The sequence below is a fragment of the Glandiceps talaboti genome, chromosome 16 (assembly GCF_964340395.1).
Source record: "Glandiceps talaboti chromosome 16, keGlaTala1.1, whole genome shotgun sequence".
NCBI lineage: Eukaryota > Metazoa > Hemichordata > Enteropneusta > Spengelidae > Glandiceps > Glandiceps talaboti.
In genome coordinates, this window is record NC_135564.1 from 3571935 (window position 1) to 3641237 (window position 69303).

The 69303-nt window shown below is 34.9% G+C and overlaps 3 protein-coding genes across 3 annotated transcripts; 1 reads left to right on the forward strand and 2 right to left on the reverse strand.

Moving 5' to 3' along the window:
• Positions 1–241: 241 nt before the first annotated feature.
• LOC144447673 (ATP-binding cassette sub-family A member 2-like) lies at positions 242–26201 on the forward strand. Its single transcript, XM_078137751.1, has 27 exons — positions 242–331; positions 763–885; positions 1462–1723; positions 2688–2952; positions 8069–8183; positions 8658–8767; positions 9080–9193; positions 10120–10200; positions 10779–10975; positions 11441–11620; positions 12433–12738; positions 13227–13304; positions 14102–14641; positions 15595–15790; positions 16838–16889; positions 17694–17869; positions 18621–18718; positions 21060–21192; positions 21766–21856; positions 22429–22500; positions 22872–22978; positions 23449–23614; positions 23933–24067; positions 24528–24631; positions 24977–25169; positions 25581–25718; positions 26139–26201. The coding sequence occupies exons 1-27, from the start codon at positions 242–244 to the stop codon at positions 26199–26201; spliced, it is 4185 nt and encodes a 1394-aa protein (XP_077993877.1).
• A 1876-nt stretch (positions 26202–28077) lies between these two features.
• Positions 28078–34619, reverse strand: LOC144447599 (uncharacterized). The gene is made up of 6 exons (XM_078137675.1): positions 34403–34619; positions 32598–32688; positions 31878–31963; positions 30704–30811; positions 30125–30190; positions 28078–29296 (listed from the first exon to the last, which is right to left on the reverse strand). Exons 1-6 carry the CDS (start codon positions 34472–34474, stop codon positions 29189–29191), a joined length of 531 nt encoding a protein of 176 aa, XP_077993801.1. The 5' UTR covers positions 34475–34619; the 3' UTR covers positions 28078–29188.
• Positions 34620–54936: 20317 nt separating this feature from the next.
• LOC144447674 (von Willebrand factor A domain-containing protein 7-like) lies at positions 54937–66464 on the reverse strand. Its single transcript, XM_078137752.1, has 16 exons — positions 66326–66464; positions 64779–64904; positions 64210–64386; positions 63521–63587; positions 62953–63047; positions 62191–62355; positions 61532–61750; positions 61109–61238; positions 59194–59381; positions 58600–58893; positions 58255–58473; positions 57576–57736; positions 57284–57398; positions 56567–56777; positions 55918–56089; positions 54937–55143 (listed from the first exon to the last, which is right to left on the reverse strand). The coding sequence occupies exons 1-16, from the start codon at positions 66462–66464 to the stop codon at positions 54937–54939; spliced, it is 2685 nt and encodes an 894-aa protein (XP_077993878.1).
• Positions 66465–69303: the final 2839 nt, after the last annotated feature.

Below are 69303 nucleotides of genomic sequence, written 5' to 3' on the forward strand. Positions count from 1 at the left end.
TAACTTGGATCGAGATTCCAAACAACTCTTTGGAAATGCTTGCAAGAATCGTCAACCAAACAAAGACATTGAAACTGAAACTACAGAAGATGACAAGCTACAGCAACAACAACAACAACAACAACAACAACAACAACAACAACAACAACTACATACATTCATGAGTAGACTTTTTAGTACAACGACAGGAAATCAGTCCATCGGTGCTGATACATCTTACTGTGGTAAGAACAGAACTAACATGGCACATGTCATGAAACGACTTGTTGACGGGGAATTGAAATTTGGTTACGTGCCTAAGACAGAAGCAGTTGAAGAGTTGATAACTAAGGTGTGTCTTTATGATAACGTTTATATGCTGAACTGTACAACGTTGTGGTATATATTGTTATTTGGCGTGTGTTGTGTTGTGTTGTGTTGTGTTGTGTTGTGTTGTGTTGTGTAACGTTAGAAAAGTGTATATCTAAAATGGTTTCATGTTTGGTAAAAAGAAATAAATATCAATAACAAAATATTCACTAGACATGGTAAGTTACATGGTAAGTTAAACTTACCATGTAACTTACCAGGTCTAGAGTATATTTGTTTTCTGAGAATTGATCGACCCTATTTAAATTCCGGTATATTTAAGAATTCATGACATTAGTTATTTATACAAAAACATAGTGTTGCTTTTCCAAACTACCATACATTTCACCATATCTACGTTAGTAAAACAACATAATGATAAACTACAATTTCTTTAACCGTTTTTACTACAAGATTGAAAGTGACGTCGCTGGACAGTTTATTGACTTCTTCGAGAATTGGTTAACAAAGTCAAAAGAGATAAAACATCTACTCAAAAGTGGAAATCTTGAAAAGTCTTATTATTCCATGAAGACTGTAAGTTGTTAATGACGTCATTATTTATATATTCACCATAGATTGTGCTGTGAACAATCAATGTATACGGTTGATAAACATAGTCATGGGGTGGGTGGTGAAGCTGATATGACATACAGAACGTTGTCATAATCCGGTCACATAGAGAGCTATTCCCAATTCTGCCAAGATCAAATGTACGTGAAGGACTTGCAATATATGCTATCTGTGAGTAAATTTTGACCTTTTCAGGTCGAAATACCAAAACAGAGAGTCAAGAGCAACTTCAATACAGCACCGTCCATTGGTATTTTCCAAGCCTGGAAACTAGGATTGACGAAATAAATCTATAAGTAGACAATTATATAAATACTTAGATGTTGGAGAACATACAGGATACTACATCTTACTCCTAGTGTAATAGTCTCCTAGTGTGTTGGGCTTTCATAACTGTAAACCTATAATTGTATGTAATAATATCTTGTTATTGTATGTACAACGTTTTAACAAAGGTGTAACCTTGCACGTAAAAGCTCAAAGACGTGCTATTATAGTATACTAGTTTTAAAGATGAACGTATTTATCTCTTACTGACAGATTCAATCCTCCTACATGGGAAACCCAGAACGTTTCAAGAAGATAATGAAGAACATTGACGTGTCTTTCCTGACGTCCAATCCCACTCCATTGCCGGAATATTGGCAGTTAAAACAAGGCATCGATTACCTAGATGGCATGGCATGTTTGTTTCTGTCACAATTAAAGAGTAAAAACAAGAGACACATTTTCCAAGCATTTTCTGATGAAGCCTCAGCATTTGACTATGTGATGAAGGATGAATCACATCAAATGGTAGCAGGTACCAACAAAATTGAAGTTTATTTTTGTTTCACGTTTGTTTAATTCCGTGTATATATATATATATATATATATATATATATATATATATATATATATATATATATATATATATATATATATATATATATATATATATATATATATATATATATATATAATGAAAGAAGGCGAGTATGATATTACATTATGGATTTACGCTACGGACCGTGGTATTGAATCATTCTGTCACCATGTAGCTTTAGTAACACTTTTCGATCAGGTAACCACAATCTATTTACTTAACAGTGTTAAAATTAAAATAATTAGACATTGTACATGTTAATCAGTGGTCGACCTTATCCAAAAGTATTGCAATAACAGGTTTAAATCGTGATCGCCATTGAGGGCGCTGTGATTTTTGGGTGGGAAACCAAAAATCTATTTGATTTGATTTGAGTTGATATGATATGATATGATTTAACATGTATACAGCTAAAAAGATACGTTCTCTCACAGGTGATTCAATTTTGTTCAGAGTGTAGGATATTACGAATTCAGTTAGTGTATCTATTAAACAAATTGCAATTTTAACAGTGGAAGAAAAGTCAGTTTTATGAGTTATTTGCACACAATGTATTTGTAACCTATAATATTTTACAGACGCTTTCAACTTGTACGAATACAGGCTTAAAGAGGAATGCCACTCCAGGAAATTCATAAATTTTAGATTCTGGAGTCATTCCATGATTTCACATTATATGCAAGACACACCAAATCGATACTCAATTTCAATTTCATTGTTCTCACACTGGTCCGCCATTGCATTATGGGACTTAGCAGACATACATTATTTAGTAGAGACACACTGAATATTCATGAAGCACTTAGGAGTTATGAATTCATCCCAAACCCTAAACTTTATTAAAATATATTTATTTCCTGGAGTAGTGTTCCCCTTTAATTAGATGCCTTGTTTATTGCAGTGCTGGTATTTACTGTTGATAATGAAGGCAGATTACCAAAGCATGCCACTTATAAAATCAGGGATACTTCTGTATTTAATACGAGAGCAATACGATCACGGTTTTGGACGCCACAGCAGAGATGCAATGATTACTACGGTAGTGGGTTCCTATGGTTACAGGATGTTGTGGACAGGGCATTAATGAAGAAAATGACAGGCAAATACATTCAACTTCCCGGAAGTTACGTTAAACGATTTCCTAATCAACAGTATAAAGACGATGTGTAAGTATCTAACACTGTGCATGTTTTCCATTAAAAGAAATAAATTGTGTGTAAATTCATACGATATCAAAATATACAAAATGATTTCACACAGTTATGACAGTAGATCATATAAATTCCTGTTCCTATGCAATAATTTTCGGGTATGCCTGCCCATCCAGAGAAAAGTTTGATAATTTGCTATGATTTACTTTGATCGCCACGGAAGGCTCGATGACACAACAGGGAAAGAAGCATCAAAGGCTTAGCTAATTCCTCTTATTGTTCATATGTTGATCAAGTCTAATTTTAAAGTCACAACAGTCTTGGCTTGAATAACATATTCAGGTAAGTCATTCCAGTGAGATACAGTCCCTTGAGTGAAGAATCTCTGCAGGACATTTATCGAATCCTTTCAAAATTCGAAAAAGTCTCTTTTTTCTCCAAAGACGCCTCGAAGTCTTCTTTCCTCCAGTGTAGTTGATTAGAGTGCCCCCAGTCTCCTTACAAATTCTGTAGCTCTGGTATTAACTTGGTAGCTCTTCTTTGAATCTTCTTCAGTAGATCAATATACTTTCTGTAATATCAAAATTGAAGTGTATGCTGGGCTTTACTGAATTATAGATTAAAACATCCAAATCATTTTCTTCTGGCACAACATTCAACAGATTGTCAATCATTCTAAATTATATGATGGGTTCGTCACACCAATATATACATTACTTTTCATTTGTCTAGATTGAGTGCTATTTGCCAATCCGAAGACACTGTATTAAACTGATCAAGTCATCTTGGAAACTGTCATTATCGTCTGCAGAATTCACTTTTATGATGTAATTGCAATAAACACAATCCTCCCTCATTACATTTATTTTCTTCTCGTTCTATAGATTCATTCATGATATGATGTTGACCTTGTCTTATACGATTTCGACAGTTACAGTGGTACAAGGAATAACTCTATGTAGGAACATCGTAAAAGAAAAACAAGAAGGCTTAAAACAGGTATTTGTATTTCTTTATTGATATGACCAGCTTCTTAATTCTTTGATATAAAGCACACTTACAAAGAAACAAACGAACGAACAAACAAACAAACAAACAAGCATGCGTGCGTACGTTCATAAAGTACATTATGCACACATAAATACATACATACATACATACATACATACATACATACATACATACATACATACATACATACATACATACATACAGACACACACACAGACACACACACACACACACACACACACATCTATTTGTGTGTACATACAGCTTGATAATGATGTATTACCTTCTCACCTTCTCTTTATAGTTAATGAGAACTATGGGTCTTGATATAAGAGCATTCTGGATGTCCTGGTATTTAACAGCCATGATAGAAATACAGACTCAAAACTCTTTGCTGATATTGATTCTTAAATATAGTAATATCTTTGGATTAACCGATTTTTTTACTTTGTGGATTATCCTGGGAATATTTTCCTCATGTTTCTTCACTTACAGGTACGTGTACCATTGAACATAAATGACATATAGTTACGATGCTAACATGAGCTAAAGTTATTTGATAACCACTTGAATTGTTTACAATACAGTTCTTTAATTACAAATAAGGGAATGTGGACTTCGCAAGTAGGAAATATCAAATTGCACCCTGCGGCTAACTAATTGCAAAGGCGATATTACATATAAGCCAGTAGTGCTTCCTCCAACCTTGATTTTCCCCCATCCCCAGCCCATGACGGCTGCTGGAGGTGAGCACTTCGAATTCTTTTGAAAAAACAAAGCCATGTAGGTGAAATATAAAGACATAAAATGTCAAACTATACACATAATCTTATGTCATAGTATACTGCAATTAAATCAAATTTACCACCCCACCTTCGCATTCAAAACTTTTGTGGTGTCCCTCCCCATTTTGTCCTCGAGCGCTCATTCTCTAAGAACGCCTTCACAAGTTTAGAAAATATAACCACAATGGTATGAAACGTGATATCGAGTATTATCTAATACTTTTATCACATATATTTTAATTTATGCATCATTTTATTTGCCTTGCAGTGTATTGTTGAGCAAGTTCTTCAGAAATGCTAATATGGCTGCTGTGGTGTTTGCTGTGATATATATTATAACGTATTCTGTGTACGTAATTATGTGTTCGTTGGAACTATTTGGCTTTGACGTCGTCAGTAAATCCTGGAAACTGCTTTCCGTAAGTATACTTATTAGCCCAGACGGCCGTCACCCAGTGGGAGCTATGCCAATATCCCCATCCATCTAATACCCAATGTCATTTAAACTCTATTCCAGGGAATACACACAAGTCAGTGGATTTTACGAACTTAACTTGTATGGCGAAGCAGCGGCCGTGTTTGTTGTAAATACGAATATTTTCGACCTTAAGTCAAAACTTTTAATACACAAATAATCCGTCATAATGTCTTCGTCAGTGATAAGCTTTCTATTAAGACTTTCACCTCAACATTATGGCCAATATAAGATTGTGCTATTCAATGATTTGTACCAATGTTTATAAAAATAAGCCTTTTAGATCCTAATCTTTGGCGATGACCGTTACCTTCAATATCAAATACGAACTTGTTCATTAACTTTGAACATTTTGTTGTAAATACGAATATTTTCGACCTTAAGTCAAAACTTTTAATACACAAATAATCCGTCATAATGTCTTCGTCAGTGATAAGCTTTCTATTAAGACTTTCACCTCAACATTATGGCCAATATAAGATTGTGCTATTCAATGATTTGTACCAATGTTTATAAAAATAAGCCTTTTAGATCCTAATCTTTGGCGATGACCGTTACCTTCAATATCAAATACGAACTTGTTCATTAACTTTGAACATTTTGTAGAGACATTACGGAAGTGTTTACACCCACAATGTTGGAGGTTAACTTTCTAGTCAGATACTAACCTTTGACCTTCATGTGCAAGTCTTAGATCAAATTGTAATGTTTGAAAGACCTTGAAGTTGTTCGTAGAGAAATAATCCAAGATATAATTGACTTGTATTTTTGTCAATGTAAACAGTGTTTGTTATGTAATCCTATAATTGGCTATATATCAGCTGACCTTGTCGTACTACAAATACAACGTGAGGGCGTACATTGGTCCACTCTTGACCATCCTAAAGAAGAGGATTTTACTGGTTTAAATTTTATTGATATAATCGCAGTTACAGTGATCGATGCTATCCTCTACACCACTCTGATGTGCTGTTACAAACGAATTGTAGCTTGTAAGTGATTCTTGTCGTTTATTATTTGTTATTTCATAAATATAAGATTAAGTGGCTTTCTCTTATCAAAACTGTTATTCATTTATATGACCTGATTTCGTAATGTCTTTTACGTCTTAGTGGTCAGTATGTATGTATGTATGTATGTATGTATGTATGTATGTATGTATGGATGGATGGATGGATGGATGGATGGATGGATGGATGGATGTATGTATGTATGTATGTATGTATGTATGTATGTATGTATGTATGTATGTATGTATGTATGTATGTATGTATGTGTGTATGTATGTGTGTGTATGTATGTATGTATGTATGTATGTATGTATGTATGTATGTATGCATGTATGCATGTATGCATGTATGCATGTATGTATGTATGTATGTATGTATGTATGTATGTACGTACGTACGTACGTATGTAATATGTATATGTGTGTCTGCGTGCGTGCGTAACTTTGTGTGTGCCAACATGATATATATGCGTATACTCTGCTGGTTTATGTAGCGATGTTATCTAAAGAGTTTTATTTGTAACAGGCACGAAATTCGCTATGTGTGTTGCCATTAATGAAATATTGAGATGTTTCAACGGCTTGAGTCTTAAATATATCAAATCGAAATTGGATATGACCGAACGATCTATCATAAATCAAGGTAAATGTTCTAAACACACATTTAACATATTTTTTTTTCATTTTCACAAAATACATCAGTTATATAGTGTGAAGCAAAACTATTGAATTAATGCCGGTACTTTGAATTGAAAGTTTAGCCGTAACAGTTACATTTATAGCATCTTTACATTACACTTTGTGTCATAAATACTTAGTAGTAATTGCAAATTGAATGTTCTAGCAATAACCATTACCTGCCTCCACACCACTAGTCTCGGTTACCCAGACTCCCCCAGCGGCCAAGGTCTGGGTAACCGAGACTACCATACCACAAGACAGTTGACTCTGATAGAGTAAACCAATAACGTGGACAATGTATATACAGTCGTTTTATGTCATCATGTTAGGTAACTACGAAACCCTAGACATTCTAAATGTCTGCGTTTGTATAATACATGTACTCATGTTAGTTCTGTTCACAAGAGGGCAGATAGTCAGCAGAAATGAGAAAAAGCTAGGATAACATCAATCATCATTTATGCCAATCTTAAAGTGGTCATATGGATGAGGATCGGGTATTTATTCTGGTTTTAATTCATATAATAATTTTATCGTGGCTTCGTACTTTAAAAATCAATGTGAAAGTACATTGACCAAGTCTGTGTTGTAACTGAATTGATACAGAGCAAAAAAGCTTAAAAAATATGTAAAAAGTTTGCTATTGTGCGTACAATAAGAAACATTTCACATATTTAGTAATCTTTAGCAATGTATCGAGTTACAAACAATGACTTTGCATGTGTTTCAGATTGATTTTTCAAGTAGGAAGCCATGTTTTATAAATTATAAAGCCCACTACCAAACACTCATCCATATGACCACTTTAAAGATATTAATAGTGATAGACCCCAGGCTTTCCAATCACCTGTCAGGGACTATAAGATGTACTGACGACTACCGATTTGCATACAAGTCGACATCCTGTCAGAAGATGGCACGATTAAAGCACTTCCCAGATATTGCGTTTTATAACCACACATACTTTGTTCTTCAATCTGCAGACATTCGAATAGTTTAGAATGTTATTATAATTATTACATAATTGTTCAGAGCAGATAAAAGAGAATGTGATATGTTTTTGGTAATCAGCAGTATATCAGTTGTTTAAGTATATCATTGTAGCCGAGTAAGGCTAAAGGAGAAGGACCAAAGTTAGATGCATTAATTTTGTATATATGTCCATGCAAGTTATGTCATCAAACTATGGTTTATTTTTTTATCTCAAAATGGTAAAGATGAGTATTTCAATGAAGACGAATTCCGTTTATCAGTTCCTCTTATTCGATGTAAGAATATCACCAAGGTGAGTGTTTCCCCTTTGAAAATGTACAATGATAAGAATGATAACATTTCAGTAGTGAGTGGTTTATGTTGTGTTTTGTGGCTTTTTTATTACATGTTTACTTTTAGGGGAACTGTATACAACATAATGTATACCAAATTGTATTACGTTAAAAACATTAAGCCAGGAGGCTGTCACGAATACCAATATCGCAATTCTAAGGACAGATTTATTATGGGTTTTTTCGTGCTCTCACAGCACCAAACAGGTAACGAAATATGCTTTGTGTGTAAGATGACGAAAACACTGTGACAGTGTTAAGACTTATTCAGAAACATATGGGTTTGTAGCCTATATTCAGAATTGTCTTAATGGTCCGGTACATGTATCCCTCACGTGTGTATATACACTATTGGTGACATAATTCAATAACCCACAATTGGTCTGTAAATAGTGTCGGAATCTTGGTTAGTGGTCTTTTTACATTTTCAACAGGTTTACAATGGGGTTCGTGATTTTGCATTGAAGAACGTAAGCATTGATTTTTATCAAGGGGAAATAACGACCGTTCTTGGATGCAACGGAGCCGGGAAAAGTACTGCTATGTAAGTTGTCTTTGAATGAGTTCAGTAACCTGACATTGTCAGAAACGACCTTTAGACAATATAACATCTGATGAACAAAATTATATTTATTCAGGATGTACATATTTACCGAGTAGTTCACGCAAATAATTGGCACTAGATATCAATAACAGCTATTAAAAATGACTACTTAATTAAAAATGCATTTAGAAAGGACATCCCATGTCTTTTTACAAAATTCTTAATCTTAATGAATGACAGAATGCTGTTTTTATTAAATTCATTTCAGAGATACAAAGATCTTAACTTTTGTGACATGTCATTTTCTTTCAGCTCCATACTTGCTAATATTATAAGTCCTACATCAGGAGAAGTCTTTATTGATGGACGTAACAAAACACGTGGCGTTATTGGATTCTGTCCCCAGCGAAACTCGTTGCACGAAAGGTCAGTGATGCAGATGTAATATAATTAAAAGTTATCTATATCTGTTCCCCTTCGTTGTACTAACCTTATCCGAAAATATAATGCGTACAGTTCAATTTCCATGTGTATTGTGTAAGTGGACGTAGACTCTTCAACAAAATTTTGACACGAAATATTTGTTCGTGTAACAATTAAATTCTTAAATGAAGCTATCTTCGTTGAGAAAACTATTATCAGTCCAAATGTGAGTGCATGACACTTAGTTAAGGAGACAGTCCAAGAGTTACTAAAACAATCAGCATTTAGTTAAGCACCAACGATATACCAACAATTTACAGCAATTAATCGAACAGTTTCTGGTTTCTCTCTAGTTTGTTATAATTTTGCACTTTCTAATCCGCAAATTCGTTTAGTCGCATTTGTAAATAAATACTTAAAACAATGTTTACTAAATTCATCTCTTACGATATGATTATTTTAATAAACGCCCATTGAGCATTTTGCTAACCTTTAGCTAGCTAATGTTTTGATCTTGAATTATTACATATGCATGCATGCTAATGATATGCAAATGAGTACGCGATTGTTCCTTGTATACGAAATCGTGCTTGTGTTATTTTCTGTTGCACTTTCACTTGGTACCATTGTGAAAGTTCTGTCGTAGAGAACACAGCAAGCAATCGTGTAAATACCTGTGAGTACCAAACATGGCACTCACGAGGCATTGGGTTCTGTTAGTATTACATTATGTTTCTCTGAAACAACAAATGTCCAATGACGCTACACTTGCACTTGAGCGTCATTAGTTCTGTTTTATTATATATAGCATATATGATAGCAACACTGTGTAGCCGAATTTACATCATAAGGTAATCTTGATTATTTTCCGGATGGCCGGTTTATCTTAATGCTCTTGAGTAAACCTTTCTTCTTTACCACACATATAGCATGACTGTCGAAGAACACTTATGGTTTTACAGTAGGTTAGGGGGTAGTTCTGCTGAAGAAGCGAAAAGACAAGTACAAGAGTAAGTTGTCTGTGCTAAGTAGTTAATGATGGCTGTACTCAATATATAAGAGTGGTGTTACACATTTAAACATATCATAACATATTAGTCTTATTATCATTGCATTAAAACAGCCTATTAAAAAAGAAAACTATTCATCAATTTCTATTTTCTTGGCATTCATTTCTTAATTGACCTATGTAATTTTACATATATTAGTCCTTTCCCGTGGTGTTCCCTTTAGCGCAATTTCTTAAATGATTTCTGGTGTACCTTTTAAAGCCATGACAAGATATTACATACACATATATTATGAAAAATACACGTTTTTCTTTGATTTAAGAAATACTAGAGCCTGTGGCAAATTGACCAGTCAAATTACAACATGTTACAGGGTGCAAAAACAAAATATTATTAAACGTTGCTTCTTTTCATCGTCGTCTGATGTGACAGAAAATCTTACCAACATTGCTACACTTTTAAGCCGGATACACTACATCTAAGTAGAACATTGCTAAATCACATAAATTGTAACAACGTATATTATTTTCATAAGTATTCATTTGTTTTCTGTCTTCACTTTTTTAATTCCATGAAAGAATCCTACTGAATATGCCACTAGCCAATAAGAGGCAAAGCAGAGTAAGTGAGCTGTCAGGTGGAATGAAACGAATGTTATCAGTTGCGATAGCTTTTATAGGCAAACCTTCCATTGTTATTCTTGATGAACCTACAGCTAGTGTGGATCCATATGCCAAGAGAAAGATATGGGACTTGATAAACAAACATAGGAAAGGTGATTTATAAAGTTGATAATTCTTTCAGTGACTCCTTCTCAGTATTATTCCTAGAGATACGAATTATTGCTGTGACAAATTACGATATACTAATAGCTTTGTCATCGACAACTATAAAATATATCCTCTCCCTCCAAATATTTATGATATCATATCAGCAATGAACAAATGCATTCGTTTCGTTATCGAGATCTTGCAAAACAAGATGTTTTGCTTAATGCAAGATTAAGAATAGTTTGTATATTATGGTATTAAAATACAATGTGATTAGTCTTAAGATATTACATAGGTAAGGCCGATAAGTGTTTGACATACCTTCTATAACACTGAACATGTTCTTGCCAACTATCTGTAATTCTTAGTAAATGTTTGTTCCTTTGTCTTTCTTTTGCTTAGAATACTCTTCTTTAGAATCTTGGTGCGCAATGTTTTTTTTTTAATTTCTTTTTGTCAATATATTGCAGATTGTACAACAATACTTACAACACATTGTATGCAGGAAGCAGAGTTATTGGGAGACAAAATAGCCATTTTGGTTGATGGGACATTGCAGTGTCATGGAAGTATGAACTATTTGTTGAATCAACTGGGTTACGATTACAAATTAACACTATATCCCAAAAACGTTCTAAACACATCAGGAGGTAAGGAGAGCTTAGTTTATAGTTATCTAATGTTTCGTTCAAGAAACGTTAAAAATGGTGCTGTTTGACAAAAACACCACACACTGACCTACCTATCAAACCATTAAATCACTAACATAATTATATGTATGTATGTATGTATGTATGTATGTATGTATGTATGTATGTATGTATGTATGTGTGTATGTGTGTATGTGTGTATGTGTGTATGTATGTATGTATGTATGTATGTATGTATGTATGTATGCATGCATGTGTGTATGTATGTATGTATGTATGTATGTATGTATGTATGTATGTATGTGTGTGTGTGTGTATGTATGTATGTATGTATGTATGTATGTATGTATGTACGTACGTACGTATGTATGTATGTATGTATGTATGTATGTATGTATGTATGCATGTATGTATGTATGTATCACATGCTCATTCCCTCGACATATTTAATCATGCATTTTTGTCTCTGTGAAATTCAATCCAAAAAATGTTTTCACACAAATTTACCTGTTTGTCTTTGTGGTATCCTTCTGTCCTTCTATATATCCATCCATCAATCCAACCAACCAACCATCCATCCATCCAACCAACCATCCATCCATCCATCCATCCATCCAACCAACCAACCATCCATTCGCCTATGCATCCACAAGTCTATCATCTGCTTCCCTTCCAATTAATATAGCCAGGCCATCGATTGTTCAAACGATCCAACACTCCATATACCTCCTGATACCTAGCTGTCTATCTGTCCTTCTTCTCGATTTTGTAAATATAGTATTCATAGCATTTTCCCTCTTTTCCATTTTCAGCACCTACCGATACACAGATTAAAAATGATATTGTCTACTTGGATAGAATGAGTTCTTTTGACACTGTAGTTGATATCATACATCAAGAGTTAAAGGATGCTAAATGTGAACTGAGAACTAAAGAACTGACTGTATTTCGTTTGTCAAATGAGGACGTTACAGATGTAGATTTCCAGTTTGATCGTGTTATGGAGCTCTTACTGGAAATTAAGGATGAATATGGAATAGCTGATTTTAACTTCCATGCAGCATCCCTGGAAGATGTCTTTTTAACTGTCACCAAAGGAAGTTTGGACATATTTAATGGTAAATGATATATTTCACGAATATATATGATACTATGAGGTGCAGTACACGTGAAACCATTCGTATAGATAGTGTATATATACAAAGTTTGATTAGCACTTCAAAGTACAAATTGATGTGTAGTTACACACACATATATATATAAGCTTATATACATATATATGTATGTATATATGTATGTATGTATACACACACGCAGAAATATATATATATATATATATATATATATATATATATATATATATATATATATATATATATATATATATATATATATATAGGTATAGCATATATAAGATATTGCTGTGTGGATACTATAGATGTAGATAAATTAATGTACACATTGTTTCATATTGTGTTGTTTTGCTTAACTATTTGTTCACACAAAATAATGTAAAGTTATACAAAGTAATACAAAATCGATTGCTCAGCAGCACCACTCCTTCTTGTTCAATAATAGATATATAATTCAAAATTGAAAATTTCAGGAAAACAGTATGGTACAGCGAAGAAAATGTTGGTAGAGGTTGACGCGTTGGAATTTGGAGCAATCAGAAAAGGAACAGGTATTAATGCACATGTATGTATGTATGTATGTATGTATGTATGTATGTATGTATGTATGTATGTATGTATGTGTGTGTGTGTGTATGTATGTATGTATGTATGTATGTATGTATGTATGTATGTATGTATGTATGTATGTATGTATGTATGTATGTATGTATGCATGCATGCATGTGCATGGATGTATGTATGTATGTATGTATGTATGTATGTATGTATGTGTGTATGTATGTATGCATGTATGCATGTATGCATGTATGCATGTATGCATGTATGTATGTATGTATGTATGTATGTATGTATGTATGTATGTATGTATGCATGCATGTGCATGTATGTATGTATGCATGTATGTATGTATGTATGTATGTATGTATGTATGTATGTGTGTATGTATGTATGCATGTATGCATGTATGTATGTATGTATGTATGTATGTATGTATGTATGTATGTATGTATGTATGTATGTATGCATGCATGCATGCATGCATGTATGTATGTATGTATGTATGTATGTATGTATGTATGTATGTATGTATGTATGTATGTATGTATGTATGTATGTATGTATGTATGTATGTATGCATGAATGTATGTATGTATGTATGTATGTATGTATGTATGTATGTATGTATGTATGTAAACATTAGAGACACATTTTATTTTATTACAAGCCTTCTATGTGCTCTTTATAGAAACCTTCCATGTGACCTTTATCTTTCGTTGAACTGTTTCTTATCTTTGATACAATGATCTGTAACTTTAACCCAAACCCATTCTGCCTTTATTTTTAGGTTTATATGAAAAAGCTGATGCCATATATGAACGTCAGTGTGACATACTATGCTGTACATCGGTCTTGGAAAAATTGCGTTTCCGATTACGCTGGTGTCGTTTGTTTTATTTTGTATGGAAATTCATTATCACACTGTCATCACCGATTTTGGTAATCATGGCAAAAGTTGTATCTTTCACCGCCTCATCTATGACGGCATTAAAATGTACTTCGCCATCTTGCGGTATCGAACAGTTCACAGGTTTAATTCTTAAAAGATTCATCCATTTCATCAGAAATAAGAAGATGATGTTTGCTCGAATCATTTTATTACCTGCACTTTTAGTTTTAATTCTGACGGACGCAATATATCTTGGTGAATTGGAACCGCTGCCTCCTTTGGTGTTAAGTGCTTCGCGATACCAGAAAGAATATTTATATGTGCCATATGCAAATGAAGTCAGAGGTTCAATGGGTCATGATTCAATACAAAGGATAATTGATACATTTTGGTTGCCTGCTGGTCTAGGAAGCTCACATGTCGGTCCATTAAGAGAAGGTGGGATATATACAATACTATAAATAGCATTGTTTCTGTCACATTTATCACATATAGAAGTTTCACGTGGACTGAGTACAACCAAGCGTGATTAGAAAAATATTTGATAGATATTAGTCATAATTTACAAAAAGGGGGGGGGGGCAGGAATCTGAAGAAACGTTGATAATATACCATAGTAAAGTTCCATAAACTTTCAACCTTTGACTAATTGAATTTATTGTTTAGGGACTTGACACAAATTACAGGTGAGGAGTCGGTGTTTTGGGGTGGATCATCATTTTTCGTGTAGGTGTTGGGGAGGGCCTCTATTTTTTTTATGGACTGACGTTTTTGATCACTGATACATGTATTCCCCCCTGGAGTGTTAGTTGTTTTGATTGTGCAATGTCTTGGAGTTGGTTTATCTTTTTTCAAGCGCTTTCACTTGTGAAAAACATCGGCCCCTGCTGTCACACCACCCCATATAAAACATGAAAAACTAAAACCCACCGTTTATATTGTATGTCTCTGTATACGTACAGTAACAATAATGTGGACTAGAAATAGGTATTTATTTTAGATATTTAATTAATGAAGCATCTGTACTATATTTTTCAGCTTGACACAATTGACGAGTTAAAATTGGGACGATTGATCCGTCATCTATAAATAGTTTGATTACTTGTGTTTACATGTGCTTAAAAGCGATCATCGGTGCTTACCTTGATTATTTAATACAGGATTATTTACAAATCCCCTCATGTACGTACCATAACAAACTTTTCACACAGGTTTAGAGAAGACATGTGCAGTTAAGGGAGTTTCAAAAATGGACTTCGTTTATGTTGAATCACATTGTTGGTGTATGTCATGTTTCATATTGACACTTTATCAAGTACATATAATCGACGTATACATTATATTTGTAACTTTAATGTTGTATATTTCATATTTCATTTTCATACTTTCAGGGAAGATTACATCAGCAACAGATGAAGCGAGACACAAGTACAATACTATTAATACCAACCCAGCTGATCATCAGCGCTCTAATGGAAAATTACTTCCTTCATATCATGTTACATCTGGTGAGCGATTGGAAGATATATCTGGTACAAATATGACAAATTACATCTTATCAACGTATAATGCTTATAAAAATAATAGGTAAGGCCTAACAAATTGTTCGGTTTCGATTACGCACAATTTTAGAATAGGTGGCGTATGTATTTTTTAATATATATATATATATATATATATATATATATATATATATATATATATATATATATATATATATATATATATATATATATATATGAATATACGTGTCTCGCTGGAGAGAACAGTGCTCGATGCAAATATTAGCAGCAGAGCATTATAGACTTAATTCAAAAGAATAAGGTTGTAATAACTCGTTACTCAGAGTTTCACGCTTCGAGGTTGTCGAAGATCACATCAAAACAGTACAGGGTAGCAGTGAAAAAGTAGATAGGGTCGGGTGACCGGAACTAAACAATTTTTTATCGACCTAAACAATATAAACAACTGTTATTCCTTCTAAGTTGTCTTAGTATATTAATGAGATGAAAGACTGATGATCTTTCACTTCGTGCGTGTGTTAATATAAAGGTGTGTTTTCTGTGAGTTCATTGCAATAGGGAACTTGCAATCCAAACTGAGCATACTCAGATGCGAAGGACTATGGGATTATCTGTGGTTATCGTATTACCTAATCTGGAGCTACCGATAAAATAAACCTCCCACAAAGGTCAGGGTGACTATGAATTAATCGTTTGTGGTTACAAACAATGTAAAATTATTGTTTACAATACTATTTGATTAGTATTTATTATAACATTTCCATGATGCAACATTCAACTTGGCGGGTTTGCAAGTTTCCTATTGACAAGAAAAGATAGAACTTTCAAAATTCCTATTTCTTCTTATTCGGACGTAATATCATGAGACAATCTTATAAAAAATACAGAGAAAGAGTTATTGGTTACAATCAATATCCTGTGTGTCTACATTTGCATTAGTCATTAACTCCAAGAGATATTCATTTTTTTTTAAAATAGTTGTAATGTGATGATTTAGCTAAAGTTTTTTTTTTTTTGTTCTGTGTAGATGATGTTGTGATACTGATGTAGTGTCACAACCACTCGTTAAATTGTTGTATTGCTAAATGATTTATTATATCTTTGTTTGTAGATATATGGCATTGACATTCCATGGAGACAGTAGTGACGAGCTTATAGCGCAAGTAAGTATCAATATCAGAAACATAACGAGATGGGTATGTGTGTGTGTATGTATGTATGTACGTATGTACGTAAGTACATTTGTATGTATGTATGTATGTATGTATGTATGTATGTATGTATGTATGTATGTATGTATGTATGTATGCATGTATGTATGTATGCAAGTATGTATGTATGTATGTATGTATGTATGTATGTATGTATGTATGTATGTATGTATGCATGTATGCATGCATGTATGCATGTATGTATGTATGTATGTATGTATGTATGTATGTATGTATGTATGTGTCTGTCTGTCTGTCTGTCTGTCTGTCTGTATGTATGTATGTATGTATGTATGTATGTATGTATGTATGTATGTGTGTGTGTGTGTGAATGTGTGTCTGTATGTATGTATGTATGTATGTATGTATGTATGTATGTATGTATGTATGTATGTATGTATGTATGTATGTATGTATGGCATGGCAAGCGTATTGAGAATTATATGATATTTCAGTTGCAATATTGAAATACAGTCATGTGTAAATGTACTCTGATAACCCTGCCAAAATGAGTATGAGTAAAGACTGAGCAGGGCAGCTTCACAGATCACATATTTGAAGTGATGAAGAATTTCTGCTGAATAAAATAGTGCTGGAAATGTTATTGCTTTGGGAATTTATGACTAGACCATCGGTAAGTCGTTTGTGTGTTAACATTGTTGGAATGACCATTTAATGAATAAGTCGTTAAATAACTGTCTGTCTGATTTAAGTAAACTTTTCATTAATACTTTACTTTTACATTTTCTCTCCTAGACGTGGTATAGTGGTGAAACCTACCATGGAGCTCCCTTTGCGTTGAATGTCTTGAATAATGCCATACTTCGAGCACACATAGATGATAAAATTCATGGTGACCCATCAACTTACGGCATTACAACAATTTCCCATCCGATTGATAAAACTATGATACCTACATTGATAGCATACCGGTAAGTTTGCTAACGGCTGTTTCACAGTCAATGCTTTACTAAAGTTGCACTAGCGATAAAACTATAAAAAGTTCTCGAACAGGTTTAAAGTAAAAGGAAATAAACTTACAAATAAGTTCTGATGTTCAGTATGGAGATATTAATACGCATATATACTTTGCGTTTCTGACACTACGTATACGTTTTACAAACGCTATATGTTACAGGCATTACAAATCGCCACATCCCATCAGAGTCAAGGAAACACATTGTAGTTTATATTAACATAGTACAATGGACACCTCAAATTCTCTTCTCTAGCATACCAAAGCACCCTTACAATAACTGCAATAGTAGTGCGATTACATCAACTTTACGAAATGTTTAGGACCCTCGATGTTCTGTATTGCCAAACATTAGCTGTTATCATATCACCATATTGTAATATACACACAAACCAAAACCGACAGGCCTACCAGCGGTGAACTCTGAAAAGTAAAGAAACAAACTTGTGCTAAAATCCCCTTGGAGATGAGTTGTACAAGCAGACACTCAACAAGATCATTCTGTACCCATTTATTGAGCTATATATTAGAGCTATATATATTACTCTATATCATTAAAACCATACATTTTGAGTGCACTAATATAAAGTTTTAAAAGAGCGTGTTTCCGACACATTTTCGGGCTGAAAAGGTGTTATGGTATATGTATGTATGTATGTATGCATGTCTCATTATTGTTTTTATTTCTATTATTCTTTAAATTATAGACGTACAGGAGATATTATGAACGGTGGAATTGCATTCACTTTCATCATATCTTTGTTAGTGTCGAGTGTAGTTATAAATGTGATATTCGAAAAGACAAGTAAGTCAAAGGACATGCAGCTATTGTACGGTGTTGATGTAAAAATGTATTGGGCTGCTAACTTCATTTGGGATATGGTAAGTGACTTTACATAATAATAAACACATATTCGAAATACTCTATTGATTTACGCATAGCCTTATATTTTATCAAAAGTGTATTTACCAGAAGAGCTAATGATAGTTATATTTAAATAATAATATAGTGTACTAAGTGGTTTGAAGATTTGAGATGAATGACAAGACATTGAATTTTATTTATCTCCCTATTTCGTATGATCTCTCTATACGTACGCAGTTTATATACACACTTTCGATCGCTGGCGTTCTAACCATTGCAGTGTTATTCGAAGACCACCCTTACATAATTTACAATACAATGGAAAAAATGGTTTGGCTCTTTGGTATGTATGGGTAAGTTGAATTATAGTTCTTCTGTTGTGATTGAATTGATTGTCATGAACATACATACATACATACATACATACATACATACATACATACATACATACATACATACATACATACATACATACATACATACATACATACATACATACGAACTTTACACTGACATTTCATGTTAGGTCATGATTCAAATTATCTTACCTCGTGGAGAAATCTTGTATTCTTGTACCAAACTTTTCATTTATTTAGTATAACACGCAGCATAAATGGCGACTATGTCTTACTGTATGCTACAAATTATAAAAATATTTACGTTAATAGTAACATAAATTAAAAAGGATCGGAAAGACTTAGAAGAGAAAGTGAACAGATGTTCAAGTCATCAATTTCCCATTCACTTGACACCTGCAGCAATGTCTTTCGTCCACTTCCACTGAAGAAGTTAATCATTGTCTATCGATGAATGAGGTTTATGTTGATTTATAGTTGTCGTCTATTCATACTTATATGATGACGTCATACTTACGTTCGCATATCGTCAGTTTTTCTTGCAATGAAAGCCTTATATTATGTTTTGGTGAAACTTTTCAAAGATGTTGTGAGCGTTTCAAAGTTTGGGTTGTAAGGTATTTTAGTATGGGCTGTTTGGGTCTCAGTTTAGGACGTGCGGCATCACGTGAGGACCATTACAATACAAAGTGTCTTTAATTTGCACACAGATGGTGTACAGTGCCAAGTTTATATGTGATATCGTTGGCATTCAGTGATTCCAGCCGAGGTTACTTGTCTTTGGCAACTATGAATTTTATAATTACGATAACTGCCATGACATTTCAAACCGGGACAGAACATTTTCCTTATAGTGTGGTAAGGAGACTACTGTATTTCCCTCTGAATAAGTTATGATTCGCACACAGATTTATACAATGAGTTTACGTAAAAACAAAAACTTAAACTGGTTTTTAAGGTAACATGCCATGTAACGCCCTATATATGTCTACGTTATCCAGAAAATATTTTGTTAAATATCGAATTGTCAATTTTGCACACCGAAATGATGACGATGATGATGATGATGATGATGACGATGACGATGACGATGATGATGATGATGACGATGACGATGATGACGATGATGATGATGATGATGATGATGATGATGATGATGATCATGATGATGATCATGATGATGATGATGATGATGATGATGATGATGATGATGATGATCATGATGATGATCATGATGATGATGATGATGATGATGATGATGATGATGATGACAACGATTTTCTTACTTTCAGCCATTTACACCCGCTTCTTTGAATAATTTATTGATGCTTATTCCGACATACTCTCTTCATCGTGGTTTATTCATATCAAAATGCCAGTACAATTTGGAAGTCTTCAATAGCTCAATGGGTAAGATTTCACTCACTTTTGCACTTCACAGAGTATGTTTTTTCCTGCACGCCTTTTGAATCCAAAAATACTAATATCTTACATTGCATGATGTGAACTGCAGATTTTCCCAACCATTTTCACATTATCTTTACAATTTGTTCAATAGTGTATGACCTTTGTGGATTCAACAGTGTCACCATCTTGCTAATAATAATGTTATATATATTTGTGGTTATCGTAATACCCAATCTGGAGCTACTGATAAAATTAACCTTCCACAATGGTCAGGGTAACTATGAATTGATTATTTATGGTTACAAATAATGTATCAACATTGTATACAATACTAATTTATTAGTATTTATAATCGCATTTCCCATGATGCAATATTCAACATGGCGGGTTTGCAAGTTCCCTATTCTCATTTGTGATATCTAATAGGTATTATTAGGGTAATATTCCACAATGATTTGTAATGTTAGGTTGTCTGTACCAATAAAACTGTCATCAATGATTAATTTCTCATTTTATAGATAACATTGATCATACAAGATATCCTAGTAATATTGAATTAATCCCAACCATGTTGAAGGTGATGTTTATAGAAGGGATTATTGCAATAGTTATTCTGATGATATACGAGTACTGGCCTTTGAACTATCGGATGTAAGTAAAGAAGAGGATTTTAAGTCATGTATATCACCATGTGACAATCTTAAAGTAATTGTAACTTGCATGTTTCCTTTCTTATTGAAAATATCAACATTACTGTGAGAAAGGAATGGATCACATTTCCTATCGCACCATTCTTTAAAATAATACATAATTATACTTTATTTTCACTAGATTAAAATTAAACAACTGAAACGATAAATATTTGAGTGAAACAATTTTGTAAATGAGCAGACTTGGAAATGGAGGCAAAAATAGTTGACAAAACAACTAATCGAGTTTGATCTCAATTAATGAAGAAAATTAGATAATATGTACAAATTTACAGCAGGACAAACTTACAAATAATAATGAAACAGACCATGATACAGAAGTTATAATGTGTGATGATAATTTTCAAGCAAACCTTTTACCCATCCTTGTGGGACATATTTTCGAAAATTGATACTTCCAGTCCAATAAATATAATATTAATTTCTATTGAAGCAATTGTAACTGGCATATTTAAGTTTCTTATTTCACGTAAAAAAGGTGGTGTTCCATATTCGTTCTCATTGTTTATTACAGGAAGAAAGATGTTATAGATTCGGATTTCGACGTACGTTTGAAACAATCAAGCGGGGAGAATAAAAGTCTTATAGTTCGGAATATTACCAAGGTAATACTTTTTATAAGTATATATGTCTGTCTGTCTGTCTGTCTGTCTGTCTGTCTGTCTGTCTGTCTGTCTGTCTATATATATATTAAATATATGTTATAGATTTGCTATATATAATACGTATATGTGTCTATATGTAATATTATATATAAAATATTGTACTAATAATAACAATATTACATAATATGTATAATATGCATGTACTCAAATAGAATTCCGCAGAAGAAATAGATTGAGATTTATCAATCAATCAAGCATACCTAGAATATGGTTGAAGATTTCAACATAATGTCATAATTGATTACATTATTCAGCAGACCTATAAGAAATCTTCCCTTGTAAAACTAAGGAATTGCCAACAATTACAATTGTAGAAAGCTGGATAGAGAATCCTCGACGGGTTTTGTGTTTCCTAATTGATTTGAAGTCTTAGTTTTGGGTAAAGAATAATGTGTTATTGGTATTCCTAGTATTGATGTATAGTTAATTTGGTGATATGCGATTTGTGTAATGAGGCAAACTTCCATACCATGACCTTAAGTATGTACCTAGCATGTTTATATTTCTTGCAGATTTATAGACCTAGACGCAATGTTGATTTTGTGGCTGCAAATTGTGTCTCGTTTTATGTTCAACGAGGCGAGGTAAGAGTTCAGGAGTTTCAATATTTACCTCTGTATCACCCAACAATTATTTTTGACATACTTTGTAACGTTTCCTTTTACAAACGCTGTAAACAAAATAAGATTTGTGTTAGACTGTACAGAGAGATTATGTTGTCGATCTAATACTAATTGTTGAGATAGCTGCCCTGTAATTTTACGCGTACGCCTCCACATTAGGTATTACGATAACCACAGATAAACCCATAGTCCTTTGCGTCTGAGCATGCTCAGTCTGGATTGCAAGTTCCCTATTCATAACGATCTTGTTTGTATGCTGCGATGGGAGGAGTGTATTTATATGAAACTTTTGACTAGATATTCACATAGCTCTGTTATATGTTTTATGATAGTGTTTGGGCTTAATTGGACACAATGGTTCAGGGAAGACTACGACTCTAGAGATGGTAACTGGGTTTACAAGTGTAACAAGTGGAGAGATCTACATTAATAGTGATAGGTAAGTCTACGCTAATCAAACCACACTGTTCAATGTTAAGAGTAGAAAGAATTATCATTACATTACATAGTTACATAGTTCCATTCTGACAGTTAGGCCCTCCTAAGTCTCCGACATCAGAATTCAATAGATTCTAGGTTGGTTGCACACACACAATAATCCTAGTATGAAATATCAGCTTCTGGATTCCTTCCCAATGAGTGTCACCTCTTTCAAATGTTTAGAGGGTTCCTATAGTATCAATGCTTGGTGGAAGTTTAGTAATTATTCAAGTTGGTGTTTTTAAGATTCTTGAGAACAAAGTTTGTTAAATTGTTCTTCATTGCGTATCCATTGTGAAGTAAATTAGGAACGACAGAGATTGTAAGTTATTTGATTTCTCTTGGTATAAGTCTCCGTTCGCAAATAACGCCATTGAATTTAAAAGAATGGAATATTTCTCTTATTCTGTGTACAATGATCAATTTCAGAACACGTGATGTTGAAGTATTGTACCGCCTCAATAACCATAGCCATATAAGGCAAAGAATGGGTTATTGTCCACAGTTTGATGCCCTATTTGAAGAGTTAACGCCGAAGGAACATTTCACTTTTTACGGAAAGCTGCAGAATATTCCAAAGAACGCGGTGAAAACGGTAGGTATAAGCTTACTTTTTCCTTGGAGATTATGTTGATAGTAGTCATATTGTTGAACAGTATTTGAAGAATAGAAAACTAAGCATAAAGGGAATATAATTTGAACAGTTAAGATATACTTAAAGCATGCTACCTATCAAATATGTTAATTTTTAAAGACAATCCAGATATCATACTTTTGGGGTCTTGTGTAAGTTGACATAATTAATGAAAACTCAACAGTTTTGACACAGTTTTGTTCTGAACATAGATAATAACTTGAGTTACTGTGGTAAAGTTTAATGCGGTCAGTGACCTTTTTCGTGTTTACCTTCAAGGTCATCAAGTCTACTTTAAATGAATTCTATCTGCAAGATGAAGCTGACAAACCAGTGAAATATCTCAGTGGTGGAAATAGGAGAAAGCTGACCGCTGCATTGGCATTCTACGGAGACAAATCCATCGTGATCCTTGTAAGTCAAATATCTGCTATATCAGACTTCTGCAATGAAGCATTTTGGGAAGTGAAATAAGTCAATGACATAACAAATTGAGTCTTCTGAATCCTACAATGCGATTCAAACATCATTACGTCTTGTGCAAACCCAATTTTTGGTATAAATTTCGAATAATTGAACATTTTCAAGGTAGATTTCCTTAAAATGCAAAGAACATAATATATTTAAATTACTATATTTAGATTAATCTTTTTAGAAAATACTTCTAGTAATACTTGAACGTTTTCAAGATGATCATTGAAATGCAAATAACGAGCTATCTACAAATTGCTGTAATTCAAAGAAAAATGTAAACCAATCTGTTTATAACTTCATCAATAACACCTGAAAAGTGCTTTGGTGATTATTTGATATTATTATCATTATTTAATATGCATTATCACTACTGACAGCTCATATCGTTTTTCATTTCAAGGATGAAGTAACCAATAATATGGATCCATGGAATCAGAGAATGATGTGGAACATTATAAAAAAGAAGAAGGCAGCTGGTGTAAGCATTATTATGACTACACATAGGTAAGTATGTCAGCATCAGTGGATAACAACTTTATGTTTGTATGTATGTATGTATGTATGTATGTATGTATGTATGTATGTATGTATGTATGTATGTATGTATGTATGTATGTATGTATGTATGTATGTATGTATGTATGTGTGTGTGTGTGTGTGTGTGTGTGTGTGTGTATGTATGTATGTATGTATGTATGTATGTATGTATGTATGTATGGTATCTATCTACCTATATATATATATATATATATATATATATATATATATATATATATATATATATATATATATATATATATATATATATATATTATATATACCCTTTTCATGGATCTTCTTCCTCCACAGTCTTGGAGAGTGTGAAAGGTTATGTGATAGGTTGGTAATGCTGAAGAATGGAGTTATAAATCGCCAGGGCAGCTTGCAAGAATTCAAGCATAACTTCAATGGAAAGTTCATCGTCGACATATTTTCATCTGAAGCAAAACTGCCCATGCTATATACCCTACTGAATGAATCGTTCCAACCCAAAGTTTACCAGGTATCTATCATTCAGTACAATTCTACCATACGTTTAGTTATAGACAATACAAGATACAACACTAACTGAAGACTTATCATCCGTTCATCTAGCTATCCATACATACGTACATCCACCGTTCTATTCATACATCCGCATGTATCAAACCGTTCCTCCACACACACACACACACACACACACACACACACACACACACACACACACACCTATGCATGCATGCATACATACATACATACATACATACATACATACATACATACATACATGCATACATACATACACACATACACACATACACACATACATACATACATACATACATACATACATGCATACATACATACACACATACACACATACACACATACATAATACGGAAATGTTTTAAATGTATGGTATGTTTTAATTCAGATAAGACCCACTGATCCAGTCCAGCTTGAGGTAGATTCAAGTGTTGTTAATTTTGAAGAATTGAGGAAGCGCCTGCAAAACATGGCAAGGACTGGTGTTATAGAAGATTTTACATTTCAAGAACATTCTTTGGAAGAGGTAAGTGGACGATCCACTATGAGTTTACGAACTTTTTACAGAGTTTATCATTTTTGAAATTGCTTCATACTTTGATGACGACCGTATTTAAAGACAAAACTATTTCTATTGAAAAAATGGCAACAAACATTTATGTTTCACTGGTGGAAATTTAACTGTTGCGGTGGACTCGTTGGTACTAACTTTTCAACCAATACACACAAGGAAGCTCTCAACTTATAAAATAGTGTTGTGTGTGTGTGTGTGTGTGTGTGTGTGTGTGTGTGTGTGTGTGTGTGTGTGTTCGTTAATTATATTATTACTCAACTTTCAGGTCAATTATCAATCTTTCTAGGTCAATAAATACTTCTAGTCAACTTTAGCTAGGTCAAACTTATTTTGCTGCCAGTAGTTTGTTGAATATTTCCTCCTCTTTTCCAGGCATTCATTCAGTTACAAGAAGATGAATACATAGAAAGTATCAAGAAGTACAAAAAGATTTAAAACAATTGAAAGAATTTCTATGTTTCAACCCTACATACAATGGGATTATTTGGGTGCGTACATGGTGACGTGTGACAGATATGAAGACGAAAATAATACATTGAGGTGACTTTCATTTGATTGCTAGCTAACGGACACATCTCAAAATAAATCTACTCACATTTTCTACCAGTTGTCTGTAATGGGTAGCATTTTGTTTGTTAAAGTGGCCATATGGATGAGAATTTGGTATTTATTTTGGATTTTTATTTGATAAAACAGCTTCACTGTGTTTTTATACTTGAAAAAATAATGCGAAATAGCATATACCAAGTCCATGTTCATAACTCAATACATTGCAAAAAGATGGAAAAAGTGTAAAAAGTTTGTTATTGTATGTACAATAACAAACATTTTACACATTGTTTAATGTTTTGCTGTTTATTGAGTTATGAACATAGACTTAGTATATGTTATTTCACATTATTTTTTCAAGTAGAAAAACATAGGAAAGCTGTTTTATCAAATAAAAATCCAAAATAAATACCAAATTCTCATCCATATGGCCACTTTAATGACTTTCATATTCACTTCTTTTTTTTTAAATCCTGGTAAAGTGTTCCATATTCGAATATATGCATTGTATAATTTGGTATGTAAATTAAGTATAGTATAGCAATTTACATTATGGCAAATTTTAAATGTAACAATTCTTTGAAATACATCGTTATGTTTTCTTATCTAATCTTTCCATGCTAATTTGGGGATAATATAACTTAAAAGTTTTGAATTTTGAAAATTTAGAAAGAATGATTTTATTGGAGGGACTTTCAATTGTCACACGACTTTCGGTCACTGTATTTTAAAGTCTCGTTTATACAGACTCTCGTCGTCTCGGGCTCTCGTTTAATGACTCTGGGGGGGGGGGGCATTAATCGAGAGCCCCTTCTATATTAGTTACTTTTATCAGTTTTGTTCTTGTATCTTGCAAGTTTACGAGATGAACGGTTTTATGTAAATACTTTTACGTTCGTATTTTGCAATTTTATTAAGGGTTAAAGGTTGGAAGGTTGGAACTTTACAACATCTCTTTTATATGCAAAGAGGAACAATAAAATGAAATAAATGATACAAGTATATCTGTTAGTATTACATGTGTAGAATCCAACGGCGAGACCATGTTTTGAATAATTTGTATAAGGACGCCACCACGCGACTGACTCATCAAAATGATTTAACTTTGTTTTCCTTGTGTATGCAAATGAAATCGCTGTGTTTGAATGAATGTTGTAAGTGGTTGATACTCTCTTACGGAATGCCAGCATATATCAGAATACAAGATATCCAAGGTGTTGTTGAAATGACGCCATCTCAAACATTCCAAAGTACCAACGGGTCTTATTTTTTGGTAAAATACAAGTACTAGACAACAGATTCAATAGAAAACGTCATTTATTTGCAGTATAAAATATCACTGTATATATTTAAAACTGGACCCAAGGTATACAATTGTTTGGAGTAAATATAGTTTGTTATTGCAATGATGTATAAAGAGAAGGAAGTCCAAGGAAACACATATAATTAATAACCTAAAGAAAAATAATATCACTGATATGTTATTAAAAGCACAAACAAAAGATAATCTGTTCTAAAATTTCAGGTATTTTTATGTAACAGGACATTGTGTTATAAATGTCCATATTAGGTATGAGAGGTTTGTGTTAAAGAAAAAATATTTCTTCAAGTTATGTACTTGGATTTCATTGAAAATCATTTTTAAAAAAACATTATTTCATCAACATTATTTTTAGTATCTGATTTGATACACTTTGACTAAAACGAGTCTATAATGTACATATTGAGGATTGAATGAAAAATCATCTCAGAAAGAACCCCATATAATGGTTTACATTAAAAAGCAATAAATACAACTACACTTAAACTGGTTCTTGCATGTATATTACATCATTACAGTACATGTTACTTGTTCAGATTGGAGTAACATGATAAACTGAATGTCGGTTTCTGTTGTTATATCCCTAAACATTTACAAGGCAAAAAAATAAGTTAATAAACACACTGATATGTTTCATACTTGATTGTTCAAAAACGTTAAATATTACTTCTAATTAATAGGATAAAAAAGTTGGGATTTTTGTGTTCTTTTCTGTATTTTCCTATAAATTCAACACACTGAATTGTTGGTATCTTGCCCCGTTGCATCATCAGTAAATGTTCCAATGTCTTAACATGCGGCATATTCTGACAAGACACTGTATCTCTGAGGAGGTCAGTGTTTATGCAATCATCATAGGGCAGTTTAGATTAATTTGAATATAACACTTGTGTAAATCTTAAATCTTATTGCCTATGAGGATCTCAATATTTATCCCCTTTTCTTCATATTATAATCATTATTTGGGACGTCACTTCTGCATATATTTTATCACATGCAAGTTTGTCGCATAACCGACATCGTAGAATATGATTATGTGTCTACATACTACTGTTCCCCTTGAAATGTTACAACTTTATGTAAGTTTCTCCACCACATAGGGAGTTGAACAATGCAATTTCTAAAAGATTGTCATTACTTTGTGTCAAATTTATTCATTCAATATACGTCTTCTTGCATAGGCATTGAAACTTGTTATCCATAACTTTTTACTTTCAAATAATGTACCTTTAACTGCAGGGGTTTATTATAATATCAAATTTAACATTATTGAGCTGGCCAAAACCAAATTTCTCATGGCCAAGTTCAAAATGTCCAGGTGGTCTGTATATCGAATAGTGGGAATGTTTACATGTAATGAACTATATTTCAACAAATGGAGTTGTATCAGTTATTTGAGAAATACTTTATGGTTTCATTGTCCAAATCCTGCTATTTAATTTAATGTATCTACTGTTTGCATCACCAATATGGTATTACGTTTGACAAGAGTGATACAACTGTTAAGATAAAATGTCATTTTTGATTGTGATGTCGAGGACTACAAACTCATCTAAAATCTTCTCTCGGCTTCTCTTGGGATGAGTCTGTGACGTCTTATCTTCCTTTCCTTTTCCATGATCTCTTGGTATTGAGATATAGCACACACAAGGAAAAGGATCTGAAAATTAAACCAAGTGATATTGATAATGATTTATACAATAATCAATCGCTCTCTTCAACCTCACGTCCCTCTATTTCTGACTCTCTCCTTTCTCTGTTTACCTTTTTAAATAATCCATTACCCTTCTTTCAGACACACATAAACTCTTGGCATTTGTTCTCTGTCTGTCTGTCTGTCTGTCTGTCTGTCTGTCTGTCTGTCTGTCTGTCTGTCTACATGTCTTCTCTTTCTTTCTGGCTGGCTGGCTGGCTGGCTGACTGTATGTATGTATGTATGTATGTATGTATGTATGTATGTATGTATGTATGTATGCATGCATGCATGTATGCATGCATGCATGTATGTATGTATGTATGTATGTATGTATGTATGTATGTATGTATGTATGTATGTATGTATGTATGGATGGATGGATGGATGTATGTATGTATGTATGTATGTATGTATGTATGTATGGATGGATGGAGTTTTCATATTTAACTAAGAGATAGTAAAATATCACATTTCACTCACATTACCATCAAATAATGACGGAATAGAAGGTATTGTGAATGCAACAGATTTTTGGTAACAGATATTCATACTGGGTACTTTGTAGCAAACAAGTGTTTACATGTTCTCACTGAGTGCAGGGTGAAAATAAGAAATAACCGGTGTTTAGTACCCCTTTGTTGAATCAATATCTAAAATGTCATTATGTGCTTGATTTGTAAAAAGAAACGTTCGCCCAGGCAAACAAGTGTTATATTAGTTCACACAGCTATTTTCTCTAATTGGTTTAAAACCATCAACATATTAAAACCAAAGAAGTTTAGTGGTACGTACATTAAGAACAGTTCTGACTCCATACCAAATCAACAAAGCTAATGGATAAATTTCCTCAGTAAGACCCTGAAAAAGAATCAGTGCATGTTAAGTTCATTGAACGTTATGAATAAACATTGCTTACGAACACCTGAGCGTCAAGTTGATTATTTTGTTGGTGTAAACTATATGCCGATTTGACGACACTGTGATTAATGAAACAAATCTCTTTCAAAATCAAAATAATACAGTTAAGAATATATTGTCCATGGTTCTAAATATCAACAGGACATGAAAATATAGTAGTTACTTTGCAACGGAAATTAGAAACAAATGCGACATCCATTTAATTACTTGATCACACAAGATGAGCCAAGGCAACGAAAGTACCAATAAGAATAGTATACCTTCATAGTATACTCATTAACAATACATGCAACAACTGTCATTTTTTCCATCGTTTTCTACACACTCAAAATGAACCTTGCAAAAAGCTTCACGTTACATCCCAATATAATATTTTTTTTAAATACCACCACAGTTTCCACATAGGTTCAGTCTTAGCTCTCTACTACTAGAATATCTTAAAATAAAACTTACTCCGAGATGAACGTGGTAGACATAGGTTATGTACACTGTTCCACCCAACTCTAGTATCATGTAAATTACTGCTCCGACAACCCAGGCGATAAGCAATCCAGCATCATTCTGAAAGAAAAACCAGGAATAATACGTATATAGTTTAATTTTGATATTGCTCAATTTTGTATGCTTCAATTTTAATTGTGTGTGTTTGAATGGTGACTTTACATTCTGAGAATTTGAGACTAGAAATTCTGATGCTGAAACACAATTATAAAGTGTTACTGTATTTGTCTGCTAGAGGGATACTACTAAATATCATAGTTTACCTTCAATTGTGATAATTGAACTGTAAGCACGTACCTGCGATAATACTTACAATTTGTGAATATTATCGCCAGTCACATGTGCATTGTTAATTGTGTTAAAAATTTCAGGTATTGACTAGAAACTAATTTAAAGGCCCAGTTCGGATTAGGATTACTAATATGTGAGTGTAGCAGAACTGAAATGAAAGGGTGTTCAACAATGGAATAATCCTATCCAATCTTTTATGGCTTCACCGATGACATATTACAAATGCAAGAACCTGAGGTTGAATCATGGGCCCTTAACAACAGACACTAGTGATTTTATTATATTAAAGAGTTTGTTTGTTTGTTTGTTTGTTTGTTTAATGTCTGCAACAGAACTGTATCAGTTGCTGATGAAATCCGATTTTACAAAGACCCACGAGAAGATAGAGAACATTATTTTGTGGATTAGAAGTACCAAAAGTAATCAAAAAACGACAGCTACTGTTATGTAATTAGCATATGCATATAATGGCAAATTACTTTATTTAGTTTGAGATGCATTAATACTTTTGAGATGCATTAATACTTTGATCAATACAAAGTCTTTGAATGGGCTTTTGAAAATTTCAAATCCACCTAATTTTCTAGTACATTTATCAACCCTGTGAAGGCTACCGCATTATACCTCTTTTAAATCCTATTTCTCTCAACTAGTAGTTGCTTGTGTACACATAAATACCCCCTGGGAGATAGAGGGTTGATCATGTAGCTATTCACACGTTTGGGAGCCTGGTTATGAAAGCCAGTCAAAAGATGTGTTTGGCGTATAAATATGTGGACATTTTTTTTACTACAAATTCAAAAATCAAAAACGACGTCAAAATATTTTACAATACCTTAATGGCTCCACAGAAGTAGACACTGGCGAGGACCATAACAATAACAAATAGACCAATCATAACATAGAATGCTACCTCCATACCTGTAAACATGAAAGGGATGATGTCATTGGGTGAACAAACTAATGTACACACTCTGTACAAATATTGTATTACATTCAAATACTTTCCCGTTTTGTTAGTGCAAGGTCAGTGAATGCACTATCTAAGATGACTCAAACAAACAGCCAATATATCAATCAATAAATCAAACAAATATTTATCAATCGATATTCCAATGCTTTGACCATATAAGGTTGGTATACTAGTACTTACTATAGCTAAAACTTGTGTGGTTGTTGTTGTTTTTGTTGTTGTTGTTGTTGCTGTTGTTGGTGGTGGTGGTGGTGGTGGTGGTGATGGTGGTTGTGTTATTGTTATTGGTGGTGGTGATAGTGATTTCTGTGGTGGTGTGATGGGGTGGTGGTGGTGATTGCTGTGGTGGTGATGTGATGGGGTGGTGGTTACTGTGATGGTGGGGTGGTGGTGGTGATTGTTGTGATGGTTGTGGTGATGGTGGTAGGGGTGGTGATTATTGCGGTGGTGGTGGTGGTAGTGGTGGTGATTGTTGTGATGGTGGTGGTGGTGGTGGTGGTGGTTTTATTATAATCAGATATATCTACATATAATGACATGATTTTCTTAGCATTTTCAAATACATGTTATATTAAATCTTACCCAAGTAAATTTCCTCATCAAGGTCTGGTTTGTCAAGGAGCAACTCTAGAACACCATATACATACACCACAAGATTAACCACCATTTCGATCTAAATTACAAAATACCAAATGCAATGTTAATTATGAAACTGGTACTTCTCTTCTCAAGTCGTGATATCGCCTCGGGGCGTTGTTACAAAAATACCTAGAGTGTTGTATGTCACGGTATAAGCAGTGGTAGATTTTATAGTCAAGAGGCGATTCTGTCGTCCATGGTAAACAAGAAACATTTACAAAGCGAAGCAAAAGAGTTTTCTGACCTTTGAACTTTCTATCAGATATGACATCACTTTCTGATAATTTTAGTCATTTTAATTTTGGTGCGAAACAAGAAATGCAATTGAGTTCGTCGACGACTTCTTATGAATAAAATATATATAAAAATTATGCTTTGAAGTCAATTTTTACACGGAGCTTTGATGGCATTCTTGGACACAGTGACAATACCAGTACATAATAGTATTCAACTGTGTACTAGCACTAGTCTGACCTACATGCATAACACACCATACGTAAGTGACAACACAAATTGTAATGTCCATGACACCAACACTACTGCCAGCCCTGGCTTCCATCTCGGTAACATCAATAGTACCTTATCCCAGTACTGTCACCTTTCAAATCACAGACCAAATGAGTATTGGAATGAAATAAATCATGGAAGAACTATGAACTTTTATGGCAAGGGTTAGAAATAGGCTGTGTTATTTCATCTGTAACTACATAGACATATCTACATGTATATAGATAGTGGTAAATATATGACATTTTGGAATATGAGGAGCAACAGGTGACTGGACCCAAAAGCAGTCCTTCCGCAATTTCATGAGAAGACTGTGGAATACGGTCAAACTTGAATTTCTGCTAGCCCTTTGGCCTCTATAATATACTTTCCATTCCACGTACAGTTTACACGTAACAGTTGACTTTCGTGATCAACCGTTTTTATGGGTATCGCGTTGAATAGTGAAGCGGGTTTAGCGATTTTACAACGTTTCTCTTGTAGAGTAAAGCCATACAGGTGAAAAGCGTTGAACAGTTACGACCAGTGAAAGTAACCTGTCTTATGAGCTATGACCTTCAAAATAGACGATAAATCCTTTTGTCAACAGGTTGTCGAGTCAAAATGGCGGACATTAATACACCGGGTTTAATGTGAGGGAGTGTCATACTACGCGATCCGATGGCTTCTGTTTACATCAAGAACCAAAAAACAGCTCGACAGCTCCTGTACCTCTATCAAGAGCATAAGCGCATTAAGTTGGCAAGTAACGTCAAATAATGTCTAATTTACCGAAGGGAAAAGCTCAAAACAGCGCATTAAATGTGCATTCTTTGACCAGACGACCCCACCCAAACACTGAACTTCTGCGTAATACCAGTAGCCATGTTAATCATTGTTACGCTAAAAGTGAAATTAAAAAGGGTAAAATTGTTCAATGTTAGATAGTTCGTCATGAAATTCGCAACGAATGTTGATTCCTGTCGACGTTGCTGCCATTGGATCTACGCCAATGATGTCGGTACTGGTACTACTAGTAATAATGGAACGTAATTGCTGTCACGACTGATTGAAATTGATTGCACTAGTGTAGTAGAAGCACTACCATAAAGAAGAGTTCGTTAGATCGCCAATTTACTAATTTCTCTGTTTACAGAGGACATAAAATCCTTCCATAAACAGAATCGAATACACGACATTACTACAGGAGGTGACAGTTTCCTGATACCTTGCAGTAGTCGGAACATAAACAGTACACTTACCAATATGAGAATACTGCATGTTTGGTTGCCTGCTTTGAGGCTGCAGCAACCACAACTGTACATAATCGGCATCTTGGAGGAGTTTTTTTGGTTATCTGTGCTGTGGTGGTCAGAGCATCAGTTAAATACTGTAAGATATGTGCAACAGGTTGCTACTAAAACAAAAAGGGTCACTGCGAGCCTCGCCCAAGCTTTCAGTCACTGTGTCAAACAAGGGAGAGCATTCCTTGCATAGTCTACGCATGTCAGAGCGCCAGTCATTGTAAAAGGACAATAGAAGAGTGCTATGAATAGACGTAGGCTACTAATGAATATGTAACACACGTGACCCTCTATATTGGTACTTTAATTTCGACTCAAAACTGTTAGATATCAATATTTGGCCATTGTCTATATTCTGTACGGTACCTTTTAAAAAATCTAGGACAGATCATTGCCTTTAATATCCTATACTCAATATTACATGTGTGATTTTGTAAAGAAGGCGAGTTCAAATGTCATAGCGATACACTTTGACAAGGAAATGACATTCTACAATACATCTCCATGTCACCCTAATAATGTATTAATTTGGTATGATCACACGCACATTTTGTTTCGTCATATCGCATCATATCATATCACATGACATTATACCACCTGACAAATCATCATATGACGTCATCATAATTCACTACATAGCATCACATGGATCACACTACCAGTGCATGTACATGTATATGATAATGTTAAGCTGTTGATTGTGCCGTGGCCAGCATATACCAGTATTCAACTCATGTCCGAGATCCTGAGTATCACAACGAACCTCTACTCACCCAGGTAGTAACATTCGTATCGTCATTTCAACTAGGGCCTAAACAACGTTTGGTTCCGGTTACCCGATCCCACCTACTTTCACTGCCGATCCTAAACATTTTTTACGTATTTGAAAAAAAAAATCTAGAAAATTATGAAGTCTCGCGAGAAATAGCGGATGTGGAAACTAATCTCAACTGAAAAGACAATATAAAAGTGTTCAACCAATCTGTAATGGCTGTACATCTAGATCTGATGGGAGCAAATCAATAACACATAGACCATATGGAAAACAATGGAAGCCATAACTACCTGAACTATAGACACTCACATATGAAAAAAATGTAAAAAAAATAAAATAAAATAAAAATCTACTGACTCTACCTATTCTAAAATTTAGCGTAATCGGAACCACACCTTTTCAGACCAAATGGAATATGAATGTCATTTGCTTCTGTATAACACCGGTCCCCTCCATTGCCTTGATTTGAACGAAGAAGATAAACTGCATCCCAAGGCCATGTACTTTTTGAATTTCAGTGACGTCATCTGGAATGCGAATACCATAAAGTCTACAAACCCTTCTTTCATGATGACTGACTTTTCTTTGTCAATGAAAAGATAACGACAGTAGAAACCGAAATGAACGTAAATATGTTTTATTTTGACTGTTATTTTAGACGAATGAGAATTACAAATAACGATGACATTAAGTTCATGATTGAATCGACTTAATGTACATTAAATGTGAGAATACATTTCTATTACGCGTTGTTTACTCGCTAGCATTAAGCCGACATGAAAACGTACTTTAGTAAATATAACGGTACAACTATTAGTAATACACAGGCAGTGAAAGTAATGATAAAATAAATACTTTGCAGTGGTCACCATGACGACATTATGTTTGCCCTGACATGAATTTCTTTGACATGAGTCACGTGATTATCTTTTGACGTTAATAGTACTAAAATTATTGAGTCGATGATTACACAATATTGGGTCATTTCACTGTTTTATATATAAATTTACGTTTTCCCAACATTTCATTGAGTTTGCGTCTTTGGATTTTGAAAGAATCCCGCTTTTCAAGAACTATATTTTCCCCTCTCTCCCCAAAAAAGGTAACCCGAAAATATGCGTATATATGCCGCTGAATAAATACTGACATTTGATAAGATGATTCAAGTTGTGTAGCCATGATAGTAAATAAAATGATTATAAGTAGGAAATAATTCTAAATATGTCCCAATTCATTTTGTTGACATTCTATACACGTATGTATGTACACCTGTCATTAATTGGTTGACGAAGTCTAAATTTCTGTCGTCAAAAGTGTCTGATCTACTACACGAAGAGCGTAATGACCAACAACATGGATTATACTTGATAGCGGGCGCTGTTTGAATTAAGTGACTTAATTAACTATAGATAGAGTATAAATTGAATGTCTGAATGTAAATATTTTATGGCATAGTTAATAATATTCAATACTTCATTAAAGTAGCCATATACATGTAGATGAGGATTCCGTATTTATTTCGGAGTCTTAATTTATAAAACAATTTTATCATGGCTTCCTACTTGAAAAAAATCAATGTGAAACATTAACAATACATATATGTCAAGTACTTTTACACATGTTTAGCTTTTTGCAATGTATTGATTTACAATTACGCATACACTTACCCAATGCTGTTGCAAATTGAATCTCTCAAGTATTAAGCCATGATAAAACAGTTTTATAAAATTGATAAAACATCCAAAATAAATACCGAATCCTCTTCCATATGGTCACTATAAGCAATCATTTTATCAGATGAATTCATTATCTTGTCAAGACATCTTTCGTTTAATGATTGTCTATTTGGATTGTCAATAAGCCTTCTTTAAACCACACTTTCTTCGCTTTTGCTGGTTTTTTTGTTCCATTGGCTTGTCTGTGCTCACGCCCATTGGTCCCCAGTATGATGGGACGGTACGCATGGGGTATTGTCTGCAAAGAGCTGAGTGTTGGTACGTGTTGATTTGATACCCCAGGAATGCTTCCATTTTGTGTAATTTTAACTGTGGGTTTTTCCAAATCAGAGTTTCGTTGTATGGATTCGCCGCCTCGGGGGACAGGTCGATGTTTCGTTATATCCGTGTGGTAAAAGTTCTATTGATTAATGAAACAGGAAGTGACTATTAGTGGTATGAATATAGGACTGTGGGTTATGGTCCAGAATGATGATACTATTGTACTATACTTGACTATAGCGACTTATTAGTCACTTCAGTTTCATTCTATCTTGCCGTATAACAGAATATAAGAGAGAGAGAGAGAGAGAGAGAGAGAGAGAGAGAGAGAGAGAGAGAGAGAGAGAGAGAGAGAGAGAGAGAGTGAGAGAGAGACAGACAGACAGACAGACAGACAGACAGACAGACAGACAGACAGACAGACAGACAGACAGAGCCCTCGAGAGATGGACAGATAGAAAGAAGAGAGGGAGAGACAGAGATTCTGGCTGTGTGCATGTGTCCATTCAACTTCAGATCTGCTAATTGCAAGTCAAGAATGTCTTGTGAAGAAAATAAAGAATAAAATGTTGAAATACTAAATGCTCTGAATGAATCGCGTCATACTGACGAATAGATTAATTCGGTGCCTAAACATGGACTCGACTCGGGATTTATTGCATGCAGTTGTTCTACATTTCTTATCATCACAATACCTTTTTCATCTGGGTTCGATATATCTTCTCTCGTTCTTTAGTCTCTTTCATTGTTACATACGTTGAACGTACAACAATAAATATAGCAATCTGAAAGATTAGAAAAGGTTAATTGTTGAGACTTTGAGTTCTGACATTTTTGCACCGTACCGCGTGAGGGCGCTCTTTAAAGTTGGCTGTCGACAACAAATCGTTTACTATTGCACGGTAGCTTTACAGATAATTCTTCCGAGTCTCAAAGAAAATGTCTGTCTAATTAACAACATTTAAATACACGTAAAAACATACGAAATAATAGTAATGACATAACAGTAAAGAATCGTATCTTCCAATGCAATGAAACAGAAAACGTACACGTGTTCTGCTAACTTAATTTACAGAAGTATTTTAAATACTTACATTTATGATAAGTTTGATTACGAACATAACTATTTCAAAGAGAACGTCAGACCATTTTTCCTGCATACAATAAACAAAAGAGAAAGATATAAAGATTAAGATTGTTTTAAAAGGTTGGAAAACAGCACACAAATGTATCTAGCTATGTTAAACAGATATAAATAATAAATTATAGATAAACTTACATACTTCTGTTAATATTCTACTAGTCTACCAATCATATTCATTGTATAGTTACCAGATTGTAAAACAGTCAACTATGTTCGAAAAAGTGAAATCTAAAGTTTGTGGAAATATGTCAATCCCAGTACAGTAAATATATGAAAATTTCTGCCCTTTTCATGTTACCGTTCAATGGTTCTGTCTGGTACAACAATGCAGAAACTACATTTTGTCTAAATGAAATAAACCATTTCAATATATTGCAAGTAATCGCACCATTATTTTGATGTCTGTATTTGATGTCTGAATGATGGCACGTTATTAGTTCATTTCATGTTACAAGAATGTTAAATGTTACAAGAAACTGTATTCCCAGAATCTTGCTATCTTAAATCTTAGCATAATATGTATTTTTTTGCTGGTTTCTACGTGGACGTATCAAATAGACTCGGTGAACGGTAGTATGAAAGGGACAGTACATGACTTGTGATAGATTATAACGTCGTAGGTATCTATGCAGAACGTTTCGTTAAGTTACAGTGTAGTGTCATGTACTCACGGTTGATAACAGTATATACGCAATGATTGCGCTGTCTCCAATGGTGAAAACAATTATGAAGACCAAGAAATATAGCACAAGACCAGGAATCCCCTGTACAAGAAACAAAACCAGAGCAATGACGTGTTTGTATGTGTATGTGTATGTGTATGTGTATGTGTATGTGTGTGTGTATGTGTATGTGTATGTGTATGTGTATGTGTATGTGTATGTGTATGTGTATGTGTATGTGTATGAGCATGCGTGTGTGTATGTGTATGTGTATGAGCATGTATGTGTGTGTGCGTGTGCGTGTGTGTGTCTGTGTGTCTGTGTCTGTGTCTGTGTGTGTGTCTGTGTGTGTGCATTAATACATCATGGAGTAATGAGTAAGTATCAATTTTCTTTGATTCTTGTAGGATTTTTCATTTCATTTCAATTTTTCTTGAGCGATTTGTTTTTTAAAAAGTTGGATTCAGAGCAGTTCTAAACCACTCACCTTGTCGATACCATTAATCAGCATAAAGGATGTAATAAAGTAGATGGAATAAACCGCAAGCAAACCAAAGAATATTTTTTCAAGAAAATCCAGGTGTTTAATTTCTGTCGGAAAATAGACGAACGAAGGCATGGTTATAAGGCGTAAAAAATTGTGTGGTTTCGATTACATTCAATTTTAAAATAGGTGGGATAGGTCGATTTGTGAGCGTCTTGTTCAGGTTTTCCATTGTTTTCTAAATGGTCTCTGTGTCGTTTATTCCTTCCTATCAGATGTACAGCCAATACAAATCGGAAGAATAAGTTTTATATTGTCTTTTTAAGTTGACGTCAGTTTCCGCACCCACTTTTTCTTGTAAGTTTAGGATCGGCGTGAAAAACTAGGTGGGGTAGGGTAACTGGAACAAACAACTTTTTTATTTGGCCTAAGAGCACCACACTCGTAAAAGGACAAAACACTCAAATAGTAGTACACGATTTAGATGCTTCTTTGCATTCATATTATAGCCATTTTCAATGAATTATTACCATTCCTATGTACTAGTATTCTTCTAGCGCAATTCACTACAATGCAAATTACTAGAATGTCGTGACGTCAACACAATGGTGAAAAATCTGGTGACCTCAACTTAATTATAACATAAATCATGCGTTACATTGAACTCCAACACACATACTCTGTTGCATTGTTTGATAGTAAAGAGTCAGTGTCCAGAGTCAGTGTCCAGAGTCAGTGTCTAGAGTCAGAACCCAGAGAATTTTTCATTCACCAGAACTATCATCATGTTGAACTTGAAGGAATTTGTTTATTCATTCAACACATTTTGAACGTTGAAAAAAGTTCTGATAGGATGGTGCGATCGACAGTAAATAGTTATCCAAAATAAGTGTAATTATCATATATGTTGGTCTATCGCCCATTTATTCAAAATTCATCTTGATTTCATCCATATCCGAATAAACAGCATAAGAAACATTTTTGTCAGATCATGGGTTCTTGTCACAAATGAGATAATTGCCGACAATGATTACTATAATTGTCTAGCAGTATATAACATACCTTGTTCATCTTCAGGCTCTGTGTGTTGAGTGCCGACATTTGTCATTTTAAACAAGTATATAAATATACAAGCTATTGACAATATCTGTGATAAAGAAAATATCAATTAATTATAGAGAAGAGAAAGTGATCTTGTTACTGTCGTATGATAACAGCTCGAACTTCAAAATGACAAAATTTTGACTTTCAACGCTTATACCTCAAGATGTATTTATGTATGTGTATGTATGTATGTATGTATGTATGGATGGATGGATGGATGGATGGATGGATGTATGTATGTATGTATGTATGTATGTATGTATGTATGTATGGATGGATGGATGGATGGATGGATGGATGGATGTATGTATGTATGTATGTATGTATGTATGTATGTATGTATGTATGTATGTATGTATGTCAACTTATTTCCTTTTTTGATATGAAAGCCCATTGACACTACATGCAATGCCATGTTCGTACTGTGCATGTCTGTTTTGTAAAAGTCAGTATATGGCACTATTGTGCAATGTGTGTGTTTGATCACTATGTTCTAACATAGACCCTCCACCCACGTTGTCAAGATACTATTAATTGGTGCCTTGAAAATACAATGTCATGGTTAATAACGCACAAATTGTGTTTTGTTAATGACCACCTCAACTACACTATAGCTAGTAGCCTGAAGGTATCCCAAACTATACATAGTGGCTGCACAATTATGAACATTTCATTGACGATATACATGTTACTATACAATCACATATACTCAGCAATCTGAGTACCTTAAGACAGACTGAGTACCTTAAGACGGTGCCCTTAATGATTTGACTCTGAGCTTGATGGGATGATACTAGTAATGCAAAGTTATGATGCTACATTTTAATACCATTTGGTTATTTGCAACAGGTGGTTCCATCCACTTAATCTTATGAATTAAAATAGTATAAATCAAATTAAAAATGCAATTTAGTAAAGTACATACTGACTAATACACTGTGAGTTTACATGCAGTATTTAGACTTTATATTTTATCATTGCTTCATTTAAATCATTACCAAAATTGTATATTCGTATTTCCACTAAGCTCTATTTTTGAACCATGTGGTTCTGGCCTCTTAGTTAATCGTCCCACTATTTAAATTCATTTAAATCCAGCCACATTTTGTTAGATATCTTGCTAACAAGGGAATAAACAAATAGATAAACTGGCAATAAATTTAACAAACAGTCGAACAAACAGGAGTGAAAACATAACCACCATCAAACTTCTACTGCAGAGGTAAAAACACGGCAAAATATGCCACATATAACAAATTCAGAGTTATGGGTATGACAAGTGAAATACCGCTATACAGCTCTGTCATCATTTTAGTGTGTGTGTGTGTGTTGTTGAGGAAGAAGTGGCTATCAGTGTGTTGACATATATAAAGTCAAATTATTACATCAAACCCGTTAGCAAATCGACTTATTGCATACTTCTTGTCCCGTTATGGCACTAATCAGTACCATCAGAAGGAGGAGTTTTACTGGTTTGAAATATCGTTTTATAAAGCTGGTTTAGTGGAAATCATACTTCTTTTAGACGACCACGGTGAACTGTGTGTCTACTTGAATAAAAGCCTGTGATTTATTGGTCTCCTATGAACGTTTGCCTCTCTTTGTTGATATGTAGGCCTGAGTGGAAAGATGGTATGCCATTAAAGTCCGTCCATAAAGCGTATTGTTGGGACAGAGATCGCCTCGTTGACAGACGACGCGGTGTTCAAAATAGAAATGACCACACAGATGTATGGATATGTGTGTACGTCATAGTCCCGTGTGAACTTCTTATTGTAGATTGTTTGGTAGACTCGATGTTTAAGATAATCTATGTCTTAAGTTGGATCACACAAATCTAGAAGTTGAGACACTGATCGCAATACAGACGTGACCTAGTGAAAAGGAAAGTAACAATCACACTCGCTGACTGGACATGAATTCAGCATGACACCGAGGTCAAGCTAAGGACATTACCAAAACTCACCTATTTTAATATGCTATGAAATGATAGTCTCTGTTGAAAAAAAACGAGTTAAACTTCTAGAAGAGACAGTTGACATACTTACCGCACTGTAAATTGCACCAATACGGGACGCAAATTTTATGTCATGTTGACTGATGTCTAGTGCTGGTAGTGGCATGGTAGGCTATATGAAGAAGGCAGTGAGACTTCAGTTAGTGGTCTGATTTCAGTGCTACCTGAATATTTTGTTCCGTCTCCAAGAATGTTAAAGAGGTGAATGGAACATCTACGACCCACTTCTTTCGTTCCCTTTCTGCTGACTAGATCATATGAGGGGAATTAAGTACTTCTTTCGCTCCTTTATACGAACAATAGCGGTCCATGTGAAGACTTTCGTACAATGGTCTTTGCGTCACAAAATGTCCGACTCTGTATTGATATAAAGTACTGTCCCAGTACAGCCAGTAACAATGATACACATAGCGAGCACATACCACTTGTGCACTGGTGTGTCTACAAACGCGGCACTATGAAAAACTTACTCGAACTAAGTGTCTTCTTTCCAGTCACACAACATCGAATTATAATTTACTCCTTATATATATATTAATTATCATATCATGGCCATGACCGCTTCCAACCTATCAAATATTAAATATGAACAATTGATCTTCATACTAATAATTACTAAAGATAAACAAATTGGCAATTTCGAACCTTTTGGTAGTTAGACAAAGTGATTAAGTACCACGTTTACAAATGATATACATGTTGTAAGAGTAAAATGAAGGGCTATGCTGTATGTGATACTGTCTTTCAACTGAACAGTACATGTACCTCAAGTTATCATACAAATGACTTGTTAGTCTATCAATCGAAGGGTCAGAGTGCAAGGCCAGTCAATATAAACAGAAGAAGTAATGCTCATAAAAGAAAGAGTGGACTTGCGAACGAACATATATAAAGTTGGTGTGACACTTCTTGCTGGAGTGTGTTCTATCAAATGGCCAAGGTCAAGCAAGACGAATAACTCCCATGTAGTATAAAATAAATAAATAGAATAAACAAATATTAAGTAAATAAAAAAAAACATGTTCATGAGCCCTCAATAATTACAGGTGTTGGATGGTCGAGTGGGGGAGAGTTAGACTTTCCAATCGGGCGGAGAAGGCCACATTTTAGAATACGACATTTGGGGAGGATCACATTTAACTTTGACTCATATTATAAATAAAACTTTGCATTGTTTTATGATTTGGCATCAATACCACCATTGCCACATCCCATCAATGCCGCCGCCATACCTTAATATCAGAACAAACCAGGCCATGACAACCATACAGTGAATCAATTATTAGTTGTGTGAAGAAGAAAAAAGACCATGAGTTAATTGAGTTTAAACGGAGAAACTGGGGAACGGTGTGCTAAGCCATATATTTGGGATAATGTCCTGGAGCGGGACGGATATTAAACTTAGTCTTTGCAGTGTCAGTAGTGCACCCGTCTTACTCTTTGGATGGTATGGTCCTCTTCTCTGCCAAAGAGATCCAAACACATGAGTTAATTAATAATGGCGTGCCTTGACACAGATTATATGTGGTGGTGGTGGTGGTAGTAGTAGTAGTAGTAGTAGTAGTAGTAGTAGTAGTAGTAGTAGTAGTAGTAGTAGTAGTAGTAGTAGTAGTGGTAGTGGTAGTGGTAGTGGTAGTGATAGTGGTAGTGGTAGTGGTGGTGGTGTTGTTGTTGTTGTTGTTGTTGTTGTTGTTGTTGGTGGTGGTGGTGGTGGTGGTGGTGGTGGTAAACAACTAATGCCGTTACAATGTGTTCAACGCAGCGGTGGGATGGTGTTCTAACCAGTGAGCCTTAGGGTTTGGTCCCTATGACGTTTCCGACAGCATTTCAACCCATATATTTTAAAACAGTTGAACATAGGCGATGGTCATGTTTTGGTAAAAGGAAATAGAGGGAGGGCCAATTTTTATAAAATAATATTGGGGAGCTCGAGGGGGGGGGTACATTTTATAGGACAGGTCGTGCTTGATTTGTTACTGTCCCTGTAATTACTGAAGGCTCCCTTAAAGAACTGCAGGGTCGAGTTATGTCATTCTTGTGATCTGAGTTGTGATCAAAGTTGGCATATTGGCGGCGAGAAATTGACAAGTCTTACTTTTCTTGACCATTGAGGTTCAAAGTTATCAAACATAAACTGATAAGCTGGCTTTGCGAGGAAATGCCATGACAACGAGGATTTCTCAAATTAGACTAATTTATGTATTAATGATGGATGATCGCCATGACTATCTTTAAAGAAAAAGTGGTTCAAGGTCGTCGATGTATATTTCATTTACCTGAATATGTGTCTACTTTATCATGTTATCGTCAAGTAAATTATTTAATTGGACCTCAAGTGGAGATTGTGTTTGTATACATTTTGTCACGTGATCTCACTACCTGCACATTTACATGTATACGACAAACACCTTCTTTCAAGGTTACAGCTCCTGGAATGTAGGTCAATGGAAATAGTGCATAGTAGAACCCGAACTGGACTCATTGAATGATTTGGTTCAAAAGAAGTCATTCTGTAAGTAAATAGGTGTAGCGCCATGGCAACGAAGCACTTCCCATGATAATTGCATAGCAGTAAAGATAGCAGTATTTTTTTTTCTTTATTTACAAAAAAAATAAAAAAAAATAAGATAGCAGTATTACAAAAAGGACTGGAAAGACTACTGACGCGTTAACATTTAATTTTATTGATAATTAACCTCCCTTAATGAATTTTACCCTTCTCTTTAGATTTGTACTTTTTTAAATTTACTTTGTACCAATGTTTTGACTAACAACTTCTACGCTACGCCTTATGCATCCAGAGTCCTTACTTTCACTTCTGTACAATAATAAGGATCAGCTTAATTAATCATAACGATAGTAATAACGATGACGATAATGGTGATTATTAAAATGATGCTAATGCTAATGATAATGATAATGGTTATGTAAGTTGTGAATGTATTTTATATTGTAATCACCTTATGTACAAAACTTGTTATCATGATCTCCCAGCCAGTTCCTGTGAAAATATAACCTTTAGTGCTATCATAAATTTAAAGGAGAAGTTTCCTCTAATATTTGAAGATGTTATTTACCGCATTCAAAATGCATATCTATTCTCTAATACAATCAAACGTAACAGTTTGCTATTATTTCATTTCAAACGACTTGTATAGCTATATTATATTATAGTATATGGCTGTATTTGATACATTTGTCTAAACGTACAACAGCTTACACTTGTATTTATATGATGAGATGGGATTCTGCTTCTCTTCCTTTGTAAATGCCGCCATCAATACCGTAAGGGGTGGCATCATGTCCCTTACGTGGATTATAACACAAACTTCTGGAAGTATATTCATATGTCCGGTCAAGATGTGTCAAACATGATTTCATCTTCATTGATGAGCTTAGCTTCAAATTTATTTTGGATGGTGTGCGTTGAAGAATTTCAAGAAGGTTCCTAGGATATCGACTGAATTGGTGAATTGCTAGGATATGGCTCGGTAGAATCAGAGAACGTGAATTGTGTATTATTGGCCTTTGATCTCTGTGAAGAATAAAAAGAGAAGACGGCATTTGAGGTATATATTTAAGTTACAACGTGTCATGCTGTTCTAGCAACTAGTACCCAGAGAAGACTGATTAACTTAGTAGGCACGTACCTATGGTAACACAACTAATTTATACTATAACACATCGTTCTCATACAGCCTCCAATGACTAGTGACCCATAGTGAGATCAATTTGCATATCGTGGGATCTATTTTCCTTAGGGAACTGTTACACTAGCACGAGGGTCCTACCAGTTGAATCTGGAATTAATATGTGTCTGGGAATGTGATGTGTAAAACACTTATTGCCTGGCCTTAATTGAACACGTGTAGGTATGATGTTACTCCTTGTCTTGTTCTACAGCAACTATTTCCCTCGACTCTCAGCCTCGGGAAATAGTTTATGCATAACATCCCTCAGAAAAAGAGAGGTTGGATAGTATCCCATACAAGAACAATAATAATACTTCATTGTCATACGTAGTTGTACAATGAAATTTGTAGTGGTTCTGCGAGAAAAAAAACCTCGAGTTAAATAACATTTCAAACAACAATATTTACAGATTACTAAAACAAAGAATACAAAAACAGGACAGTACAACAACATTATGAATCATTTACAATACGAACAACAGCTGTTGGATAAAAACTATTTTTGAAACGATTGATTTAAAAGATCTATAAGTTAACGTGTACCGGACGGTAACATATCAAGCAATGGGTGAGCCGGGTGATAAATGTCACCAATGATAGAATTTGACTTCCTGGTAGTGTGGGTTGTAAAACGAAACTCTAAGGATGTGAGTTCTTCTCCAATGATCTTAGCTGCTGTCCTAACTATTCCATTAAGTTTAAAACGATCCCTTTGGTCAATAAGTAAGTATGTAATAATAAGTCACGTGTGTATAAGCTTACTTGCTATCTCACTTTTTAGATTAGATTTCTTCTAAATAACACAGTCATTAACAATTTGATCACTTCAGGCAGGTTTAATGTATAGCCATGTAAAATGTACGTTTTTTAAAAATCAATTTTTTTACCTACAATGAAAAAAACCATGTTCGGGTTTTTGCAATTATTCAATTTCAAACACAGACTTGTTAAGAAATGTGTAAGTATACATATCACTGTTATGTGTGACGAACGCCTTGCGCTAACCCAAGTATATATTGCGCATGTCTTGGAAACTGCAGCTGATCATATCACAATGACAACTTTGACACTATCGTACTTTCGGTTACCCAGACTCTAGTTGTTGGGCGGTGGTTGTAAGCGAGAGCCCCCAACGACGAGAGTCTGTGTAACCGAAACTAGACTTATCGTTCATGATATTTACCGTGTTTGAAGACACATTTCGAGTTCCTGACTCGGGTTTGAAACCATCGTTGTCGATTCCTGTGGGCTCTTCCTCAACTGTATCTCCCATATCCATGTCTACTGTGAAATCGTCGGTTCCTGCTTGAATACCTGTATCGCTGAATGTCTTTGGCTTTTTCCCAAGACCGAAAAAAGACGCTTTCGGATTCAGTCGCAGATGTTCTTCTTTTTCTTCTTTTTCTCTTCTCTTTCTTTCTTCTTCCGCCATCTTTTTCGCCATCTTTTTCGCCATCTTTTCCGCCTTCTTTCGCCTCTTTATCTCCTCTTTCCTCGCCTTTATTCCCTGTTTATTATATATGGCAAATAAGCAATGGTGGTATGATGTGAGGATTCAAAAATTTCAAATAACTGATATCATGTAGATATCATTTAATTCATAAATTACTAACTATTTTACTACAGGGCTGCATCAACTAGGATTACTAAGATGATGTATACCAGACAGCAACAGAAAATCGGCGGCAGATCCACAACAAATTATTAGCCCGTTTCAAAACAAATTGCGTTTATTTGCTGGGAATTTTTTCTATTGACGACACATACAAATCTGAAGACAAACACGCATTGTAAGTTTGGTACCACGTAACATGGCTATGTTGCTTGTACGCTCATATCAGGAACTGTCAAGGCTTTCTCAGTCAGTCCAAGGACTATCCTGGAGTCACTCGGCCACTGAAGCCCAGCAAACATAGCACCTGCGCACACCCGTACGTGTGTGAGTAATCTTCCCCGACTGTTCGAGGAGTCTAACAAAATCGCGCTCGTCTTATTAGCCCTAACGATTACTATGTTACATACTTTCATAATCTTGACTTACCATGTTTCGTTTTAGTCCAGCAATCCTCTGACACTCAGAAAAGACAATTATGAATATGAAGATCTGCCACAAGAAATATGAATATTAGAGTTAATGTAATATTCAGGTCTCGATGAGGAAACAGATTCAGAGTCTACTTATCTGAATCAGTGTAATAGTTTCAATATCTAGAAGAACATACAGTGGTTGTATTTACATTATTAAACACTCCCTAAAGTTTTCATGTGTGAGTGTACGTAGTTGTGATCAATAAATCCATATCTTTAATCAGAGGGAACTCGATCGAGCACTTATCTCTGTAAACGCTAAACAGCTCTACTAATACATAAGACTGTTATGTCCGCAGAAAGCTCCTCGGGGACATATTTCACTGAAAATCAAACTTCTTCAATTGTCTCCAAACTTTGCCATATGAAAACTTGTTCCCGATCCTTTCAAAACATAAAAAGGAATTTAGATGTTCACTGTCTTGTTTTCAAGGAAATTGGCAAACTTTCACTTACCCATAGAGTTAACACAGTATTCGGCGACCATAAATACTAAATTTTCATATCAAATTTATTTAGACTTCGATTTCAAAATTAGTACATTGGTTATTGATTTTTAAAGAGAATAGGTTGGAGTTATCCCAAACGAATAAATGGCTTTCAATTTCGGGGTGTATTCTTAGACTACCGTACGATAACAAACCAGAGTTTTAACGCAAGGTAGTACAATGTACTAATATATGTAAGGATACTTAGTCTTAGCTACTTGCCACGGGTGTCTCCATCCAAGATAGCATCGGTTTCATTAGTACACAACTTGTTTAAGAACTGGGCGTTCCATCAGCATTTTTCTAGTGAATGGAGAGAGAGAGAGAGAGAGAGAGAGAGAGAGAGAGAGAGAGAGAGAGAGAGAGAGAGAGAGACAGACAGACAGACAGACAGACAGACAGACAGACAGACAGACAGACAGACAGACAGACAGACAGACAGACAGACAGACAGACAGACAGACAGACAGACAGACAGACAGACAGACAGACAGACAGACAGACAGACAGACAGACAGACAGACAGACAGACAGACAGACAGACAGACAGACAGACAGACAGACAGACAGAGTAGTGAAAAATATAACCTCTGTGCATCTTTGGCAGAGATATATGACATTTAAGAAGATATGAGAGTCCTCCTTGCATACTACTTACATTCACAATCAGTCTAATAAGGGTCAGAATGAGCTCTTGTATCATAAAACCACTCACAGAGCCCTGAAAAAGACAAAAGATAGAGTAAATATAATATAAAGAAAGCACATAATTATCATGTATCATGTATGGTGCACACGAATCTACGATATTCATGATGAAGCGCTGTAGTATACCATGTTTAGCTTTCAATTTAATTATTAAAAATAACAAATACTGATTTCCAAATATTGTCAGTAAATTGAAATATTTCATCTTTTGGATTTGGCTTCAAATATCTCAGTTTATAGACAGTTTGTAGAAACTGTTGCGAGAAGCCTCTTGCTCCTCTCTTTACTTACGTGCAGAGGATTCGAACACTTTGGAGCACGGCGCCCTGTATAATAACGTTTATGGAATTCAGACGACTTTTAATAGCTGACTATAGATAGAGCTACAGTTCGACTTGATGTGTACATCGATTATAACTGTTACAGATCAAGTAGGTTATATGCTTCAAAGTCCTCCCATTCTGCCAATACTGTTGTACACTCGTAAGCGTATACTATCTTCACACATGTAATTTATTTTGCTAACGCTAATTGAATATTTGGTACAGTCATTATTTTTTTTTAAATACTATATACTACACCCCTGTAATTTACATTAAATGTATAACAAGTAGTTAATCACTGGTCACGTGATGACTTACCCAGAAGTATATTATAATCCCCAGACTAGTAATGTCGGCCACTTCAAAAACCCCAATGAAAACAAGGTAAACTTTCAGGATGAAGGGTTCGCCCTGCAAATTAAAGTTAAGATTCAATACAACAACAAAAATATGTTATCGTTAAAGGGTAATTGCTTGTTCGACGAGGAGTGCCTCTACAACAACATTGATCTCACAGGTGAGTAAGGATGGAAGGGGGCAAGGGGGAGGGGGAGGGGGAGGGGGAGGGGGAGATAGACCTCACAAAACTAGAGGGGGAGGGGGAGATAGTCCTCACAAAACTATACTATACTATAATACTATAATTTATATGCATCTATATGTGTATGCGTATCTGTGTGTATCTTTGAAATGTTCGAGATGAGTTTCAATTCAAGCTAATAGTCAACACACGGAATTTTATTTATAGATGAGAAATAAATCAACAACACTGACGTCTCACCTTGGTCGATGCTATGATTATCAGGATTGATAAGATAAAATAAATTGAATAGACGAACAGCATAATGAAGCATGTAATGTAGTAGATCGACTCTTCCGCTGAAAATTAATATTTATAACAAAAATTAGTATGTAAGTAAATATGATGTTTCTAAATTTCAATCTCGAATTTAGGACAGACAGACAGACAGACAGACAGACAGACAGACAGACAGACAGACAGACAGACAGACAGACAGGCAGGCAGGCAGGCAGGCAGGCAGGCAGGCAGGCAGGCAGACAGACAGACAGACAGACAGACAGACAGACAGACAGACAGACAGACGTCAGAGAACATGACTTTTTATCTGACGGACAGTTTGTTGAATTTTGATGCTTTCATCAGGGCTTTCATATTAAACACCCAACTATAGCGTTGTCTCTACTTGCCATAATCATCTATAGGAACCATGTCAAGCGTGAAACATCATTTGTTGTGTTATAAGACTAGTATGTGGTCTTTCCAACTGTAGTTAATTTGTAAATAATTGTCAGCTAACAAACAACAAACTCATTCCAGTGTAATGAAGAGCCACAACTGTGATTATCTATAGTTCTAAGATCTGTAAAAGGTTACTTGATGACAGCCATGATGAACCTGTTCAGAATTCTGTGGTGTACAAAGATAAAGTTATTAAGATGGCGGATAAAATAATGAAAGATCCTAATCATCCACTTCATACAGAGTATGAATATCTTCCAAGTGGTCGTCGCCTTAGGGTTCCACGTTCTCGCACAAATAGATTTAAGCACAGTTTTGTACCAAGGTCAATCCATCTATTGAATCAGTAGCAGCCTGACGTGTGTTTATGTATATGTATGTAGGTAAAGTAAGTTGAAATAGTCTCTGTGTGTTCTTCCCTTTTCCCCTGCCAATGTACATCGAATTTCATGTAAATTTAGCATGACAATAAAGTATATATAAGACATCTTTAATGTGATGTTTACGTTTTCTCTCTTGGTCTATATACAATTTACACGTCTATCAGTCTTTTGAGTTACAAACAAGGACTCAGCATATGTTGTTTGGCATTAATTGTTCAAGCAGAAAATCGTGATAAAATAGTTTATAAATTCAAAATTCAAAATAAATACCCAATCCTCATCCATATGATCACTTTCAAATTTTTAATCATAATTTAAAATCCGAAATAAGTACCCGTTTTGTCCATATAGCCTTAAATCAAGAATTATAGTGTAAGGACATGTGACAACAAAACAAAACATGCTATCAAAACCCCCAAAAAGTTACAGATTAAGAACCTTTAATCATTACACAGTTTCACCACATACAGCGCAAACAACTAAACTAGAACTTAACTCTAATCTAGAATAGTTTAATACATTTATGATTTTCTAAGTTATGTAAGTATTTTCACCTGAGAAAAAAGGCGTATATACCTGGCTTGTGCTATTTTGAACATTTAGTATTCTTACCATTATGATGGCTTCCTTTCATTGTGACTGTCAGAGTAAACAAATATATGAATAGAAAGATGATGGACATAGCCTGTATAAAATAAAAAGTGGAGATTGTATATATAAACATTATTTGAAATTTGCATTCAACAAGAACAGTTTGGTTGTCTATTAAAATTGTTCATAGAAATGTACAATATACAGATGTAACTCCTGCATAAATCTAACATAATTACATGTACAGCCACGCAATTTCATCACAAGTCGCTGATACTGTGTACCACACGTATTTTTATCTTTGACAGTACATTGTGGTTGAGATAAGAACGACACTTCAGATATGCTAACACAAACACAAATGCAAATAAAACAAAACCACGAGTAAGCTTAATTATAACACATGTTTACCACTGTCGGCGTCACGGAAGTCTTCGAAACCAAACATGATGATGATGATGTTGATGGTGGTGGTGGTGATGTTGTTGTTGTTGTTGTTGTTGTTGTTGTTGTTGTTGTTGTTGTTGTTGTTGTTGTTGTTGTTGTCGTCGCCGTCGTCGTCGTCGTCGACGTGAACGTCTAAATCGTTACTGATTTTTCAAGGTTTTGGGTACTTTTTATTGCGTAATGAACTGTATAGTTTAAAGTTCAGCCACATAATTTACGTTCCATAAATCTAAATAAAAGGTTATGACGATTCAAAATAAATGTGAAATAAAACATGATTGATAAATATTAAAACTTACCGTACTGAATTTAGAGGCTCCTATGGACGCCTCTTTAGTGTTTTTGTAGCAAATAAATGAATTTATAATCGGCATCTTTCTCTTCTCTGATATGAATGTGTGATTTTGTCTTCTTGAAATGTTTTCTATTTTCTTCGGCTCTTTAGAATGAATTGGAATTTCTGTGCTAAATTATGGCAGACGACAAAAGGAAACTATTTAGATATGTTAAATATATAAGTTTACACTGAAAAACCCAGGGAATTTTAACTACAGTAAGAATTATTGTTATATATTTGAACAAAACATATTTACAACGTCCACATTTGTCAAAATATATAGAATATATGCAGTACCTGCATATTCTCAGCAATGAAAATAACATTGACATGACGATTATGAATACACAAAGGCGACAAAAATGGCAGCCATTGTATTTAATAACTATTGTGTCGAGAAATGTAATTTACCTCAAATAACTAATACTTCAATAATAAGTGGAGGAAATAAACGTTGTCACCAAACCCCACGTTGTAACAAATATATAAACATTCAAATTATTTGCTTGTTCTATCAACTTACTTTACTTTCCAGCGCCAGATAGAGAATCTTCCGAGCAAGAGTTAGTTGACGATAACAGCGACGATGACACTTTTGTATTTTACATTATTACACTCAGATAACAATGAATAACAATATATGATTGTAATGCATAGAATAATGACAATACCAGTGCCTTCATCTTATATAACATTCGTACATCGAATGTCTCATTTCAATAGTTTCATTATCCAAAGGAATTTGAAGGTCTATGTAAATGTGAACACTGGTTTACCCATACAGAATAATTATTACAAACATTTTTAAGCAAACTATACATGAATTAATAAATCGCTGAAAATAGCACAGACCAAATCTGGTACCAATTCGTGCACTCTAAAGTAATATGTTCAGTTCCTGAACATATGTTAGAACACTTAATTGTAACAGATTTTGAACGTCGTATATGTGTTCAATATAACTAGTAGAACGCATGTGTTCAGATTTAGAAGTGTTTTTATTTTTGAACGCATAAAATATGTTCAAAATCTTATAAACTAGAACACTGTTGACGCATCAGAACACTGTAATAGTTTTTGAAATTCTGTTGTTAAACTAAAACAATCTTTTTTTATTGGTTGCCTAAATTATATTAACTTTCTTCGTCACTGAGTCGTTGTAAAATTGTCATATCATCGAGTTTGCCTTGCCTACCTTCCTATGAAAATTACAGGGTGAATACACAGACCAACATTGTATGTAAATGTTGGCCTCATACTAAACATTCATTCAAATTAAAAGATTAAAAGAAATAAAGGTACACAGTTGCCACGTGCTTGCGTTCCTTTTAAAAAGATACATGAAAGATATGAGGTGGGTCTGCAAACTTTAAAAAAATACAAATTTCACATGTTTGAGTACTGAAATTATTCTTTTTATTTGTATAAACATAATTTTAATGTACATATAATACATAATTATAATACAACGATATATACATCCAATTCTGACCGTTTATAGCAGCGTTTAAATATATTTTTGTATATATATACATACATACACACATTCATTCATACATACATACATACATACATACATACATACATACATACATGCATGCATGCATGCATGCATGCATGCATACATGCATACATACATACATACATACATACATACATACATACATACATACATGCATACGTACATGCATACGTACATGCATGCATGCATGCATGCAGGCAGGCAGGCAGGCAGGCAGGCAGACAGACAGACAGACAGACAGACAGACAGACAGACAGACAGACAGACACACTGACACACTGACAGACACGTTCACGTTGATATATCCTGCACATTATAAATATGCGACATAAAAAATGTTAAATATACAATATCATGTTGTTTGATTTTGTGACATACATTATTTGGATTAATTTATTCGATTGTGAACTCAGAGTATCTTTAAGATGTCCATAATGCACAGTTCTTGTTATATTAATGTTTAGTTGCACTAAGCCTTAGATTCATCAAAATCCTCCAGAGTCCATGTTTGTTGACTCTTGTCTGTCGTCCGTGGATGGACTGCGTTCTTCTTTCCTTTGTAAAACTTGGAAACAAGGAAGGCTGTCAACACAATACAGACAGCAATCACCAATGCAACGATAAGTCCAATCAAAACAGGTTGGTACCAGTTGGTAGGAGGGTCGTAGGCCGACATCTGAAATATACCACAAGTCGAACCGTGTGTGAGTAATATGATGAATTGTAACTATGGAAACTAAAACTCAATAAACCTTATTCATCTTTTAGCATATTATTTCAGCGATTTTGTTTATTGTGTGTGTGTGTGTGTGTGTTTGTTTGTTTGTTTGTTTGTTTGTTTGTTTGTTTGTGTTTCATTTCAGAACCATCAAAGTAATTCTTACATGTGAATTCATAGTATGTTAGCTGTTCTCAGTTTTAAAAACATGTTAACAACCAGCAGTGTTCTTCCTAAATGTATTTCAATTTGGCTTCTTTTATCGACATTTTCCACCACGGAACATTCTATCGAAGTCGACTGAGAAACAAATCTTGTCTTGCTCGATACAAATCATACTAATATTGGTATTGATGTTGGTGGTGGGGGTAGTGGTGGTGGTGCTAATGGTGGTGGTGGTGGTGGTGGTGGTGGTGGTGGTAATATTTGTTGTTGTAGTAGTAGTAGTGGTGGTGGTGGTGCTGCTGCTGCTGCTGGTGGTGGTGCTGGTGTTGGTGGTGCTGCTGGTGCTGCTGGTGGTGGTGCTGGTAGCGCTGCTGGTGGTGCTGGTGGTGCTGGTAGTGCTGGTGGTGGTAGTAGTAGTAGTAGTAAAAAGAAGTATTAGTAAGATTTTTGTTGGACCAGATGACAGTGTAGCAAAGATAGTGAATTCTTGTCTAGCAGACGACAAATTCTCTCTACTCAACTGGCTTCCATTGTATATACACCTTATAATAACAAAACCCGAATTACCGTAGTAACGGCCATGGTTGGTGTTGTACTGTCTGTAGCAAACGTTGGTGACGTCATCGATTCTCTCAACTCGTCAAATTCCCTCTGCTCTGCTATATAGTCCATCACAGTCAGTTTATATTCAATGTAGTTGGTGGCGCCAGTCATCCCATAAACCAATAGTGTACCAACACTAGATACAAGGATATCGAATATTTACTCAAAGTCATATTACCGAAACAATTTAATTTGAGTGGGCGGACCATAAAGTTTGCTTCTGAAACATCACAAATTCTGACAATTTCTAGCACAACTAATAGGGAATAGTGTATAGTTGATTATTAAGTTCAAGATCCAATGCATGACATAAATTTGATTTTTTTTCCGGGCGACCATGAGTTGTTTTTTCGCTGATATTAACTTTTGACATGTACAAAAATGGAAACGATGTCAACCTGAGAAAAACAAATGTTTGGTCAATACATTGTATGGTATTATATAACAATTAATTGAATAATTCTATTTTTCCTGTTAATTAAATTCCTCTTAAATTATTCGAATATTATCCATCGTTCATGTGTTTGTATCGTTCGTTTTAGTGTAGTGACCATTAGAAAGAAAAAGATCAAGTCGAAATTGATATTTTGTTCCAAAATATTTTGTTGCGCACCTGACTGTCCCACTCTCTGTTCCGTTTTCGGCGGCTACGATCATAAAGCCGTCAACAGACTCTTTGGCGGGAACAGTTACATCTGAAGGTTCGTACTCCATCAAAAACCCAAGTGTATCGTCGACAGAAACTGTGTATGTATCTGTTGTATCTCCGTAATTATGAATAGAAAAGTTGATAGTGAAAGGAATTCCAGTAGGGTCCAAGGCATCTATAAGAAAATTACCGAAATTTTAATATTTGAGTAAACCGAGGTTTCTACAGTTTGCTTTAAGACCGTCTTTGGTAAAGATAGAAGGAAATATTTTTCCGCATTCAATTACATCATTCCCGCCATATTACATAATGAAGTAGTATACACACTCATTTGCAAGTTCAGAAAGCCCCCCCCCCCCCATGGGTATGATTTATTGGAAAGCAATGTTAAAAAAACAACACTTATTCTGTGAATTGAGAAGGTTTAGTATTAAACTGACTGCCCCTGCAAGGTAATACGAATACATACTGCACTCGAAGGAAAACTGATCAGAAGTCGTGAGATGAAATCTATTTTAATGCAACGTGGAGATTATATGGAGTTATTCTACATTTTAAATCTTGTTAATTGACCAGACAAGAATTTATCACGCTTCAAAATAACGCCCTGTCTGACTTGTCCATTGTGTATCCTGTTTCCAGCTTTCCAAGTTTACAGTCAATTACATGTTATTCACTTACGGTTTGCTCCTCCATCCATGGACAGACTAACGGACTGAACTATGACGTCACTAGAATACACCCTTTGAAATATGTTGGAATCTCCATCCATGCCTTCTAGTTTCAATGTAAAATCCTAGAACACAAGTGAAAAGATACCGTTGGTAAAAAAAAATAGTTGTTTAATTTTTATAATACGATCAATGTTTCGTAGCGTGGGACCCCTAGACGCGCGCGTGTGAAACAGATGGCGGACGACTGTATGTTCTGTTTCATGATGACTTTGTAGAAAGTTGCTCGGAGTCATAATTACCTCACTCGGGACGACTGTGTCAGCTGTGTAGGAAACTGAATCAAGGGTAGATAATGTCAGAGTGTCTAATTCTACACCATAGTTATCTTCAATTACCAGACCAGTAAGTGTAGAAACCTTCTCCAGTCCCGTCACAGTCACAAGTATCGTCACTTCCTGGCCTGAAATTGTGAGTTGAAAGAAAATTAAATCCAATAACATCCAAGCTTTCAGTCATTTTATTTAGCTCTTGTTAACCGTAAGGACAATAAGATAGTTTAACAATACCACTCATAACACGTTATCCTATTAAACCAAAGAATTATATCAACTTTAAAATACTAAATTAGGTTTACAAAACGACTTTTCTTCTCTCTTTTTGTACATCGGGTTTGCTCTTTAGAATACGTTTTTAGAGTGACGAAATATTTTGATATAATTTTACGTTTCAGGATTAGTATGTCTAGATAACGTACATAACTTCTCCAAGAATGTTATGATGGTCAACGCCGGCTAACTGATTTACCTAAACACATACACGTAGTCCTCTCAATGGCAAAAGAAGAACATTTATTTTAGACAATTGCTGATGAGAGAAAAGTTATCGATTTCCGTTTGAATGGTTTATAATACGAATTAATATGGTAGACAGTAGTTCATTATGGAAATGTTGCAGGTGAATGCAAATACTCTGTCATACCTGTTGCCGGCGAACAGTGAAGAGGTAAAATTCGTCCAAAATCGTCCTTGGTATAAAAACTATATAAGAAATCTACAGTAGTGGTAGCGTTGACTGTGATGTGCCAGTCACGGCTATCGTGCAAGGTTAAAGTCCACTCTCCAGGCATTGGTGTTTCCACAACTAAGATGAGTTCGGTAGCCGTATTTAGTACTGTACGATAGTCTGACGGAGTACTCCCTGGAAAGCAAAGTTGTTGACATAAAGAAATATATGTACATGAATTTGACAAATTTCATTCAGAGTAAAAAAAAAGTTATGTATGAAAATTGCAAATTTTTTTTAGAAACTTCTATGCGAACTTACCTGTAGGATCTGCCAATGTGAAAGGTATATTTGAAACGCCTGATGTAAGAACAGTAATTTCAATCTGTGACATGGTGGCATCAGATGAGAAGACCACATTTCCACTTCCGGTTTTGTCGAGAATCATTACACTGGCTTGTCCGCCTTGGAAACTGAGGTTGATAATTTCAGTAGCTTCACTTAATTGAGACTTGGTTGTTTGTACTACCCATCCACCACTTACTTCAGCGAGGTACTCATAGGATCCCAAAGTACGCTTTCTTCTGAAATAACTTTCTTCGACCTCGGATGATTCTGAAGAAAAGTAAGGAAAAAACAAAGAGTACAGTTCACTGTCTATCAAGAGATGGCGCTGTCTGCTTTCCTTCACACTTCAATACACTTGCAGTTTCATGTACCGGTAATTCATGAAGCCACACCAATCACTTGAAAAGTCGTGTCATTATACAGGAAGTATTCGGTTTACATCTTGTGTAAAAAGTCATCAGTTGTTATATTTTTGCCAATCGTAAAAGTAGTCAAAACCATATCTTACCATGATCGCACTCTGTCCCTGTGATGCCAATCGTAAAAGTAGTCAAAGCCATATCTTACCATCGCTACTCTGTATCTTAACATCGCTACTCTGTCCCTGTGATGCTGCTCTGTAACCTCCACAGTTACCAGTAAGTAAATAATCCAAAGCAATGTTCTTTTTCAAAGCAAGATCAGCAACGTCGTCTCGTTTATATTCATCCTTAGCATCCGCATCGGTGAATACATAAACATCTGAACCCGGTATACTATAACATACAGAGACACAATTCGAATTAGGATTAACATTTAGATGTAATCAAATATTACCATGGTAGCTGACCATTCAGTATTCTAAGATAGGCATCAGACCAATAGAAGAATTCTTCTAGTGGTCTGAGGTTCTTCTAGTTGTCTGAGGTTCTTCTAGTGGTCTGAGGTTCTTCTAGTGGTCTGGGGATAGACACACGTATAAAACTATTGTCACAACATGTTGATACAACAGTGATAAGCAATTGAGTGGACGTTCGTTTAATTATAGTCTCAGTAGGGACGCGTCTCTGAAAACTCAGATCACTAGAAGAATTCTTCTAGTGGTCTGAGCTGAAAACTAATTGTGTTCCCGATACCATAGCCTCAAAAATAGGGTAGGTAGATAGTCGGGATTTTGTTATTTTTTTATCTTTATCTTTTTTTGTAATTGTTTTTATTTTTGAAAAATATTGCTTCGATCGACCCAAAAATAAATGAACTGTCGGTCAGCATACCCGTTCTGTGATACATGTAGTTTGATGAAATGTGTACAAACATCACTGGGGAAAGAAAGAAGATCTGGAAGACAAAAGAGTGTCTTAAATCTTTGTTGTAATTTCTTTTTAAATGTTTAGGGTCGGTGGCTTAAACTAGGGTCGGTCAGGTTATCTGAAACACATTTTATTATTTTATTTGCTTTATTGGTAAGTTTGTAAAATAATATGAAATCGTTCGTGATTTGATTCACAGTTAACTTTTATCCCATGTTTACCTGGTTCAGTGTCAACTGCTTCAACCGAGAAATGTCGGCATTATTTTATTTACGACCAGCTTTATTGATTTCATACTTTGGTTGTGTTGTTTGTGTATGACCTTCTTTGTGAACTTACACATCACTTATCAGCACATCGGGACCATGTAAACGGCATATTTAGTATACAACCGGCTTGACAATGTGTGCAAATTTCGTTACCCTTTGAATCGATTCGAACAAAGGTTAATATGAACTTGTCAGGTAACTTCTGATAATATTTGATTGATGTGACATTGTTCGATATGTTTATCACACACATATATAAATATATTTACCTAATACGTATACATGTTGTATATGACAGGCCATATATGTAGCAATAATCAATAGAGCACATTCCATGTATTAAATCACATTTCTATGAGATGTTTTCATTGGTTAATTTACGCATTTGAGTCCATTAAAATCGTCATTTGCATGCCAAAAAAAAAACAATGTTTGTATTCATAAAACTAACGAGTTGCTATTAGTTAACTACTATTCATGTGCTTACGTGTATTTTTATGTACGCCAAGTTCATGATGATTGCCGGTACCCACAGAGTCTGCTGAAATAGAAGTTTTGCTTAATGAAATACTGACTGCCTTTTGCCCACAACTAACCAAAAACAATAAAAAAATTCCCTCCCACCGAAAACTCGTGTATGAACAGCTTTTTGATTGAACAGCTTCGTTGGCTACACCTGTACTTTGCCATTGTGAATTGGACCAAGTTACGTGTAATGTGGCTCCGCGCAGAGATACATTGTCAAGTGTACGTAACCCAATGATGAAACATATTTTAAAGAAAGATAAGTATAAGCATAGAGTTCCGATTGTAAATGATGCCATCAACTGATTGTGTTGTCGTCATGATTTGTCGACTAGTCGATCATTTATTGTCGTCAAAGACAGCATCCATTACACACGTCAATAAAACTATAATGCCTACCTATGGTTAACTGCTAATTCAGTTCCACTCATGGACATTTCAGGACAGTCACCCCCACCAGTAGCTGTCAAACTATCTATCCATTCACGGTACAGTGTGCTGTTTGTAGTGATGTATACAGGACCATAGTCTGAGAGGGAGAGAGAGGAGGAGGGAGAGACAAAGACAGCAATTAGGAGGACAGACAGACAGACAGACAGACAGACAGACAGACAGACAGACACATACATACATACATACATACATACATACATACATACATACATACAGACAGACAGACAGTCAGACGATGGTTCGTACAAGTATTTCTTCCTTCTTTGTCTGTCTGTCTGTCTGTCTGTCTGTCTGTTTTATTGTTGTGTTTGTTTGTTTGTTTGTTTGTTTGTTTGTTTGTTAGTTTGTTTGTTTACCAATGATGCTTACCAGGATCATTGAATGGGACAAGTACATAGTTAGCTGGCTCGTTAACTGTTCCAACCCTTTCGTCGATAATTCGATTCACTTCTTCTTTGACTGCATCGATGTCATCTCTCATACTACCAGTCGTATCAATTGCAAAGGTCAATGACTTAGAACTGTTCAACTGTAAATTGAAGAATTGCATAAACACTTCATCCCCTACGTTTTCACGAAGTCCATAATCTGAATGAAAAGACAGAATAATGGTTATGTTATGTTAATGGTTATATCTATCCATCTATCTATCTATCTATCTATCTATCTATCTATCTATCTATCTATCTATCTATCCATCCATCCATCCATCCATCCATCCATCCATCCATCCATCCATCCATCCATCCATCCATCCATCCATCTATCTATCTATCTATATGTCTATCTATCTATCTATCTATCTATCTATCTATCTATCTATCTATCCATCTATCCATCTATCTATCTATCTATCTATATGTCTATCTATCCATCTATCCATCCATCCACCCATCCATTCATCCATCCATCCATCCATCCATCCATCCACCCAACCACCCACCCATCCATCCATCTATCTATTTATATTGCCCTCCGACTGTAAATTCGTTACGTTTACTTATATTTTACAAAGTTGCACTTAATACCTGGAGCTAGGAAAAAGTTGTCGGTTGCCATCATGGCCGCCACAGTTGCATTGAGATGAAGTATATTATGTGGAGAGTATAACAGTTCACGTGATTCTTTGTTTATACCACCAATGGCTGAGTCATCCTTAGTACTGTCATCGGGACCACCATGAGAACATTTGTCTGAAAGATAGAAATAAAACTGATTGTTCTAATAAAACTATAGCTAGCCAATGACAAATGTTTGCAAGTAAACGAAATCACAGTCTAAGGACTTGTGGATACACATGTAGTCAATACCAAGATTTAGATGTGAGTTTAATAGACAGAAAGGTGAGTGATAACATGACTTAAAATAACGTTACATTACACTGCATTACCCTACATTAGAACACAACACAACACAACACAACACAACACAACACAACACAACACAACACAACACAACACAACACACGAAACGACGCGACACCACACCACACCATACCACACCATACCACGCCACGCCACACGACGCGACGCGACACGACACACTACATCACATCACACCACACCACACCACACCACATCACATCACATCACATCGCATCACAACACAACACGACACCACACGACGCGTCGCGACGCGACACACTACATCACATCACACCACATCACATCACATCACATCACATCACATCACACTACAACACAACACAACACAACACAACACAACACAACACAACACAACATCACATCACATCACATCACATCACATCACATCACATCACACCCCGTTACCTTTGTTTTTGTTGCTGCCTTTCTGTCCTGATCGGTATCCACTCGTCAACTCTTCACCGTCAACTATAATATTATTATAGCAATCACCATCAACACTAAATAGAGGAAAGTATGCACAAAAGCAACGAAGTCTTTATCAATGTACTAATTACGATAAATCTTACAATAACGAGGGCAATTAACAACCAAGCAGCAAACTAGTCAAGCCAAAATGTACTTATGAACAGAAGGGGTGTGTAGAATTTTCTCGTATAAACATTGTTCAGTTGTAGCACGTTTCAAAACGTTAAGATAAATTACAATTTTAATACCGTGGTGCGATTAATGTAACCGGATTTGAATGAGAATATGGGTGCATATGTCTTTAACTGTACATGTATTTCATTTTATTTCATTTCCCAATGCTTTTAATTTGTAATTGTTATTGTTCATCGCTTTTGAATATTCTTAAAATAGAAAGGGCGCTATATAGAAAATAAATCAATGCTAAATGAATGTTAAAATATGTGAAAATATGTGAAAATATGAGATGGGGAAGCAATTACGCTAGATTCTAAGAAATGCTTACCCAGTATAGTCACAGTCACTACATGCTGCTTTCTTCACCGTTGGAAGAATATCGACACCATCCCTTCCTGAAATGTTAAAATAAACATCATGTAATGAATAATGTGGAGATACTAGTAATACTGTATAGTTTGATCGTCTGTGACTGACTGGAATCGAACCGGGGGAGGAGGTTACTCCCCAATTTTCAAACGACGGTGCTGCTGCGCTCAACTTCTAAACAATATGCATGTTGAACATCTTCAAAGAATATACATGTACAATTAAAAGCAGACCCATTGTTAGTGACTTCTAGTCATCATCATCCAGTCAATTACCTTTATTGTAATGCTGTGAATGTATTTTAAAGCATCAAGACGTTTCCAATGTTATCAACCCCACATGGTTAAGAAATGTTCAGATAGCGAGGCCATCCATGTTTAGGGATATTTTCGTGAACAAGTAACCCATGAGTTACACAAATCTTCACATATACCTTTTCATTGAATTGGAGTATACATCCCACTCCTACCCTGAATTGGACCCGGGTATCGAACACTGTTTTGAGTATCATATCATTCGTGACTCACTGTAAATGCCGTTGTATATATTCAACAACAAGTCAGGGGTTGGTTTTGTAATATATTTTTGGTGACAGCAAACCATAACCTCTCTTTCTATTATCGCAATTAAAAATAGAAAATAACTTACCAAGATCTTCATAAGGAACCGTTCCTTTCATTTCTATCCAATTTGTGTTACTATAGAAATCCTGTAGTGTGTGTAAATATTGACCAGTCCAAACCCTAGCGTCAGAATAGTTCGGGTGTTCTTTTCGTAATTCCTTTAATATGTCTTCGCGAATTCGGACCAACAAATGGTCATTTCCTGTGATGTTCGTTAGAAAGCAAATAAGGGGAAAATTATCAAACAACAAGATTATTTGTTAGATACCCACCACGTATTTACTGATTCAGAAACGAAATGTACACTACATACTGAAAATGTGTCTTCGCCATTTTTAGATATTGCATGGTTAGAGCACAAACAGTTAAGAAATTCTTCCTTAACTGTGGTTAGAGCATTTAATACATAACCTGGGATATTCCTCTACCCTATACCAAGCATAATTTGAGTATGTAAGTAAATTTTGTTAGTAAACGTTCTCAAAATTTATTTCTAGACGGATATAGATGCATTTAAATTCAAGATTGTTGTTTCAGTTGTAGTTGTTGTTGTTGTTGTTGTTGTTGTTGTTGTTGTTGTTTATCTGAACTTACCCTTTTTAAATTCCTCTCCATTGAAATGGGATGGTGCATCCGCAAAGTCATTTACATCTACATCTGTATTGGCCTTTACTATTTCATCTATGGCCTCTTCGAGTGGTTTGGGGGATATTTCCCCGACTGTAAAAAGAAAAGAAAGAATGGTTGTCATTTTGTGAATACAAATGTCTCAAATTACTTAATAATATGTTTGTAGACCTAACTGGCCCTATACTTTTTCATTCTGGAGCAATCAAAAAAATACATATACCCTCTACGGCAGAATTAGAAAAAATCAGATGGCAACCCCACGTACGATCTATGAGTGTGCGCGTGTATCTGAGCGTTTATTACTGGGCTGAAATTCTGGAAATTTAATGAAACACATGGTACAAAGTCTAGCATGCTACTTGGAATGTCCATGGAATACTAACTTGGAATGTCCATGGAATACTACTTGGAATGTCCATGGAATACTACTTGCCAATATCAAAAAGCATTACATTGTTTTCTTTCTGTACACTGAGTTGGGCTTATGTATGAATGATGACGTCATGATTCACGGTAAGCCCATAGATCCATTATATGAAAAAGCAGTAGCAACAACAGTCTGTTTGAACTCGCGATAAGCCTTATGTCACGATTAAAAAATAAATCACAGACCATTATATTCCGTAGTGGTCTAAGGTGACCGATTGAGTTCTCCAGTTGCTATAACTGAGCCTTAGGATTTCTCTATAGCTATGGTAGAATGAAATTACACCAGCCAGTGAGAATGTCAGTTATGAACATGGTTTATGATTTATTTGTTGAACATGCTTTTTTCACGTATCTCAAGTAAATTGTATTACAGACAAAATGACTATTACAGTAGGTTGATGTCGTCATTAAACTACATTTGTAACACATCAAATTACTATCAACACTATGTTAACAAAGATTTGCTGGACGACTAGTTCAATTTTGTTCGAATGGCAAGGGCAAAGATGATAAGAAAATTATAGCAATGCATTGTCATTGGACACCAGCAGTATATAACAAATATGTATAAGGTACGACCAAAGGCCAAGTTAAATTGTTTCCCATATATCTCGTCTTCGCCGCTGTACCAGCTTGGTGAAAACTCAACGAACGAAAAGTTAACAAGTCTGGCCCTGACTGCAAGAGGTGAAACATTGCTACTCGCGACTAAGTTAAAGTAACAGTCGTGTCATTCGAGTTTCACTGTATTCAAAACTTCACCTGTAAGCATTTTCAAGGAAACAATCACGCAGTTGGCCGGGTGGAGGAATCACAGCGCCGTAGACACACCGTGAAAGAGATTACGTACATCCATGTATGACGACATTTAATCTGACATTAACTTTACAGTACATGCAGTAAGTTATACATTCGCACCCGGATGGATCAAGGATCCGAATGTTTTCTATCAGAAATGGAATACTAGCTGTCAGGATTTGTTACTGGTATTTAATTTCTTCCGATTAAGAAAAGTCCCTAGACACCAGTTAACCTCCTTCGAGGAAAACCCTGAGTTGAAGTGAGTTTGTGTTATTACTTACCCCCGTAGTAGGCTTCAAGTAAACTGGACGAGGTAAGTGGGTCCAGATTTTGTAGATCGCCTGGTTTTAAGGAACTTCCTGACCGTGGACGGTCTTCTAGAAATTTGGCAACAACATTTAGAGTGGCATCGTACGTCATAATTTTATGCGTGGAATCTAAATGTGGCTGGGACGACGGACTGGAAATGGCATGGAACGCTTTAGAACTCGGGATGGGGAGAATAAACCATTGTGATACTAGGAGGAAGGCTACGAGATAGTATAGCTCCATCTTGGATGGTAGGAATCTTAGTTTGAAATGGTGCGATCGTAAATGTACTCAAGTATTTATAGGAACGTGTCTCTGTTGCTATGGCAACGTTGATAAGGCTATCTATGAGTGGTGTAGTTCGGGATTTTCCCCAGTTTGTTTCCGGGTATTAAGGGCAACAGAATGTACATTACGTAGAAATGCAGTCCACACAATTTCGAAATATTGTGATATTAATAGTTATGATGATCTATATACACGAAGAGAAAACAATCAAATAAGACAGAAGGACAATGCAGAATTTGGATTTAATCCCGAGATCTGTTTCTGATTCTTTGTCCATGGCTGCATGTTTGTCTGTCATTGTCTGTCTGTCTGTTTGTTTGTCTGTCTGTCTGTCTGTCTGTCTGTCTGTCTCTCCCTCCCTCCCTTCTCTCTACCTCTCATATCTCTCTCTCTGTCTTTCTTTCTCTTTCTCTTTGTCTCGCCAATAAATCAATTAATATCTAAATCCCAATTTCTCTCCTGTATGATAATCATATCACACTCACAGACAGACTGATAATGGCTTGAATCAAATCAACACACCGTGGCCAGACAACGCTATGATTTCATGCAGTAAAATTAAATGCAATGGTTTTTATTGTCATTCGTACAACGTGAAGTAATGAGTCAAATTAAATCAATTTAGTTTCTTTTTCTTAATCTATACTGTCAGCGTATATTCATGTCACCTCTTGAAGAGTAAACAATGCATGTCATCTGCAAACAAACATACCACCTTCTTGATATGTTAGCGTGGCCAGATAGCATTGAAATTTCTTCACAATCAACACTTTTTAGCCAATGGATCTCAATTAACGTGGAAACATTTACTCTAGTTACTTTTTAGCATATTTAACAGCTCAAAGTCCGAAATAAAATAATACAAAGATTATCGTTTGTACAGTGGGTTATTTTGCGACTGTAATGCTTTAGTAAAAAAGCGCAAAACAAAGACCAATAAATTAATATCAACATAAATCATGCACTTGACTGACAATAAAATCGCAATAATTTGACTATATACATGTAGGCTTACATGTGGTACTTCGAATACTATGAAAAGAAAACTAAATACTTGACTGTCTGACTCATTGCTTCAAATGAAATTCTGACAAATAACATGTTACGAAGTAGTAGTTATATCAGATAACATGGATTTATGTGGCCACAGTGACAATCACACCATCATGTGTACTTGTTTGTCTGTGTGTGTGTGTGTGTGTGTGTGTGTGTGTGTGTGTGCGACTGTGCGCGCGTGCGATAATGCTGCCAATATATCAGAGTAGACATGGTTTAGAAATCGATAGGGAGAGAGAAACAGAGATAGAGATGACAGGCAAAAGGGAAAGGCCCCAGTACTGCTTCAAAATCAGATCATGTGCTAATGCCATGGCTGTCAGTCGAAGTTGATACGAAATGTATGTATGTCCCATGTTGTCTGATACATTCGCACATGATTTGAAGAAGCTCGACCACATTTTAATCTTACATAATAATCAACGATGTGGAAAGAATTTCATATTGCTAACATTTGACCCTGAAAGTTAATGTCAAGGTCAAATTACACGACATCACAAAGGTAATATCAGGTAGTAGGCCTACAGTTTTAGACATATACGTCGGTGTTACATACAAAAGGCTGATTTTTTGACAAATATCGCCACCATTCTGTCAAAATTGGTAAGGTTGTGAAATACATGAAGTGTACACTAAAGTATGTTACCTTCCTGACAGGTGTGATCAAAACTGGTTTGTGTATATCAGAGATATGGATGGACTCAGACTGACACGTACACGCATGGGTGAACGAAAATCAATCCTACAACCCCCCACCCCCCACCCTTCCCCCATATGACAATGTTTGTCCAGGCTAAATGCGTGATAGGTAGATACATAAAATATAGGATTCGTTATCAGTATAGTGCATTCTTCTTAATCAAAAATGACACTTATTTCCTCAAAGATTTGATGGAATACTTGTGTTGATACAATTAAAACTCTTTATCTATAGGTGTGTATCAGTAAAACCCATCTTTTATTGAAAGGTGTCACATTAAATCCCTACATTGTTTTGGCCCTTTATAGTAGCTAGGCAATTCAACATAGATACCATTTAATATAATGCTAACCAGTTCATTTGTCTGCAGTGTTCTGTTCAACACCACCGACCTTGTCCTTATAAGTACTACATATTATACTGAAGTTGATAAACTCTGATGGTGGAAATGGGACATGAACATGACCTTTCCTATGAATCGTTTGACTTTACGGAAAAAAAATACAGATATACTTTCAAATTATTGACTTACTATCACGTTTGTTCTTTTCATTTGGTAACCAAGGTTTTAGGGACAGAGACCATTTTTTTTTCAGTCATCTGAATATGCTTACGTCCTAAAATCTGAAGTTCAAACTTCAGGGTCACATTGTTTGCCCCCTTCTTAAACTCACACCTATATCATATACTTTGTATATCTTTGTATATAAATTTTCAATATGTGTTTATATTTATGTTTTAATATATTATTGAGTTTGTAAGTGGATATTTGTCTGATTGTCGAATTGATATATGACTGAGGACCTCAAAAGAAAGAAGTGAACTTTTGTGATGCTTAATGAGGTTTATCCTGAATAAAGATGGTTTATAATAATAATAACAATATTGAACCAGATATCTACAACA

Coding starts and splice junctions, on each gene's coding strand:
- LOC144447674 (XM_078137752.1), bottom strand. CDS start 66,464: ATGACGTACGATGCCACTCTAAATGTTGTTGCCAAATTTCTAGAAGAC. Junction 63,588..64,209: donor GGTTCCTTATGAAGATCTTG/GTAAGTTATTTT, acceptor TTAACATTTCAG/GAAGGGATGGTGTCGATATT. Junction 58,894..59,193: donor TAAGATACAGAGTAGCGATG/GTAAGATATGGC, acceptor ACTTTTCTTCAG/AATCATCCGAGGTCGAAGAA.
- LOC144447673 (XM_078137751.1), top strand. CDS start 242: ATGGCACATGTCATGAAACGACTTGTTGACGGGGAATTGAAATTTGGT. Junction 886..1,461: donor CTTATTATTCCATGAAGACT/GTAAGTTGTTAA, acceptor TCTTACTGACAG/ATTCAATCCTCCTACATGGG. Junction 23,615..23,932: donor CAAAGAACGCGGTGAAAACG/GTAGGTATAAGC, acceptor TTTACCTTCAAG/GTCATCAAGTCTACTTTAAA.
- LOC144447599 (XM_078137675.1), bottom strand. CDS start 34,474: ATGCCGATTATGTACAGTTGTGGTTGCTGCAGCCTCAAAGCAGGCAAC. Junction 31,964..32,597: donor TGATGAGGAAATTTACTTGG/GTAAGATTTAAT, acceptor TCATGTTTACAG/GTATGGAGGTAGCATTCTAT. Junction 29,297..30,124: donor GAGTCAGAACTGTTCTTAAT/GTACGTACCACT, acceptor TTTAATTTTCAG/ATCCTTTTCCTTGTGTGTGC.